The sequence below is a fragment of the Lolium perenne genome, chromosome 5 (assembly GCF_019359855.2).
Source record: "Lolium perenne isolate Kyuss_39 chromosome 5, Kyuss_2.0, whole genome shotgun sequence".
NCBI classification, from domain to species: Eukaryota; Viridiplantae; Streptophyta; class Magnoliopsida; order Poales; family Poaceae; genus Lolium; species Lolium perenne.
Genome location: NC_067248.2, coordinates 26,636,115 through 26,708,203, shown reverse-complemented (window position 1 = coordinate 26,708,203; position 72,089 = coordinate 26,636,115). Strand labels below are relative to the sequence as shown.

General features: G+C 49.5%; 1 protein-coding gene across 1 annotated transcript; it reads left to right on the top strand.

Moving 5' to 3' along the window:
- Positions 1-19,040: 19,040 nt before the first annotated feature.
- Positions 19,041-50,696, top strand: LOC127298704 (uncharacterized). The gene is made up of 3 exons (XM_051328544.2): positions 19,041-19,939; positions 49,044-49,617; positions 49,765-50,696. Exons 1-3 carry the CDS (start codon positions 19,069-19,071, stop codon positions 50,393-50,395), a joined length of 2,076 nt encoding a protein of 691 aa, XP_051184504.1. The 5' UTR covers positions 19,041-19,068; the 3' UTR covers positions 50,396-50,696.
- Positions 50,697-72,089: the final 21,393 nt, after the last annotated feature.

Genomic DNA, 72,089 nt, shown 5'->3' with positions numbered 1-72,089 from the left:
CGGCGCTGCTCCCGGCGGGCTCGTCGTCGCTGCTGTAGCGGCCGCCGGCAGGACCTTCGTTGTCCTCGTCCTCCACGTCGTCATCGTCGTCGTCGCTATCATAATCACTGAGATTCCCTGGCCAGGGGCAATGGCGCTTGGCCGGCGGCTCGTCGGAGGGGCTGTCGTCGTCATCCTCCTCCTCCTCTTCTTCCTCCTTCACCTCGGAGGAGGTAAAGTCATCCCAGGAGAAGCGATCGTCATCGCTTTCCTCCTCCGATTCCCCGTTGGCAAGGAAGCGGAGGTCGCTCTCCCCGTCCGTCGAGGACTGGTCGTCCTCGGACCAGATGGAGAAGTCATGGTCTGACTCCTCCCCGGCCTCAATGGCGCGGCGGATGTTGGCCGCATGGACCTCTTGTGGGCTCGGTGCTGGCATCGGCTCGGGAGAAGAGGACTCGAAGGAAAGTCCCGACGAGGCAGAGGAAGAAGAAGACATGGTGCGCAGAAGGGTTTTTTGGGGTGCCGATGGCTGGAACAGAGGAAGGAGATAAAGATAACTAATCAGTCGGCGCGGTTAAATAATGAGAAACCTGGTGGGAATTACTGCCATTACAGTTTCCAAAGGGGTAATGTCAGAGCTGTCAAATTTTGCAGAGAAGCTGAGAAGACAGGGCATAATGATAACGGATACTGCAACAACTTTGCTCTGCCACGACATGACCCGACGAAGGAAAGCATAATGATTTTGGAAAAATTATTTCCAAAACCAGGGGGGCATGTGTTATCACCAGAATTCGACCAAGTTGGAGGTGGGCCACGATCAAGATAAGCCTGAAGGATATATTTGGAGAGAACACGAAGATCGGCCTTATATGCGAAGTTGGGCTAGATTGCCCATTTATCTGTAATATTTTAGATCGTATGTTAAGTTAGGAGTTAGAGTTTTACCCGTGCACGGTAGGTGCACGCCTGAATTAGAAAGTCCGCTGGACTATAAATATGTATCTAGGGTTTATGGAATAAACAACAACTCACGTTCAACCCAAAACAAACCAATCTCGGCGCATCGCCAACTCCTTCATCTCGAGGGTTTCAATCAGGTAAGCGACATGCTGCCTAGATCGCATCTTGCGATCTAGGCAGCACAAGCTCCACGTTGTTCACGCGTTGCTCGTACTGAAGCGTCTTTGATGGCGAGCAACGTAGTTATCATAGATGTGTTAGGGTTAGCATAGTTCTTCGTATAACATGCTTACGTAGTGCAACCCTTGCATGTCTAGCCGCCCTCACGCCTATCTCAGGTGTGGGGGCGGCACCCTGCTTGTTCATCATCTAGTAGATCTGATCCGTTACGGTTGCTCCTTGCTCTGCAAGGATTAGTTTAATATCTGCAATAGTTAGGCCTTACAAAGGGGTGGAGGATCCAGCGGCACGTAGGGTGGCGTTCGCAAGTCCTAAACAGGATGTTCCGAGGATCAACGTCATGTTGGTTTTTAGGCCTTGTTTAGGATCGGCTTATGAGCACCGTGCGTGGCCGCGAGGCCCAACCTGGAGTAGGATGATCCGATTATGCGGTGAAAACCCTAAATCGTCGTAGATCTCATTAGCTATATCTTGATCAAGCAGGATCACCAAGTATTCGTGCACCCCGTATGAATCATGGGTGAATCAGCTCTTTGAGCCGATTCACAGGATAACCTGAGAGCCGATCGAGGCTCGTATTTAATGTTTACGTGTATGCCATGCAGGAACTAAGCGAGGCATCCCCATCACCTTCCTGACCAGGTATAGGTCAGGTGGCACGCCCTTGCACTTCGCATCGCCGCGTGTGACCAGAAGAGCATTGCGGGCCGTCGCTCGGAGGGGTCTCAGCCAGCCGCAGCTCTAGGCTCTTCCCGGCTCTCCACTGTGTTGACAGGCCGCTGCCCGCCGGTGGGTTTTGGCAGTCAACAGCTCTATCAACTTCAATACCTCTCTCGGAAATTTTATGTCCCAATACAATTCCTTCATTAACCATAAAGTGGCATTTCTCCCAATTAAGAACAAGGTTAGTTTCTTCACATCTCTGCAAAACTCATTTCTTACCACATCCTTCATTTTAGGAATTAGACGACGCTGAGGTTCAACAACAGGCTTCGCATCATCTTCCATATTAATGGCGTGTTGGCAAATAGAGGGAGAAATCCCCTTCAAGTCATCAAGAGTGTAGCCAATAGCACCTCGGTGTTTCTTCAATATTTGCACTTCAAACTCTGTAAGCTTAGAACTAATAATAACAGGATATATTTTCTTGTCATCAATATGAGCATATTTAAGATTATCAGGCAAAGCTTTTAAATCAAAGACAGGATCTTCCTTTGGTGGCGGTGTTGTACCCAGATCTTCCACCGGTAAATCATGCTTAAGAATAGGTTGGCGGAGAAAATTTTCCTCAAGCTCATCTCTTTCTTTCCTAAAAACTTCACTCTCGCTATTCTCCAAATGTTGCTGCAAAGGATTATTAGGAACAAGAACAATAGATGCACACTGTTCCATTTTAAAATCATTATTAGGCAAATCAGCTTTATAAGGAGTTTTAGTAAATTTAGAGAAGTTAAACTCATAAGATTCACCAGCAAATTTAGTCAAAATTTTCTCTTTCTTGCAATCTATAATAGCTCCACAAGTATTTAGAAAAGGTCTACCAAAAATGATAGGACAATAATCACTAGCAGCAGAACCAAGCACCAAAAAGTCAGCAGGATATTTAATCTTACCACATAGAACTTCCACATCTCGAACAATACCAATTGGAGAAATAGTTTCTCTATTAGCCAGCTGAATAACCACATCAATATCTTCAAGTTCACAAGAATCAATTTCGTGCATAATCTCCGTGTAAAGCTCATAAGGAATAGCACTAACACTTGTACCGATATCACATAAACCATAATAGCAATGATCACCAATTCTAACAGATAGCATAGGAACACTAACTTGTTTGGGTTTATTAGGATGTGAAACAATATTAGAAGCATCTTCACAGAAAATAATATGACCTTCCTCCAAATTTTCAGTCACAAGATCTTTAACTATTGCAACAGCAGGTTCAACTTTTATTTGTTCTTCAGGTTCTATAGGTTTCTTTTCACTTTTATGAACCGCACTATTTATAATAGAGTACTCCTTCATTTTAGCAGGGAAAGGAGTTTTTTCAATATAAGCTTCAGGAATAACATGATCAACAGTTTCAACTACAACGCATTTATTGATAGATGAATCAATTTTATCTTTATACGGTTCATGATACTTATCAAAATTCTTCTTAGGCAATTCATAATGAGAGGCAAAAGCTTTATAAAGATTTGCAGCAACTTGAGAATCAAGACCATAAGTAGCACTCATATTACGAAATTTATCAGTATCCACAAAAGCTTCAATGCATTTATAATCATAATTTATACCTCGTTCTCTATCTTTGTCGATCTCCCATCCTTCAGTATTTTCCTGGATCCGATTAAGAAGGTCCCTTTTAAACTCTTCTTTGTTGCGCGTGAATGATCCAGAACAAGAAGTATCCAGCAAGGTCTTGTCTTCAAAAGAAAGTCTTGCATAGAAATTATCAATAATAACATTACCAGGAAGCTCATGAATGGGGCATTTGAGCATTAAAGACTTCAATCTCCCCCAAGCTTGGGCAATACTCTCTCCATCATGAGGCCAAAAATTATATATGCGATTCCGATCCTTGTGAATTTCACTTGGAGGATAGAACTTAGAATAAAACCGGGGCACAATATCATTCCATTCAAGAGAATCCCCATTATCCAGTAATTTATACCAATGCGCCGCTTTACCAGACAGCGATATAGAGAATAGTTTCTTCCTCACTTCATCCATAGCAATACCTGCACACTTGAATAAACCGCATAATTCATGTAAGAACAGTAAATGATCTCCAGGGTGGACAGTTCCATCCCCTGTATAACGGTTACCCACTACGCGTTCAATAATTTTCATAGGTATTTTGTATGGTATCTCTTCCTTACCTGGCGCCTCATCCACTACCTTTGCAGTAGTAGCAGATTTCCCAAATAAACATTCAAAAGGAGAACTCTCCATAATGAATTATGGCAGCAGGCATAAATAAAATCAGCACAAACAGTAGAAGTTTCCCTTACCAATTCCACTTACCAATAGCGCTTCACTCCCCGGCAACGGCGCCAGAAAATAGTCTTGATGACCCACAAGTATAGGGGGTGTATTGCAGTATCTTCGATAAGTATCGATCCCAACGAGGAGCAGAAGGTGTTGACAAGCAGTTTCGATGAAGGATTCACTGTAAATGCTCACAGACAAGTATTCAGGGGGTTTTGATGTAACAGATGAATAAAGTACGAGTAAGTAAAGTGCGAGAGTAACAATTGCAGCGAGTGGCCCAATCCTTTTTAGCACAAAGGACAAGTCGGGTTGTTTACTTATAATGACCAAACGTTCTCGAGGACACACGGGATTTTAGTCTAGTGCTTTCGCTACATACGGCTAATTAATCTTCATTGTTTTGATAAGTGTTGTGTGGGTGAACCTATGCTAATGTACCGCCCTTCCTAGGACTAATACATACTTGTGATTATACCCCTTGCAAGCATCTGCAACTACAAGAAAGTAATTAAGATAAATCTAACCACAGCCTTAAACTCTGAGATCCTGCTATCCCTCCTGCATCGATATACCAACGGGGGTTTAGGTTTCTGTCACTCCGGCAACCCCGCAATTGGCAAACGAGTACAAGATGCATTCCCCTAGGCCCATAAAGGTGAAGTGTCATGTAGTCGATGTTCACATGACACCACTAGAAGAATAACACCACAACTTAAATATCATAACATTGAATATTACTCAACCATAATTCACTACTAACATTTAGACTTCACCCATGTCCTCAAGAACTAAACGAACTACTCACGAGACATCATATGGAACATGATCAGAGGTGATATGATGATGAATAACAATCTGAACATAAACCTTGGTTCAATGGTTTCACTCAATAGCATCAATAACAAGTAGAAATCAATACCGGGAGAGTTTCCCCTATCAAACAATCAAGATCAAACCCAGATTGCTACGGCGGTGACGATGTGCAGCGGTGGAGACGGCGGTGATGATGGTGGAGATGATGATGATGGCGATGGAGATGATGTCCAGCTCGATGACAGTGACGATGGCGTCGATTTCCCCCTCCCGGAGGGAATTTCCCCAGCGGATCTCAGCCCGCCGGAGAGCTCTTTTCTCTCTGGTGTTCTCCGCCCCGCAGAGGCGGCTGTAACTCTTCGCGAGGTACCCTCTGTGGCTTAGGTCTTCGGGACGAAGGATTTCGCGAAGAAAAGGAGGCGAGAGGGGCTGTGGGGCCCTCTCCTCACCAGGTGGCGCGGCCAGGCCATGGGCCGCGCCGGCCTATGGTCTGGGCCCACCTTGGGTCCCCTCGGCTCCCCCTTCTGGCTTTCTTCGTCATCTGGAAAAATAGGATTTTTGGTATAATTTCCTTCACAGTTGATCTTCCGAAATATTGCGTTCTGACGGTGCTTTTTCCAGCAGAATCCTGGCTCCGGTGCTCGATCCTCCAATAATGATGAAACATGCAAAATAGATGAAATAACATAAGTGTTGTGTCCAAACATGAAATATATCAATGAATAACAGCAAATTATGATATAAAATAGTTATGCAAATTGGACGTATCAATCAACCCCAGCGAGGGTCGGGGTTCCACGCCGGTGGATCATACATGGCGTAGTCATAATAAGGTCCCGGTGCAGAAGAAAGGGTGAAGGCTCCACATGCCCAAAATGTTGATGCGAAGAACTTGCTGCATCGGATGACGAGTCGAGGTGTTCCTCGGCCTCCTCCGTGCCGTCTCTTGCATGATGGCCAACCTCCTCTATGTATGCATTCAGTTCACCTTCCGTGACTGACCAATCCTTCCTGGAATCTAGGTTAAACAGAACAGGTGCAGGCAATCCTACTAGTCTTTCAGTTTTCTTAGTTGTTCTCCAAGTTTTCTTGTAAAATGTTATCTTGTAAGACAGGTTACTCAAATTAGACAAATCAGAAACAAATTCATGTTTAATCATGGAGACTATGTCAAGTTTCTCTATGGAAAGCTGAATATCAAGATGGTGAGGTTCTACACCATGCATAGCTAATAAACGAGAGGCGATGAAACCTCCACAAATTCCGCCCTTCTCACGGTTAGTAGCAAGTCTATAGGCTATCAAAGCACCCAAATTATAAGTCCTATCACCTTGTAATGCAGCAGCTAGGAATGCTAAATCCTGGATAGATAACTTACTCGCATTCTTCCTAGCAAGAATGCACTTGGTAATGAAATAAGCAAAGTAGCGAATAGCTGGGAGTTGAATACTACTGATTTTACCACTATCCTCTAAGAAGCTTCTTCCTTGACAAATCATCTTGTAGAGACCCAAGAGCTCTTGCGGTAGTCCCCTAACCTTCTCGCATGATCCCCATTGTGGCACTCTAATTGCTGCACAAAAATCATCAAAAGGCAAGTTGACAGTTTTATTATAAATTTTGTATCGAACCATGGGGTTAGATTGAGACCAATTGAATTCAAAATCCTGTACTACAGACATGGTCAGTTTTGCATATTGGTAAGGTTCACCAACAACAAAACTTTCCAACCCTGCATTGGAAATCAGTTTTTGAACATCTCGCAGGATTCCTGCACTTCTCATAAAATCAACGCACGGGTAGTAACAAGGGTATACTCCCTCTTCGCGGCGAACTCTCATAACTTGTTGCACCTCCAATTCTTGTTGGTTTAGTTGATGACTATCCCACTCCATTTTCTGAAATTTTTCAACAAACAATATAAAATTTGATTTGGTGACATATAATTGAGGGAAACTACTATAGGAACTTGCTAGAGTACTAAACATGCATCAAAACTAATTCTTACAACTTAGAACAAGCATGCAAGCTCACTAAACATGTTACCTACAGCAGCAAAATATTGAAGATATACTCAACCAAACAAAATTCTACTTGGATAATCGGAGGAGTCACATACCGGAGAGCAAATGTGCCAAATTTCAGACAGAAATCTGGGCTGAGCAAAGAGATCAAGGAATCTTGAGCTCTTGAGCAGAAACGCGAGTGAGAGAAAGCTGGTGCGAGTTTTTTCGGGAGAGAGAATGAGATGTGAGAAAGAGATGAAGTAGTGGGGCAAGGAGGGCCCCACACAAGAGGGTGGCGCGCCCCCCTTGCTGGCCACGCTGGCTGGTGGGGTGCCACCCTGGGGTGCCCCACTGGTCATCCCCAGGTGCTCCCAGGTGCGTCTTCGAAAAATAAGACCAACGGTTTGTGAATTTTTGAAAACTTTGAAAAATGCACATTTATGGGTATTAAATTTATTATTACTGGGCAGAAAAGATTTTGAAATCTCCAATTGACTAAAGAACTTTGCAAAACAAAAGTGCTACAGCAAGTAGAACAAGTGGAGGAAGAAAGAAATGTTGTTTAGCTTCTCTATGCATATAAAAAGTATTTGTTAACAAGGTTGATCAAGTCTTGCCACCAAATAAGTTTTACATAGCATAAGAAGAAATAAACCTCAAATCAATCATGTTACCTTGAATTGTATTGATATGGATCCAATCATAATATTTTGATATCCTTCTTTAGGCTCATATATAGGACAATCAATAGCTCCAACTTTGATAGTTCTCACATTAGAAATTGTATTAACTCCACATACTTTATCAATCCTCTTGGGGAAATAAACGGTATGTTCCTTGTCATCAACATTGAAAGTAACTTTTCCTTTATTGCAATCAATAACAGCCCCTGCGGTGTTAAGAAAAGGTCTCCCAAGAATAATAGACATATTATCATCTTCAGGCATTTCCAACACAACAAAATCAGTTAATATCAAGCAGTTATTAGTAACTTGAACAGGAACATCCTCACATATACCAACAGGAATAGCAGTAGATTTATCAGCCATTTGCAAAGATATATCAGTTGGTATCAACTTATCTAAATAAAGTCTCTTGTAAAGAGAAAAAGGCATAACACTAACACCCGCTCCCAAATCACATAGAGCAGTTCTAACATAATTATTCTTGATAGAACAAGGAATGGTTGGTATACCTGGGTCGCCCAACTTCTTTGGAACTTTTCCATTGAAAGAGTAATTAGCAAGCATAGTGGAAATCTCCTCATTAGGAATTTTCCTTTTGTTAGAGACAATATCTTTCATATACTTTGAATAAGGAGGCAATTTAATAGCATCAGTCAAAGGGATTTGCAAGAATAAAGGTTTCATCCAATCGCAAAATTTATTATAATGTTCTTCTTCCTTTGATTTTAGTTTCTTAGCAGGAAAAGGCATTTGCTTTTGAACCCAAGGTTCCCTTTCATTACCATGTTTTTTAGCAGTAAAATCTTCTTTAGTATACTTTTTATTTTTAGCATGCTTTTCAGGTTCATCTTCAACCTCTTCTTTGTCAGAAGCATCATTCTTATCATTATCTTTATCATGTTCATTACCACTTTCAGTTTCAGCATCAGAAATAGAAATACTATTAGGATCATTAACAGGTTCAGAGGATTCTACAACATTTTTATGTTTCTTCTTCTTTTTCTTAGAAGGAGCACTAGGTTCAGTTCGTTGAGAATCTTGTTCAACTCTCTTGGGATGCCCCTCAGGATATAGAGGATCCTGAGTAGAATCTTGTTCAACTCTCTTGGGATGCCCCTCTAGTTGTTACTTCATAAGCATGCTTCTCTTTAGAACTATTTTTTAACAAGTCATTTTGCACTTTAGTGAGTTGATCAATTTGAGTTTGAACCATATGAAAATGTTTAACAAGCATCTTAACATCATTGCAGGTTCTCTCCGCAATATCATGCAAATTACTAATAGCTTGAGAATTTTCCATTAAATGATTCTCTATTCTCATATTAAAATTTTCTTGCTTAACAATATAATTATCAAACTCATCTAAGCATTGAGAAGGAGGTTTTGAATACGGAATATCTTCCCTAGTAAAGCGTTGAAGAGAGTTTACCTCAATCATGGATGAAGGGGGAATTATCTTACATAAATCTTCTATGGGAGGTAAATTCTTCACATCTTTAGATTTAATACCTTTCTCCTTAAGAGATTTCTTGGCTTCGCTCATATCTTCATCATTTAATTTAATCAAACCCCTCTTCTTCAATATTGGTGTCGGAGTTGGTTCAGGCGTAGTCCAATCATCATGATTCTGGCCTATTTTAGCCAATAATTCTTCAGCTTCGTCTGGAGTTCTTTTCCTGAAAACACAACCAGCACAACTATCCAAATATGCTCTAGACTCAACGGTTAGTCCACTATAAAATATATCAAGTAAATCATGCTTTTCCAAATCATGTCCAGGTCGAGCTCTGATAAGAGAGCAAAATCTTGCCCATGCTTCAGGCAATTTCACTCCATCTTCCTGGTCAAAGCTATAAATTTTCTGCAAAGCAATATGTTGAGCACTAGCAGGAAAGTATTTCCGAAAGAAAACATCAAGCAAAACACTTGGACTATCAATAGAACCAGGAGGCAAACTATTATACCAAGTTTTTGCATCATCCTTTAATGAGAAAGGAAAAATTTTAGCAACAAAATAAGTACGCATCTTGACATCATCAGAAAACAAGCTACTCAAAGTAGAAAGATCATTCATATGTTCTACAACACTTTCTTTTTCAGTACCACAAAAGGGTGTTTTCTCAACAATAGCTATATGAGATAGATCAAGAGAAAAATCATAATCTTTATCCTTAATGCTTATAGGAGATGTGGTAAATTTAGGATCAGGAGATAGCTTATATCTAACAGTATGTTGTGCAAGCAACTTTTTAATTTTTCTTGCATCAGTAGTAGCATTGCATTTATCAATAAAATCATCATCAAGTTCCACATAATCCTCATCAGGATCATCACTAGAATATTCAACAGACTCAGGTGAATTAACAGGTGTAGCAACATTCTCATTAGGAGTTTCAGTATTTTCAATTTGTCTAGACCTAGCAATTGTAGCATCTAGAAAAGATCCCAATGAACCACTATCATCAAGCACAGCAGAAGCATCATCAAAATTATAAGAATTTTCAGATTCAGCAGAAGTACCAGCAAGTGAAGCTTGTGGTGGTGAAACAAGTTGACTTATCACAGATGGTGAATCAAGAGCAGCAGAGGTAATCAGAGTTGTACCTTTTCTTGTAGTGGATGGTAATATGGCGACTTTAGGATCGTGAGATGTACCCATGATGGAGAATTTGCAGCGAACAATATCAATACAAGTGAACTTCCAAATAAAGCTATGCTCCCCGGCAACGGCGCCAGAAAATAGTCTTGATGACCCACAAGTATAGGGGATCGCAACAGTCTTCGCGGGAAGTAAAACCCAATTTATTGATTCGACACAAGGGGAGACAAAGAATACTTGAAAGCCTTAACAGCGGAGTTGTCAATTCAGCTGCACCTGGAAACAGACTTGCTCGCAAGAGTTTATCGAGTAATGTGATTTATAGCGAAGCGATAGTGAAATAACAGCAGCAGTGTAACAAAGACAGCAGTACTGATTATAGTAAACAACATGATTAAAATACTGTAGGCACGGGGATGGATGACGGGCGTTGCATGGATGAGAGAAACTCATGTAACAATCAAAGCAGGGCATTTGCAGATAGTAATAAAACGGTGTCCAAGTACTAAGCAATCCATAGGCATGTGTTCCATATTTAGTCGTATGTGCTCGCAATGAGAAATTTGCACAACATCTTTTGTCCTACCAGCCGGTGGCAGCCGGGCCTCTAGGGAATCTACTGGAAATTAAGGTACTCCTTTTAATAGAGTACCGGAGCAAAGCATTAACACTCCGTGAACACATGTGATCCTCACATCACTGCCTTCCCCTCCGGTTGTCCCAATTTGTGTCACTTTGGGGCCTCGGGTTCCGAACAGCAACATGTGTATACAACTTGCAGGTAAGATCATAAAACAATGCATATCATCATAAAACAATAACATGTTCAGATCTGAGATCATGGCACTCGGGCCCTAGTGACAAGCATTAAGCATAACAAGTTGCAACAATATCATCAAAGTACCAATTACGGACACTAGGCACTATGTCCTAACAATCTTATGCTATTACATGACCAATATCATCCTATCCCTACCATCCCCTTCAGCCTACAGCGGGGGAATTACTCACAAATGGATGGGAAAACATTGCTGGTCGATGGAGAGGCGTCAGTGGTGATGATGGCGATGATCTCCTCCAATTCCCCGTCCCGGCGGAGTGCCAGAACGGAGTTTCTGGTCCCGAGACGGAGTTTCGTGATGGTGGCGGCGTACTGGATGGTTTCTGGCGACTACGACTTCCCCCCTTGCGTTTTTAGATCGAAACCCTTAAATAGTCCAGAGGGGGGCGTCAGAGGCTAGCCGAGGCGGCCACACGCTAGGGCGGCGCGCCCCCCCTACAGGCCGCGTCGGCCTGGTGTGTGGGGGCCCTGGGCCTCCCCCAGGCCTGCCCTTCTGGCTCCGTGAATCTTCTGGAAAAATAAGCCCTTCGACATAAATTCCGGGGATTTTCCTGAAAGTTGAATTTCTGCACAAAAACGAGACACCAGGGCAATTCTGCTGAAAACAGCGTTAGTCCGTGTTAGTTGCATCCAAAATACACAAATTAGAGGCAAAACAATAGCAAAAGTGTTCGGGAAAATCGATACGTTTTGGACGTATCAACCAGCATTAGGATTTAAGGAAGCAAAGGGAAATTGATTTTCATCAAAAACAACATCTCTAGAGATATAAACACGACCACTGGCAGGATCTAGACATTTTACCCCTTTGTGACGAGGACTATAACCGAGAAAAACACACTTCTACGAGCGAAAAGAGAGTTTGTGTTTATTGTAAGGACGAAGATTGGGCCAGCAGGCACAACCAAACACACGGAGAGGTGTATAATCTGGTTTGACTTGAAGGAGTCATTCTGTGGGTGTGTCAAAATTCAGAACCTTAGTGGGAAGCATATTGATGAGATATGTGGCTGTAATGAAGGCATCATCCCAAAATTTAAGAGGCATGGAGGCATTAGCAAGAAGAACAAGACCGATCTCAACAATGTGCCTATGTTTACGCTCAGCGGAACCATTTTGTTGATGAGCATGGGGACAAGATACATGATGAACAATGCCAACACACTGAAAAAAGCTATTGAGTTTCTCATATTCACCTCCCCAGTCAGTTTGCATGGAAAGGATTTTTCGACCAAACTGACGTTCGACATATTGTTGAAAATCAAGGAACACTTGAAACACCTCGGAGCGTTTCTTAAGTAAATAAATCCAAGTAAATTTACTGAAATCATCAATGAAGCTTACATAATATGCATGTTTGCCTACAGAAAGAGGAGCTAGACCCCATACATCAGAGAAAATTTGTTCCAAAGGAACAGTAGAGACACTGGTGGAGATAGGATAGGGTAGCTGGTGGCTCTTGGCCTGTTAGCACGGGTCACATATGTAAGGATTTATTTCTGGAGAATATAAAAGATTATTCTTCCTAAGGATCTGTTGAACTATAAAGGAGGATGGATGTCCTAGACGACGGTGCCATGTAGAGGACGAGGGCTTGATGGTGGCGAGGGCGTGCTTGGATGACTCCAAAACAGGAACAAGAGGGTACATGCCACCATGACAAGGACCTTTAAATACGATTTGCTTCGTTGCCTGATCCTTAATCAAGAAAAAGAAAGGGTGAATTTCCATGAAGGTATTATTGTCTAAGGTAAGTTGATGAGCAGAAAGTAAACTCTTGGAAGCATCAGGAACATGCAAAATATTACGAAGTTGTATGGAACTATCGGGGATGTGCAAAACAGAATGACCAATATTAGCAATATGCATACCTTGTCCACCAGCATTGTGAACTTGATCTCGGCCTTGATAATTCTCATGAATATTGAGTTTGTTGAGCTGTCCAGTGACAATGAATATTGATGTGGAGGCGGAGGCGGGGCATACGTTGGCTGCTGTGGTGGAGCATAGGCAGGCTGTGATGGGCGAGCAAAACCTCCCCCATAAGGGTTTGGTTGCCGCGCCACCACATTCACCGACGACATGAAGGATGTTGGGGCAGCCTGACCGGAGGTGTGAAGCATCTGGTCACGAGTTTCGCAAGACAAAATCTGAGAACACATATCATTAAGAGAAGTGGAAGGAACATCGTTGATTGCAGCAACTAAATTGCTGAAGGATCCATCAAGACCATTCATGATATAATCCTTGAGTTCATCATCGTCAACAGGTTTACCAGCAGCTGCAAGCTCAGAAGCATAACCTTTCATCTTGGTGATGTACTGTTGTGCAGTCATGTCTAGTTTCTTCGTGTTTGTTAAGGCACCAAGGATTGTTGAGACCCTGGACTTGGACTGAGCTGCATAGAGATTATTGAGAGCACGCCAAACTGTAGCAGCAGTAGAGAGCCCAAAGACATGGGGAAGAACATCCTCGGCAAGAGAGTTGACGAGATAGCTGACAACATGCTGATCTCGCATAATCCATGTATCATACGCCGGATTAGAAATTTTTATAGCCTTCTTCTCAGAATCTTCAGCGTCAAGGAATTCCGCCGGGCAGCAATCAGAACCATCAAGAAGACCCATCACACGCGCACCACGCAGAGTGGGCAAGGCCTATGTTTGCCATGACAGAAAATTATCCCGCGTGAGTTTGATGGCCGGCGGGGCACCAATAGTTGCCGGGAGAGAGGTTGTAGATGAGGAAGCCATCAAGGTTCGTAAAAGGGTCGTGGACAGCGAAAAAACTAGGAGAGTTCTGGGTGTTGGACGGGAAGAACAAACAAGGTGTCGTAGTAGATGTATCTAGGGTTTTGGGTGTGAGGATTGTGAGGGTGGGAGGAGAAAAACTAATCTAGGGAATTGAGAGAGGAGAGGAGGAGCTTTGGCCTGGTGGTGTTTGATCGTCGGAGAGGGCTGGAGATGCGCGGTGACGACGACGGCAAGGAGCCAGACGGCGGCGGCGGCTAGAGAGAAGGAAGAGGGAGGCCTGATACCATGTTGACGTAGAGTATTGTTGGGTGGAACGGTGTAGCCCCTTAGGGTCACCGGTTGCATGTTAATATAGGTGAGGAAAAGCCCCTCACGTGGCTTGTACAGAGAGAATCCGTATACAATTGGTGTACTACACCATATTGTATACGGATACATATTACACCTCTAATATAGTCATCTTCTCCTAGCTGAGAGAAAAATGGGTGTAGATTGGTTGTGGCTACAAAACTCACCGAGACTTGATCAACGCCGTGGCTCATCTTCTTTTTGCTCGAAGAGATTGAATATGTTGGAACAAATCTTGTTATTAGTACTAAGTTTAGAGTTTGATCATGTTTATTTTTTGTGTAATCGAGTCAAGACCAGAAGCTGCGTTAGTCTGCATGCACAAAGCTGTAGATCATGCGTGTAGACAAGCTAATGATCTTGCTTAGTCAAGAATAAGTTCATCTAGATGCTAGCTGATAGGATAATCATGTGTGTACGCCCAGCGGAAAACTAGGTTTAGGAGTGACTAGTTGAATGCCCGTGCTTCGCCACGGCCCATATTTTTCCTTGCAACATATGTCAACTCTCCATTCTTTTTAATGAATAAGAATTTTTTTAATGGAAATTTAAGCTTAGGAAACCTGGTCCGAACTTTTAAGAAAAAGTACAGACCACTATAATATTATGTATATAGATATAATATAGAAATATGTTTCATGATGTATCTAATGACATTGATTTTGTGTATTACATGTTAATTATATTTTGTAAAAATCTTGGTCAAAGTTTACAATGTTTGACTTTAAAAAAATAATATAAGGTTTATTCATTAAAATGGAGTTAGTATAATAATTGTAAATGTACACTTGTATATACCATTAAGCCACAAGATATTTGAAAAACTCATAAGATCCCACCTCGTTTGGAGTTATGGATCTTATATCACTTTGCTACTCCCTCCAGTTCAAAATAATTGCTTAAAAATAGATGTATGTTAAACCGGAGAGAGTATTATTTCACACAAACATAAATGCTGGACAACATCAATTGTCTATATACTCTCCCTACCCCCACCAAAATAGAGAACATACATGGTATGCCGACGGTGAATGCAACTCAGTGAATTTTACCAGGTGATAGGTTTGTGTGCCTAAAACCACCTTCTCATCAGCAATTGGAAAACAATGTTTGTGCTCCTCGAATGCTTCAGCAGTAAATTGAAGGTTTGCTGGCACATATGTAATACTTCCATATTCAAATCCATGCTTAATGTCCTCTATTTCTTGTTGAAAGTGTTGCTCGTTTTCTGGCTGCACGCCTAATTAGATGGACATGCTTATTTCAGTTTTTCAGGGAGAGAGGACATGAAGTTGAAGAACTTCAGTTCAACAAAGATTGCATGGTCCATTAAATCAGACAAATAAGTGTTTCAATCATCATATTTACAAGCGGATTTATAAGCACAAAGTCGAACATGTAGATCTATACAGCTAATGAAAGAAATTTTATAGAAATTTTACTTATTTTGCAAGAGGAAAGAAGCATGTGCCTATATCATCTATCGGTTCCACATATTGCAGCAATAAATAGTAGCTGAAGACAAAAGCTTGATACCTTTACTCTTTCTCTGAAAAATATAGAACAAATAAATATAAGAAAAAAAACATCGAGGAGAAAAGGCATTGCTAAATGATTCTTCTTCTAGTGCACCAGAACAACTTTGTTAAAATTTGCAAGACAACTTAATGACTGACAAGCACAAATGATGGTTTCCACGGCCAATAAGACTGAACAAGAGCTCGAAAATCCTTTCTCCTGTAGGGCAATAGTTTATTGGTGGCGCATGGTGTAAAAAAAGAATCATCAGGAGAACGAAGAAAAAAGAATCAGTAAACTTGACCTACTATCTATGGATGGATCCTAACTTTGGAGGATAACTCCTAGCAGCTTAGTACAATGATTAAATTTGATGTCACAGTAACATAAAGCATAGCACAAGATGCTACCTGTAATGCAAAGAGATACAATAGATTTCTTCGTTTGTTGGACAAACTTCTTCTTAAATATATGCAGGTCATTGGCTATCTCCGAAGTAAGGGGCCTGATTTCTCAAGACCCTTGTCATACAAAAGCCTGCTTCTGATTAATGATTGATTTAGGTAACTTCTTGAACTCAATCCATTGTTATAGATTAAGGCTGCAACATGTATCTGTTCAAATACATGTCAATAGGCAGAGGAAGACATCAAACTTGGAGAAAGTGCGGCAACCTGTGGTCGAACTGCAGGGGAAAAGCAGGCTTCGGCTGCAGCGTGCAGGGGACCTGCAGGCCATGGCCGCAGCATGCAAGAAGGCGCGGGTGTCAGTGTTCCGGCATGCAGGGGATGTACATGCGGCGGCCGCATCGTGCATTTTTAGTGCGGGTATCGGTGTAAATTCACAATTTCACAAGGGCACAAATTCACCTCTGACCATATCTGAAAATTCATGATTGCATAACTAAACATATATAGCACAACTCATAATGGGGGATCTTTTTTCCTTGATCGAGTCAAGCAACTTCTGAAATTCCATACAATTGACTGAAGCAATAAGAACAAATATGATTGTCCTTCATATAATTACTCACTAAAGCAATCAGACAACATATATAACACATGGAACAAAGATGGCTACCTGATGACTGCAAATAATTAGGTAAATATCAATCATGATATGCAACGTGCGGACCATCACTGGGTACCATATGCTTGTGAGATTGGGATGTAAATCCTTCTGTGCCTTTGTATTGTCATGCCTCAGTCCAGCAGAGTAAAAAACCATTGTTTAGAGTGGAAATCCAATTCAATAGTGGTCAAGCAATATTACAGCCCAGCTTCAAATGCTACTTACGTTTCAAGAGAAAAATACATAATGAATTTTGCTTGTTTAGAACATTTTGAAGCGACATATGAGAACAATGAAGAGCATATATTCCCTCCTCCCTGCACAAGATGAATGTGCTAATGAGTACATGCTCAACTAAAAATAATTAAATAATGTTCCTTAAACAACAAATCCAAAGAGCTAATTACTTTGCTGGATTTGAAAAATATATGGTTCAGCTTTCAAGTTGTATACTGGAGCAATGGACCACACAAGCAACAAAAATTTAGCTGCCAATGTACAAATACGATCATGAATTATCAGAAGCGAAACATGAACTTATTATGCAAAGGTGTATAGTGCTGTAAAAGGGAGGTGCCATACCTGCAATTTGCCTTAATTATTATACAAAGCCATAACGGCAAACACCTTCAAGGCGCTGAACCCTTTGTGATCAAATTTTAGTGGCAGCAGGCCAAAAGTCTTCGCGGGCGCGGCGGCAGGTGACTGCGCTGTCTTTGCTGGAGGCAGTTGGTGGTGGCATCGTCTTCGCGGGCGTGGCGACAGTTGGTGTCACCATCTTCGCGGGTGCAGCGACAGTTGGCGGCGTGGTCTCCGCAGGCATGACAAGAGAAATAGATAGTGAGAACTTGAAGTAGCTCGTCACTTAAAGGCCACAATTGTTGGTCCTCTTATACCAGGGATAATTCAAAAATACAAAATGCCTATAAAAAATCAGAGATCTCTTGATAGGTAGAATGTTGTCCAATTAATATTGGAGAAACAATACATATGTTTCATCATATATTGATTGTGTTGCACCTTGATGAATAGAATTGATCATCCTAGATGGAAACAAACAGAAGCCATGGTCAATACCTTTCATATCAAGAACCACATAAGGTACTTCCTTGTGACTGGTATAGAATCTTTAATTCGTGCGAAAATACAGCACATCAGGAGAAAGGAACATCAGGAGAAAGGAGAAATCACAGTAGCATTGACCAAGATCTTGGCAATCATGAGTGAATATATAACGCAAAGAACTACAGAGTATACCTCTTCCTTCCTATGTTCTCCATTCTTCTTCGGGATCATTCCAGTATAGCATAGGAACGGCATGTGAGCAACAATGGAGAAGGCGATCTAGAAATTAAAAGGACAGCCATTAAGGTGCCTTGACAAATTAAAAGGATATGTTGGACATGAAGATTACTGGGGTCTTGGAGCGGTGTCGCGAGGGGCAGTAGTGTCTGTGACTCCATTAGCATCGCCGGCTAGCGAGGACGGCATGCGACGACGGATCCCACTTTGAATCGCCAGGTTCGGCTGCGGGGGTGCCGCGATTTGCAGGCTCCTGTGGCGGCGGAAGTGCAGGGATCCTGTGGCAGCGCAAGTGAAGGATCCTATGGCGGCGGCTTTAGTGCTTGAATCGTGGGTGGTTGTTGAGCTGTTGGTGGTGCGTGGGAGTGGAGGTGCGGGTTGGGTAGGATAAGCATGCTGTTTTTAGGCTATTTTTAGTTATTACGGTCAGTTAGTTGAGATGATAGTAGAGATTTGTTATCCATGGGGCGTGAGGGTATTATTGTCCATCCTGAAAATGGACAAATCTTGTTATTAGTACTAAGTTTAGAGTTTGATCATGTTTATTTTTTGTGTAATCGAGTCAAGACCAGAAGCTGCGTTAGTCTGCATGCACAAAGCTGTAGATCATGCGTGTAGACAAGCTAATGATCTTGCGTAGTCAAGAATAAGTTCATCTAGATGCTAGCTGATAGGATAATCATGTGTGTACGCCCAGCGGAAAACTAGGTTTAGGAGTGATCAAGATAGTTTAGAGGAGGTGCATGTCTGTGACTCCTTCAATGTAGCTGCATGCATCTGGCCTAGCTAGTGGGTCGAGTGGCCGAGTCGTGTGGCTGTGGGCTTAAGAATAGGTCAGCATGTGTTAGTGTTTGTGCATGACGTTAGTGGGTTAGTGGCTGCGCATTAGCCGTGTGAGTTTGACTATATAAGCCACTGTAACCAGCTGAGTTGAGTTGTGGAGTGGAATACAGAAAAGGCACTACGTCCGTGTGCTAGAACTCTTCGTGTCTATGTGTAAATCTTCTCCACCATGTACACATGTGTGTATCTGGAGCAAATCTATCAGAATATGCAGCGCTTCTTCTCCTCGTCCCTCATCCTCCTCATTTGGTTTCTTCCCCATGAAACCAGCTACTCCGCCGCCGCCGCCTTAGCTTCCGATGGGTGCCTACGCCGGTGCGGCGGCGCCATCATCCCCTACCCTTTCGGCTTCTCCGCCGGCTGCCCCATCGTTCTATCCTGCGACGTCAACACCTCTACTCCGATCCTCCCATCCATAGGAGGAGACAACGGCACCTCGTACCGCGTCCTCGCCTTCAACTCCACCGCCTCGACTTTTGTCCTTTCCCTCCCGTCGTTGTGCAACCGGAGCGTCCCCGACGCCAGAAGAACGCTCTCCGGTGCCAACTACGGCGTCACGTCCCGCACCGGACTGTTCCTCCGCGGCGGATGCCGCGAGACGGCCTACTCGACATGCGCTGTGCCAGCGGCCGTCATGTCAAGTCTGCTGCGCACAGCGCAGTGCGGCGACAACGAGACGACTTCAGCCGCTGGTGCTGTGGCGTGCGTCGCTTCCAACTCGCCGAACGCCACGTCTGCTGGTGGTTTCCTGCAGTGGGATAAGTCGGATAATACAACATGCGACGACCTGCTGAGCTCCGCGTTGTTTGCGGAAACGGTGGAGGGAACATCGTCGCTGGAGTATGGCGTTGCGGAGCTGGGCTGGTGGGTCAACGGGACGTGCGGCGCCGGTGCCAGCGAGCCGTGCGCGGCCAACGCGACGTGCACAGACGTGAGGACACCGAGCGGGACGGAGGGTCACCGGTGCGCGTGCGTCGCGGGGATGGATGGCGACGGCTTCTCCGCCGGCGACGGATGCCACCCCATACTCAAAGCCAAAGGTGAGTTATGTTGAGTGCTTCCAAAAATTATGTGCTGCACGCCACAGGGTTCGGCCCGCAAAAGATCTCGCGGTGTAAACTGCCCGTAAGCAGCGTGCCCGCGGCCCTCACGTCCGCACGGCGCAGAGCGAGAACGACACCTAGGCCGACGGCGGTGTGGCAGCTTCCACAGCGCGCGCCGAGCACCACGGCCGCAGGTTACTATCGGCTGTGGGAGAAGGTGTTGACTACAAAGTGCGACGGCCTAAAAGCTAAAACGCGACGGGGGCGGTGGGGCATCGGACATGGACGGCCACGGGTTCCTTGCTAGAGATGGATGTTACGTCGTTGATGCGGACTGTTTTCACTTGAAACACTTTTAACATCCCATGGTTTTGTTTCCCATGCATGTTTGGATAGTTCAGTACATAATCTAAAGCTTACCACTTACCAGTCGTGACAGCGAGGCCACGCCGTGAATTTTTTCCTCTCTAACCCTATGCCAGCGGCCAAACCGTCGGCACAAGCCCTGAGTTACTTTTCCTCCACGCACCCTCCCTTTTAAGTTTCAAGCGAATGGCAGAAAAAAATAAAAAATAAAAATCTTTTAAGATTCCTGCATGTTACGCAACTATTAGGGGAAATTAATAAATTTGAATTTTGACTTTTTTTTTGCAAAAAAACTATTTTTTGGTAAACGGCATTATCTTTTGCATATGACATCAGAAAAAATGTATAACCTATCAAAATAATCGTCTCAAAAAGTTACATCCAATTTCAACGCCTTTGCCTATTTGCAACTTTTTAATATTGCCAAAATTTTGAAGGAAAATATGAAAGCAGGAAGATTTTAATTTTTACCAAAAATTCTTTATTTATATTTTTTTAAATAATAATAATTTAATTCTGCATAAAGATTATTATTACTCAATCATTGGTGTTTATTTTAATAATTATATGAAATTCAAAATAATTAATAGTTGTGATACCACGGTCTAAGGGTTAATGGGATTATATGGTAGTATTATCAACAAGGTTCCGTTTCTTTCATGGAGGAGTAGTGTGAAGATGAGTGACCAATTGGGAAGGTAGACCATGAGTGTAATTTAACCTAAGATTAAGTGTAGATTAGTAGAAGGGCTCCTAGAGCATCTCCAACGACAGCGGCTAACTGCGGCCACGCACTACAGGAAAACACCATGGCGACGAGACGCGCGACGGCGCTGCCACCAGCCCGATCTCCCTCCCTCGACGCCTGTTCCACCTGCTGAAGCCAGATCCGACGTCTCCTCATCGCTCTCTCCCTCCCCTCCACTCGGCATGTAGGCGATGGGCCTGCTGACGCCGCGGTGCCGCCGTTCCTGTAGCTCCCGTCCCTCCTCCTGATGTCCGCGTCGGCAGCCTCCCTGGCCACGCCGCCCTCTGCCGCCGAGCTCGCTGCAGCTGCCATCGCCTCCCGCAGGTCGGATCCTGCAGTTCGTGGGCGCTGCAAGTTGGTGCATTCCATGGACGTGAAGACATCCGTCCCAGCAACGTCGCCCGCTCCCCTCATCAACCCGTCGCGCCCGGGCCTCGATCCGGACTTGGCGAAGTCGTCGCCCCCGCCGCAGGCCTTCGGTGCAGGAGGTGGTGAGTTCGCTTCGGAGGTTAAGAGTTCTTGTCTGCCCACAGCACATCCGGTTCTGTGGGTCGCTGCCGCTGTGGGCGACGTTGAAGTTGAAGACGAAGAGGAAGAGGAGCTGGCTCCCCTGACCCCGCCGCCTGCTTCGACTCCGCAAGCGACCGCTGCTGCACCGGAGCCTACTTCGTGGGTTTCCGCTGTTGACGACGACGAGGATGAAGATGAAGAGGAGCTGGCCCCACGAACACCACCGTCGGCTGCCGCCATGACCTGTGCTGCACCTGATGCTGCCAGAGGCAATGTGGTGGTGTTGGCCTCGCCGATGCTCTTGGCTGCCCCCAATGGCGTTGTTTCCAGTGGGTTTTCCGGGGCTTCCGATGCAGCCGATGTCGTGTATGTCGAGGATGAGCTTGCTCTCGAGACGACGCGGTCTGCTGCTCTCGGCGGTTTTGAGGTGTTGGTCCCCCAGACGATGCCGGCCACCAAGACCTTCATCGATGCTGCTCCTGTTGTTGAGGAGCGTGATGGCTGGAAGGAGGTGATGCCGCGGTGTGGCCCGCGCCGCTTGACTCGGCCTGCCCAGCCTGCTGCTCGTCGTCCTGTTCCTGCTTGGCTCAAAGGAAGATGTTGTAGATGCCTGGTTCCGGGTCACCGTGCTGTTGTTTGCTGTGATCCCTTCAGATGCTCTAGGTACCTTGAGAACGGTCATCGGGCATGTGACTGCCGTAATGCTTGGCGTCCTCTCAGCTCGTTGGTAGGCTCTACCGTGTCGTCGCCCCGCCAGGATCATGCCCCTCTCCGTGCCCAGGTCGAGGTCCTGCTCCCGTCCAATGTGCCTCCTTATCAGCGGTCTTGGGCGTCAGTTGTTTCTACTCCGGTTGGCCCTTTAACTGTCGTTGCCTAATCGACGGTACCCCGGAGGAGGGATCCTCGCGAGGGGGAGAAGAAGTAGGGGCCATAGGGCGGAGTGCACACGGGACGGTGGTACGCGAGTTACCCAGCTTCGGAACACCTGCACGATGACAGGGCCTACTGCTGCTTGTCTGGAATTATCTGGGTGCTTTCGCGTTGTTACAATGAGTTCAGGTTGTGCCTCTAGGGCTCCCGGGATCCGGCTTATATAGGCGCACGGTTCTAGGGTTTACATGGAGAGTCCTAGCCGGATTACAGACAGCCTAGCTACGGTACAATATCTTGCCGTGCACGTCACGGATCCGCCTTCCATATACGTCGTACTTGATCCGGGTTCCTCTTGGACCTCCATGGATCCGGGTTACTCCTAACGTTGGTACGGATCCGGCTTACTGATCCTGGGCCGGACTTCTTCCTTCATGATCAACAGCAACTGGGCCACCCGATGGGCCACATGCCTCATCACCGTCTGTGGGCCACCCGGGCTTGCCGGATCTAGGCACTGTCGATGGTACACCCAGGAAGTATACCCACAATAGTAGCCCCCAGAGTTCTCCGAGTTTCGCCTGCAGTTTCCGCCATGCTTGCACCTTTGGTTTCCGGCATCATTGGTAACGCGGAGAAACTTGAAGAGCTCCAACTTCGCATTTTCTTCTTTTTCCAAAATGCTCCCATCCTGCGGGACTTCATCCATCGACGTTCCAAAGAACATTTCCGGGTTACTCCCTGCTCACGAATGAGAGTCAACTTATCCTTTACGCACTCACCCGGAATCTTAAAAGACTCAAACGGTTCCGCCAATTCTGGCGCCATTTTCGCGCGATTTGTGCGGTAACTTATCTCTAGCCATTTTTACTGTTAGGGTTTGGGACACGTGTCACGCATCCAACGGCGCGACGCTTGCGTTCCGACCACAGGATGCGGAGCACGAATCTCGTCCCTCAGCCTATAAATATCCGCCGTCGACCCTTTACCCCTCATTCACCCCCCCTTCTCACCTCTCTGCCGAGCGCCGCCCGTGAGCTCTTCCTCCGCCGTGCCGGAACCCACCGGAATAGTCGCCAGAGCATCACCGGAGCGAGCCCACCACCACAGTGTTCTTCGTGTTCTTAACTCCGGCGAGCCACCGCGCGGAAAACTCGTCGCCAGCAACTCCGACCACCGCATACGCCATTACGGTAAGTCCTCGAGCTTCATTTTCGCGCCGTAGTTGGTAGGGGTGAACTTGGGGAAGATGATGCGGGATCCGACTAAAGAAGGTTTCCGCCAAACCCTTTTTCTTCAGATGTCTTCAACGACTCCGCCTCCGACCTCAGAACCAATCACGGCGACCCCAATCTCCTCCGCCCCTCCTCCCTTCGTTCCAGTCAGGCTGGATCCTTCAAAGGATTCCGGCAAGGAGGCTGAGGGGACCTCTGCTCACCCGGAGAAAGCCTCCGGGGCGGGTCAAACGGAGCAGCAGGCGGAAGAGGTTGCCAAAAAGTCGAAAGCTCGCAAGCGAGACTCCGAAGCTAAGGGAAAATGGTGGCCCTGCACCACCACCGAGATGGAGCTGAAGAACCTCGAGGCGGAGGGCTTCCTGCAACCCGGAAGCTGGAGGTCAGTTCCAGATGAACTAGCTCTGGCTCCGAGGGACGACGAGATGGTGCTGACGAAGGCACTGGTGGAGCGCGGATTTTCATTTCCGCCTTCGGACTTCTTCCTGGAGATTCTGAAGACGTATGGACTCCAACCCCACAACATATCTCCAAACAGCGTGCTTGCCATCAGCAACCACGTCACCCTCTGCGAAGGCCATCTCCGGGTAACCCCCGAGCTCTCTCTGTTCCAATATTTTTTTACTGTCAAGAAGGAGAAGATCCGCCAGACTTCCGAGTTGGCAACTTGCGGATCCATCACCTTCATCCTCCGCCCGGGTCGCGTCTACCCCCCCACCGACCGCCACGAATCCGCGAGGTACTGGTCCGGGGGTTTCTTCTACTTGAAGGACGTCTCCGACCCCGCGAGCGAAAAGAAGCTGCCGCCTTTCAAGAACTGCCCCGCCACCGAGATTCCGGCATGGTCGCACTGCCCCCACCTTTCCGAATCGCCCCAGCTCACACGCGCCGTCAGGCGGATCTGTAGGCTGACGGAGGAGGGGCTGACGGGGAAGGACTTAACCCTTTCCTGGTTCTCCAAGCGGATCCAGCCGCTCCAACACAGGGACCGCCTGATGTTTGAATACACGGGGCGCGACGACGAAATGCGCGCTACAAAAGATAATCTTTCCGCCGACGCCATCGACAAGAGGATCCGGCTCCTCATCAAAATCCCACGTGAACTTCACGTTCACGTGTGCAACAAAGACATTCATACGAATGGTTCCGGAACCGCGGTATGTCGTCTTGACTTCAATCTTTTGTTTCTCTTCGCATCTAAACCTTTTTGTCTAAGTGTTTAACTTTGCATTAGCTCGAGGCGCTTGAAGAAAGCGAACTCGGAATTCTCCTCTGGGTTCCTTCCACCGGTAACACGGATCCGGATGTCGCATCGGAGGCGGAAGCTCCTGAAGCCCCACGCCCTGCTAAGAGGAAGAAGCCAGCTCCTTCCAGCCCCCATGCGAAACGCCCCCGCGAAGTGCTTAGCACTGCGGCTACCCGGAAAGCGGAGGCGGAAAAGAAGCGCCTCTCGCTGATTAACACCAGCAACAAGGGGCAGCCTGCCATCCAGCATTTCTTCAAGGCTTCCGGGTAAGCTCCTATTTCCGAGATCCAAGTTCTGATTTCACGCTCAAACTTACTTTTATGTTTTTTCTGAAGCTCCGGAAGCCAGCCCCCCAAGGCCCCAAGGGTCCCAAAGAAGAGAGCCAGACCATCTCCGGCTTCCTTTCCTATTACTCCTGAGGTTGAAGTTCCGCCCAAGGCTTCATCTGCCAGCAAGCCGGATCCGAAAGACGTCATCGACCTTGATGACCTTCCTGAGGATCCCGCCCACCATGGCGACTCCGCCAAGGGGACCTCCTCACCCGTTCCTCCGCCAGATCAGCCAAGCTCCGCTTTCACGGGGCCCACTGGAGAAGAACAGGAGCAAAAAGTTAAGCTCCTCCAAGTTACCAACGCGACTCGAGTCAACCTCCAACCAACTCCGTCCCTCCAAAAGCTTACCCTTGCACAACGTCACGCGGAGGTTTCCGCCATGCTGAACAAGGTGTGGGGAAAGCCGGACGAGGAGATGCGAGAGCTCGCGGACCTGGAGGACAGCCTGAAGGATTTTTTCGCCAAGCACAAGGAAGTGCGGCAGGTAATACTAGCCCCCAAGCATTGGGTGATATAGTTCCGTGTAACATGTATTAGCCGATGCTTTCCCAAAATGTACCTTTAGGCGGATTCTTCGCTAGCTCCCCAGACTTTAATATCCGACTAACTCTTTGCTGCCTCGCAGACCACGCGGAAACTGCACGAAGATCTGCGCGTGCACGTGCTGGAGCAGATCGCGGAAATCGAGGGGCTGCGCCAGCATGCGGAAAATAGTAAGAAAGATATCCAGCTGCTTGAGACCCGCCTTCAAGGTACGAGATCCGGGTCTTCTACTTTTTGTGCTGACATAGTTGTTTGGGATGCATAATATGTTCAACTTTCTGCCTTCAGAAGAAACTGCCAAGCACTCCTCGTTCGATGAGCTTTCCGCCAAGGTCAAGGTGCTTGAGGCGGAAAACGAGTCCCTCAAAACCTTCATTCAAGAATCCTCTAGTAAGGAGACTGAGGCGAGGAAAGAGCTCTCCGAGAAGCATGCCCGCGACCTGGCGGAGCTGAATGACAAACTGGAGAAAAGCCAGGGCCGCGTGCTCTCCGTGATATCCAAGAACAGAGCTCTGGAAGCGGAGGCAGAGGCCATTGACAAACTTATCTTCCGTAAGCGTTTTTCCGTGTCGTTTCTCCGACTATCTTGTATGCTTTCTCTCTAACGGAACTGAACCTCTTTCTTCCACAGCAAGCCTTGGCTTTGAATGGTCAAAAGAGTCAAACCTGAAGAGGACGGAGGCATACGATGAAGCGCGGATTTCAATTGATGCGTTATTTGAAGCCTGTCGCGGAATCGCCACGGCTCTGTCTCTGAAGAAGGCCAAAACCACAGTCATCAATACGATGACCAAACTTATGCGACAAGTGCCGGATTTCATCAAGGACTGGCAAAAATCTTCAGCACGCGGAGCCGCCTCCCTAGTCTTGGCCACCTGCAAGGCTCACTTCCCTTCGCTCAACCTGGCGGATGTTGCACGCGGAGCCCCCAAGGATTCCGACATGGGTGCCCTCCTCGCGGAAACCGAAGGCTATGAGCAGCTGTTTGTCAGGCGAGTGGATCACTAGTTCTGGTATAACAAGCACGATCTGCCCGAAGGATTTTCCGATGCAGAGGAGGAGGCAGGTGAGCCGGAGTATTATGGGGAAGGATCCGGGTCAAGCGGCGAGCATTCCGGAGGAAACTCTGGTGACGACTCCGAAGCCGGATCTGGTGACAGCGACGACGGCTCCACCTACCAGCAATCTGAAGAGGAGGACTCCGAGTAGAGTTCCTGTTTTAGACAATGAAACAAATTGCATCATTTTGGCCCCGGAGTGGGTTTGTAATAAGACTTTAAATTCTTAAGTAGCTAGGAACGAAACGATTATGCATGGGGCGGAAACACTTATCCTGCTATCCGTTAATATTATGTGCATGTTTCGTTTTGTGTCGGAAAGCAAGTGCTGACTTCGTTATTTTCCGGCTTGCTCGCTTGACCTTCCACGAGCCGGAAGACCTTAGCCGGAAACGCTCGCCAGCGGCGACGAAGCCCAATGGCAATCCGTCAATAACCGCGGAAACAAGCCCCCAAGCATAGGTGCCGGAAATCGCTACTAGGAATCCACGAGTTCGCAACAGACAATAACTTAACCAGAAAACTTAAGCTCACGCCCTAAAGGACGATTTTTGAAAATCACAACTTTTATACACGCCTAGGCGGAAAAAACCAGCTCTGCGGTTTTAGTCGGAAAACATACACGATCTAAAAATGAACAAGTAAAGGAGGTAAAAGACTCAAAGAGTGAACCATAAGCTTTATTTCATTGATCATGTATAACTATTACAGAGTTTGTAAGTCGGAAAAATATGCTAAGTGTAGAAAGGACGTAGCTGTGCGATATTCCAAGGGCGATCTGTTTCATCGTAGATGTCATCCGGATCCTCACGCTTGCGTTTCCGGTGCCAGTTAGCGGGTCTATCCCTCAGCTCGCGGAAATCAACCAGGTAGTACGACCCGTTATGAAGTACTTTGCTAACGACGAAGGGTCCTTCCAATGGAGATTGCAGCTTATGGTCTTTGACCTGTCGAAGGCGGAGGACCAGGTCTCCTGCCATGAAGGAGCGTTTCCGAACTCGACGACTGTGATAACGTCGGAGCTTCTGCTGGTAGATGGCGGAGCGCTGGTCAGCTAAGTTCCGAGCCTCCTCGATCAGGTCCACAGATAGCTGTCTGGCCTCGTCAGCTGTTTCTTCATTGTAGGCGGAAACTCGCGGTGAATCGTGGATAATGTCGGAGGGAAGCACGGCTTCGGATCCGTATACCAGGAAAAATGGGGTAAACCCTGTTGATCTGTTAGGGGTAGTTCGTAAACTCCACAGAACAGCTTCCAACTCGTCAGCCCAAGCTCCAGCTGCTCGTCGCAGCGGTCCTTCAAGGCGTGGTTTAATTCCTGATAATATTAGGCCGTTAGCCCTTTCAACCTGACCATTGGATTGTGGGTGAGCCACAGATGCAAGGTCCAGCCGTATCCCCATTGTTTCACAATAATCCCTCAATTCTCCTTGGGCGAAGTTTGTGCCATTATCTGTGATTATGCTGTGTGGGATGCCGAATCTCATCACGAGGCTGCAGACGAATTTTAGTGCCGTAGCACCATCGGCTTTTCTCACTGGCTTAGCCTCGATCCATTTGCTGAACTTGTCAACAGCGACCAGGAGGTATTCAAAACCGCCAGGAGATGATCTTTTTAACTTACCAACCATATCGAGCCCCCAGACCGCAAATGGCCAGGTGATAGGTATGGTCTTCAGCTCTTGGGCTGGAGCGTTTGGTTGAGTAGCGTAGTACTGACAACCTCGGCAGGTCTTGACTATTTTATCAGCATCTTCTTTAGCTGTAAGCCAATAGAACCCTAACCGAAAAGCTTTTGCAACGAGTGATCTGGGAGCGGCATGATGCCCGCAATCCCCTGTGTGGATCTCTCTGAGGATTTCAATGCCATCTTGATTGGAGACGCATTTAAGAAATACCCCTGCTGCACTTCGTTTGTAGAGCTGTCCATCAACTACTGTGTAGGTTCTTGCTCGTCTGACGATCTGTCTTGCGAGGACCTCGTCCTCAGGCAACTTCTGATCGATGAGGTAGTCCAGGAAAGGCTGTGTCCAAGCCGGAATGATAGCCATCACTTCCCTAGCCGGAGACACTGCCACCTCTGGATTTTCCGGGTTAGCGCCCTTAACTGAGGGTATCCGGAGATGCTCCAGGAAAATGCCAGGCGGAATTTGCTTCCTGCCGGATCCGAGCTTGGATAGCATGTCTGCCGCTGTGTTATCGTCTCTCCTGACGTACTTCGTATCCGAGGAAGCACTTGGCGATCTCATCAACTTCGTCTCTGTAGGCCGCCATGACGGAATTTCTGGCGTTCCAGGTTCCGGCTACTTGTTGTGCCACCAGGTCGGAATCTCCACAGCATATGATGTGCTTGATCCCAATTTCCTTAGCGATGCGCAGACCGTGTAGTAGAGCCTCATATTCCGCCATGTTGTTTGTAGCTTCGAAGTGGATCTGCAGAACGTACTGCAGTTCTTCTCCGGTAGGGGACTTCAGGGTGACTCCGGCTCCTGAGCCTTGATGCTGTTTGGATCCATCGAAGTGCATGACCCATGTCTCTGGTTCCGGCTCCAGACTTGCATCCGGAGCTTCTGTCCAATCTGCAACGAAATCTGCCAAGACTTGGGATTTTACCGCAGTCCTTGGCTTGTAAGCGATGTCGAAGGCGGATAATTCAATGCCCCATTTAGCCGTACGTCCTGTTGCGTCAGCGTTGTTGAGAATTGTTGACAGCGGAGCCTTGCTCACAACTGTTACTGGGTGCTCTTGGAAGTAGTGTCTCAGCTTCCGGCTGCCTGGGAACACTCCATAAGCTAACTTCTGAAAGTGAGGGTATCTTTGCTTTGACTCCGTCAGCACCTCACTTATGTAGTAGACAGGTCTTTGGACGTCATATTCATAACCTTCTTCCTTTCGCTCCACCACGATGACGAGGCTGATGACTTTGTTGGTAGCTGCCAGATAAAGGAGCATTGGCTCTGACTCTGCTGGGGCTGCCAAGATAGGTGGGGAGGTAAGTATTTCCTTCAACGCTCGAAGAGCTGCGTCAGCTGCGTCGTCCCAGACCAATTTGTCTGTTTTCTTCAGCAACTTGTACAGAGGTAGCGCCTTCTCGCCAAGACGGCTAACAAACCTACTGATTGCTGCGACGCAACCAGTTAGTCGTTGCACATCTTTGAGACAAGTTGGCCGTTTGATACACAGGATTGCCTTGATCTTTTCCGGGTTAACCTCAATGCCTCTGTGAGAGACTATGAAGCCAAGGAGTTTTCCGGCTGGCACGCCAAAGACGCACTTCAGCGGATTCAACATCATCTTGTACCTGCGGAGGTTGTCGAAGGTTTCTGTGAGGTCGCTGATCAGGTCGGATCCTTTCCGGGTCATGACCGCGATGTCGTCGACGTAGGCGTGCACGTTCCGGCCAATTTGGTCCTTCAGGCACCGCTGCATCGTACGTTGGTAGGTGGCACCTGCGTTTTTCAAACCAAAAGGCATAGTAACATAGCAGTAAGTACCAAACGGGGTAATGAATGAAGTCGCCTTTTGGTCCGATTCCTTCATCCGGATGTGATGATACCCGGAATACGCATCAAGAAAACACAGAAGTTCCGCCCCCGCCGTCGAATCAATGACTTGGTCAATGCGCGGCAAGGGGAACGGATCCTTCGGGCAATGCTTGTTCAAGCCAGAGTAATCGATGCACATTCTTAGTATTTTAGTGTTCTTTTTGGGTACAAGGACGGGATTCGCGACCCAATCGGTGTGGATAACTTCTATTACAAAACCTGCCTCTAGTAACTTAGCTAGTTCCATTCCTATGGCGCGGCGCTTCTTATCTCCAAAGCGTCGCATAGCTTGCTTCACTGGTTTAGCCCCCGGATTTATGTTGAGGTAGTGCTCGGCGAGTTCCCTAGGTACTCCGGACATGTCAGAAGGTTGCCATGCGAAGATATCCATGTTAGCGCGGAGGAACTCGACGAGCGCGCTTTCCTATTTGGGGTCCATGTTGGCTCCGACTGAAACCTGCTTGGAAGAGTCGCCTGGGATGAGGTCGTGCTTCTTGGTTTCTATCGCGGCCTTGAAGGAGGTTTTCTGCTCGGAGATCTGCTTCTTGGTGGTCTACATCTCAGTCGGATCCACCGCGGCTCTATAGCCTTTTAGCTCTTCTCCGGATATCACAGACTCTGCGAAGGCGGCTTCGCCTAACTCGCACTCATGAGCCTTTTTATAGTCTCCGGATATGGTAATCATACCTTTAGGACCCGGAATCTTGAGCTTGTTGTAGATGTAGCACGCTCTTGCGTGGAACTTGTGGTAGGTGGGCCTGCCGAAGATGACGTGGTAGGAGCTCTTGAAGGGCACAACTTCAAACGTGATCTTCTCTTCGCGGAAGTTATGAACATCGCCAAAAGCCACGGGAAGTGTGATGCTGCCGAGGGAATTCGCCTTCTTACCCGGAACCACGCCATGAAACTCAGTAGTACTGTGTTTAAGCTGTTCCTTGGTGAGGTTCATCCACTCTAGAGTCTCCAGGTACATGATGTTCAGGCTGGCTCCGCCATCCATGAGGCACTTGGAGAAGTCATACCCGTCTATGCGGGGACTTACAACCAAGGCGTAGCATTCTTTTGGCACAATTGCGGGGTGATCCTTCCTATCAAATGTGCATGGGATTTCCGACCACCTGATGTACTGCGGCACAGCCGGAACTATGGCGTTCAGGATCCGGGTTGCTGACTTGGAGGCGCGTACTGTTGGGGTCCCGAGGAAAGTGTGGTAAGCCCCCACGCTCTTTTTGTCGAATGGGTTGGATTTACCTGCGGATCCTGCCTTGGGATCCGGCGAGTTATCATCCTCATCCATCGCCTCGGAACTATCTTCCTCTTTGTCTTTGTTCTTGCCCTTGCCACCTTTGCCGCGTGGGCGGTGCTTCCGGGCGCGCTTGTATCCTGCCTCCGGGTCGTTCTTTAGATCATTGACCCACTTGCAGTTGTGGTTGGTATGAGTGGACTTCCCCGTAACCGGATCCAGATGTGCTAGACAGAGCATGTCTCTGTACTCCTCGTAGGTTTGCGGAGCGCGGGATCCGCCAGCCGTGACCTCAGAGGTATGCTGCTGACCCCTGCCGGCTCCGCCTCCACGTCCGCGTCCTCTTCCGCCTCCTGAACCTCCGCGTTGAAACGCCATGGCGACCATCTCGGATCTGCCACTCTTCTGGTCATCAGGGTTCTTGCGCTTGTGGCTGCTGCTGCTGCCGTTATCACGGTTCTTCTTTTGTTGATGCAGGGGGATTGCTGTAGCTGCGAGATCACCGCCTGCGTCATCATCGGCGGCAGTATGATCACTGGCAATGGAGATCATCTCATCCAAAGTCAGCTTGCTTGAGTTAGCCAAACGAGTGAGCGTGTGCCTCAGCAATCCTCCTCTCTGCAGTCCACCAATGAAAGCGTACATGGCGGTGGTGTGGTCGACGTTTTCGCACTCGTTCCTGCATGCCAACCATCGTGTGAGGTAGTTTCTTGAGGTTTCCCCTTTCTTCTGGATGCAGGCTTGCAGGTCGCTTGCCGTGGCAGGTCTTTTGTAGGTGCCTCTGAAGTGTTTCTCGAAAGCGTTCTTCAGGTCGAACCAGCAAAAGATGGAGTTCTTCTCGAGGTCACTGAGCCAGATCCGGGCTGGACCTACAAGGTACAACTGGAGCATGCGGCAGGCGATATTAGGGGTTCCTCCGGCAAAGGTTACTGCATTGTAGTAATCCTCAATCCAGGTATCCGGCCTTTCGGTGCCATCATAATGCTTCAGGTTTCCGGGTAGCTTGAGGTTCATCCTTGGCTTTGGTTCCTCTCGAATCATCCTGCCAAAGCACTTCGGACCAATGTAGTCGGTTCTGTATTCGTTAAGGCGATCCCGTGCGTCGCGCGGGCCGTGGCGAGGGGATTGTGAGCGAGAGCGAGATCTCCGGCCGTCGCCTCCGCCTCCACCTCCGCCGCCACCGCTAGGTGGTGGTGAGGGAGACCTGCAAGGTGGGCGGTCCGATTTCTTGCTTCCGCCATCTGATTCTCCTCGGCCTTCCTGGTGCTGGCTCCGGCTCCTGTGGCTGCCTTCGCCCTGGCGCTGGCTGCCCTGGTCGTTCCGGCGAGGCTCCGGGTCGCGGCTCCGGCGAGGCTCTGGGTCATGGCTCCGACGAGGCTCAGGGTCGCGGCTCCGACGAGGCTCTGGGTCGCGGTTCCGGCGAGGCTCTGGGCCGCGGTCTTCATTCCGACCCCTCCTGGGCTCGGTCTCACGAACATTGTTCTGGTTCCGGCGTGGTTCCGGCGAGCGCTCCCTGTTTCTGTTTCTTGGCAGCACGTTGTCGCGGATAACAATCCCACCATGCCCTGGGGGCCTGGTGTTTCCGGCTGGACTACGGCGGCGAGGGGCTCGCGGGTAACCGTTAGGCGGAGGGGAGGGGTTGCGATATTTGTCTCGTCCAGGGTACATTGCATCCTTTCCCTTTCTTGGATCTGACGAAGGCGTCTTTGACGGAACGGGGATCGGATTTGGGTGTTCCCTGGTTTTTCTTCTGCGCTCCGAGGATCCGGTGTGTGATTCATCGTCGGGATGCCGATCGGCGCGGGCGTCCTTCTGCGCGGTAGATACACAGTTATCCGGATTGGATTCCAACCTGCGCGAAGTATCCGCCTTGCTCTGCTGCTGCATTGCTGAAGTGACAAGTGTACGGAGGTAGTTGATATCAACTTCTTCGTCCTTCTTCTTCAACAGTTCCGCAGCTTTTTGCATGTTGTCCTTTGGGGTTTCCAGCGGTCGGTGCTCTGCGGGCTTGTTGAAGGGTATCCTGCGAGGCGGAATTGCTTCTCTAACAATTCGATCGGCCTCCGCCTGCGCATAGATCATCTTTACTTCCCACTCTGCCCTCATGCTCTTGACCTGCTCGAGTGTGGCAGTAATCTTGCGATCCTGTCTGTCGAAATTTTCCGCCAATCCTGCAGCTTCCGCCCTCTCTTCCCTTAACGCGGCTTCGGTCTCAGCGAGCTTCTTGGCAGTGGTCAGCATTTCCTGTCTAGTGGCTTCTAGAGCCTCCAGATCTGTGGCGTCGCCCGGGGTTATAGGTGTGTTAAGAACTGCTCGTGCGGCCATCTCTTCAGCTGACAGGAGCTCCTCCGAGGAAGAATCCCTGCGGGGTCGCTCCCGAGACATTGGAGATCCTTGTTGGGATGGCTGAGGGTCGGATTGGCTGGTTGGCTCTTCAGATCCAGTTTGTCCCAGCGCTGCTACAGTTGCGAGAACCTGCTTAGGCTGGGCGGAGTCGACTTCAGGCTGGTCACCGAAACCGTACTCCCCTAGCTTGCGGTTAAACTCGTCAGTATCCATGGAGGGGGTATCTCCGGAAATTGGGCTCAGATTGCCCAAAATCGACTCTTCAACCGGGGCTTCGCTTTCTCCGACAGGCTCAGCCTGATCCGGATCTGCGCTGTTTTCCGGTGCCTCCACCTGCTCAGGACCAGCTCCGTCTTCTTGAGGGGCGGTTCCGGCGGTATGGGCCAAGAAGTGTACGAAGTGGCACCTCTGCTTTTCTAACACCTGGGAGACCCAGGCGGATCTGCATTGGTCTTCCACCGTTGTTTCCTGCTCAGGGGCGGATTGGGTGGGCTTTGAAATTTCCAGATCCAAGGCGGAATCTTCCTTGGGAAGCTCCTGCATCTCAGATCGGATCTTCGCGACAGCGTCCAGCTCTGCGGCGGTCGCGTCCTCTGCGTTACTTACCAGTGGGTTTCCGTCGGAATCGACGGTTTCCCCGATGAAGATGTGTATGCCGCCTATTGGGACGATGGAGAGCTTGACGGGGTTTGTCTTAGCCGGAATCCAGCACTCATCCGGAGGGACGATCGGCAGATTTCCGGCGTAAAGGACGCGCCCCACAGCGATGGTGTCGTCGTAGCTTCCCATGGCGGAACCCTCCCGGTTCCGGCCTCCAGACGCCACAGGCCCCACGGTGGGCGCCAACTTTCGTTGCCTAATCGACGGTACCCCGGAGGAGGGATCCTCACGAGGGGGAGAAGAAGTAGGGGCCATAGGGCGGAGTGCACACGGGACGGTGGTACGCGAGTTACCCAGCTTCGGAACACCTGCACGATGACAGGGCCTACTGCTGCTTGTCTGGAATTATCTGGGCGCTTTCGCGTTGTTACAATGAGTTCAGGTTGTGCCTCTAGGGCTCCCGGGATCCGGCTTATATAGGCGCACGGATCTAGGGTTTACATGGAGAGTCCTAGCCGGATTACAGACAGCCTAGCTACGGTACAATATCTTGCCGTGCACGTCACGGATCCGCCTTCCATATACGTCGTACTGGATCCGGGTTCCTCTTGGACCTCCATGGATCCGGGTTACTCCTAACGTTGGTACGGATCCGGCTTACTGATCCTGGGCCGGACTTCTTCCTTCATGATCAACAGCAACTGGGCCGCCCGATGGGCCACATGCCTCATCACCGTCTGTGGGCCACCCGGGCTTGCCGGATCTAGGCACTGTCGATGGTACACCCAGGAAGTATACCCACAACATTAACCTCGGTGGATTTGCAATACGCTTTGGAGAAGCAAGCTGCGTTGCTGCAGGAGTCCGTCCGTCCTCTTCTCGAGGTGGTTGACTCCTTGCACGGATGGGTGCTTGCGCTTGGAGGCTTTCCCGAACGCCTGACGATCCTTTGGTTTTGCCTGATGTTGGTAAGGTGGGCGTTAGCGGAGCGGGCTTCTATGGTTGTTTCTCTCCTCGTGTTGGGGCGTGCTCGGCAGTGACGGCCCCGGTCATGCAGGTCTTGCCTGAGCTCCAAAAGTTGTGTGATGTTGTGGTTATGCCTCCTTGTGCCAAGGAAACGAGGAATGATTTGCACGAGATCTTAGTCGTAGCCTCTCCGCTGAGTCAGGCTCTTGGTTCTGAGAAGAGTGATGTTGTTGACGCTGCAGTCGACAGGCTTGCAGCCCCTTTTGGTGATGGGGTTGCTATGTCAGCGTTGCTTCCTACGGTGCCCGGTGCCATCGTTGCTAGAGAGGTGTGTGACTTTCTTTCAACGTTGGCTACTGCATACCCTGGATCCACAGTTGTTTGATGGGCCCCCCAATGTCACGGCCAGTCTTTGTGCGGTGCTGGAGTGTTGGGTAGTGAGTGTTTGTCGGGTCACATTGTGGTCTCTTGTGTTCGCTTGAGTGGGTGGGATTTTATTGTTCGGGTCTCTTCTTAGACTTGGTTGAGGGTGTGTGTAAGTGTTGCTTGTGTGGGCTTGGCCGTGTGGTTGTAGGTTTTTGCCCGGTTTTCTCCTAAAAACTGGGCACCTTTTTCTTAATTAATAAACGAGGCAAACCTTTTGCCTCGATTTCAAAAAAAGTTAATGTATCGACGGCCAAAACCTGTGCCGACTGCTTTTTATTGGGGTCGTGGCAGAGGTCTCGAACAGAACAGGTCGCTAAGAAGGCCGTCCGCACATCAAAACCGTCGGCACGGGAAAGTTTGTGCCGACGGCCACTGTCGGCACATGCTCGTTCTGGCCATCGGCACATGATAGTCATCGGCACAGGGCCTCCGCCGTGACAGCGAGGCAACGCCGTGATTTTTTTCCCTCTAACCCTATGATGGTGGCCAAGCCGTCGGTACAAGTCCCGAGTTGTTTTTCCTCCACGCACCCTCGCTGGACCACCTTTTTAAGTTTCAAACGAATGGCAAAAAGAATAAAAATAAAAAATCTTTTGAGATTCTTGCATGTTAGGCAACCTACTATTAGCAGAAATTAATAAATTTGAATTTTGATTTTTTTTGAAAAAAATATTTTTGGTAAAATGGCATTATCTTTTGCATATGACATCATAAAAAAATGTATAACCTACCAAAATGATCGTCTCAAAAAGTTACATCCAATTTCAACGTCATTGGTTGTTTGCGATTTTTTAAGATTGCCAAAATTTCAAAGGGAAATATGAAAGGAGGAAGATTTTAGTTTTTGCCAGAAATTCTTTATTTTATATTTCTTTTAAAACAACAATTGAATTCCGCATAAATATTATTATTACTCAATCATTGTTGTTTATTTAAATAATTATTTGAAATTCAAAATAATTAATAGTTGTGATATCAGGGGGTTAATAGGATTGATATGGTACTATTATCAACAAGGTTCCGTTTCTTTCATGGAAGCGCTCCCGGAAGAAACGGAGAAGTTAAGCGTGTTAGGGTCGAAGTAGCGTGAGGATGAATGACCAATTGAGAAGTTAGACTATGAGTGTAACTTAACCTAAAATTAATTGTAGATAGAGTTAAAAACGATCAATGTTAGAGAATAAAAAAATGTAATTTTTTTTGAGGTTGAGGCCTCCACGATGGAGGTTGAGGACGGGCCGCCCTTTTGGCCTAAGATCATAGCGTCGATCAGCGACACCATGTGTTCCGCACAGAGGATCAACGATCCATAGCATCCTATAGGCAGATGCTGAGGCAAATCCTCCAGAGCAACCACGAAATCATCGAAATCATCCTCGCCACCATGGCAAGACAGGAACGACAGCTTCAAGCAGCCACTCAAGCAAGAGCAGCAACAACAGGAGATGCAAGATCCCACTCCAGGATCCAAAATCGGTCCACCCTTCTTCAGTGCCTCCTCGCCACCACGGCCGGCCAGGGGAGAAGAAAGAGGGAACCTTCCTGAAGGTAGACTCCGCTCTCCCTCGCCACCATGGCCTGTCAAGAGCTTATCCATCTTGCAGCAAAATCCGAGAAGAGAAGATCTTGAGGCCACCGATTTATTGTTGGAGATGGTGTTGCCGCTTCCCACGCCAAGCTTCGACCAGGGAAGCACCAGCACGAGCAGCAGCAACCCTAGAAGCGCCATGGATCCGGCGATCGAGATCCAGAGCTCCACCTCTACTACGGGCAGAACCCTCAAAACGCTGGCAGAGGTCGGAACACCCAAGGAAACCTACATATCTAGCCCTAGATTACTCCGGCGCCCATCCTAAACCAACTCTGGCCAGCTAATCCGGTGGAGTGATCGTCGACGGCCCGGTCAAGGTGGAGAGCCCCTCAAAGCTACTGTAGCAGGGTTAGAGCATGGAAGGGGGAAAGTGTGCGAGGCAGCATTTCTAATACCAGGATTAGTTTACTGGTAATCTAATACACTCATGCATATGTCGCGAGATCAGAAAAAAACCAGTAAATGGGATGCACAAGTGTATTAGATTGCCCACTTTTTAATTTTTCGTAAGTTATATAATTTCCTCTAAGATCCTTCTATACATTTGTCTGGGTCGACTAGGAGTTTTCTTTAGTCAGAAAAGTCGACTGAGAGTTACATGAGTGCAGGTCAGATGGTGTTAGAGAAACTATAGCAGACACCTGGAAGGGCAAAACATGTGTGTGAATGTAGGCCGAAAAAAGTGATTTGCAGGTAAAAAAACACTCCCGCAGACCGGACCCCCCTACAATAAGACTCCAAAAAGATATATTCGGGAATATTTCAATTTATGAGAGGGCATCACCTTTAGTAGTTCCTTCATCTTATGAAACATGGCAGAGGTTTATTAAAATTTATATGTATCTAAATACTATTTGGTGTCTCGGTACATTTAAATTTAGATAAATCTCATACACGCTTCATGGGATGGATGGAATACTATAAAATTGTTTAATATCTAATTTTATCTTTTACAAACACTTTCCATCCCATTTACCTTCTTTGTCATGAAAAAATATACAATTTTTAGATATGCATATATTCCTAAATGCATAACTTTGAAATATTGTACATGATTGTATTTCGACGAAAACAAATTAAGGCAAGAATTTATTATATACCGTGAAAAATTTCAAACTTATTGTTAATTTATATTTATTTTGTGAGATGACCGAAGATATTTTCCTGAGGTATGTTGATAGTGCAGTATATATATAGATGTAAAAAAAAGCTCATACTGATAAATATATGCAAACGGGATTTTTTACAGAAACATTTGAATCGATGACTCATTTCTTTCATGAATGTTAGTTTAAATTTTTATTTATAGCCACTGACTCATTGATTTTAATTTTCTGCAATCATTTAGATAAGTTTGTTTTCTTACAGAAAAATATTATGGATGTCATCATTCATTACCGGACGTTTTGTCTTTGCCGTGTTTCAAATAGACACGGCAAAGAGGCCCCGGAACACGGCAAAGAGATTATTTGCCGTGTTCCGCATTTTTTGGAACACAACAAAGAGCCAAAGACACGGCAATGCCATTTTTTCTATAGTGATGAGACACATGTCCTGGTGGCACATAAATTAAATTCATAGGTATACGGGTTGGCCTTTTTTTTCATGTTTGTTGCTTGCGTATGTATCTTGGACTTTATGCATTCAGTTAATAGCACATACTTTGAGTCAATTATTTATGTGATAGTAAGTTATAAGAAATAGATAACTACGATTTTTTCCCATGAACGGACTTAGGCTAGCTAGCTGGTCTACTTTTTTTCTATTTGCAAGCAGGCATGGCTAGCTAGTTGGTTTGTATAATTTTTTTCTTTCTCAAAACAGACTCTGCTAGGTAGTGGTTGTATGTTTTCTTTCTGAACTGATTGATCGGCCTAAAAAGATGAACCTGAGCTAAAAAACACTTACGTGCACATATATGTCTATATATGTACCGTTAATAGCACATACTTTGAGTCAATTATTTACGTGATAGTAAGTTATAAGAAATAAATGAGTAGCCTTTTTCCCTTTTTTTTCTATTTTCAATCACATATGGCTAGCTAGCTGATCTCTGCTCTTTTTTTTCTTTTTTTTTTCGCGAAAACGCAAAAGACTTGCGTTTCGATGCATTGATAGAAAGAGAAAGGTTATATGTACATGTCCACGAAGGGACCAACACCCCGCATTACAACTCGACCCAGGAAAGGAGACCTAGTCTAAGGAAGGAAGTGCCGGACACCCCGGGCTCCCGCTCTCGCCCACTGTTGCGCCTCGGTCTTGATGTCGTTGAGCAAGGAAGGCACCGAAGGTTGTGCGTTATCAAAGATCGCAGCATTCCGGTGTTTCCAGATCCACCACGCCGTGAGCATGATTATCGACGAAGTACCTTTGCGCAACTGGCGGGGAGCGGTCCGCACCGCCTGTGACCACCACTCCGCGAAGTCCCCCTCTGAAGCCGGAGGCCCCGAGGTGGATCGGATCCACGAAAGGACCTCGAACCAGATTGTCCTGGAGAATGAGCATCCAGTGAGCAGGTGCGTCATAGTCTCCTCGGATTGGTCACACAGCGGGCATCGGGGCGCATGCGGTAATCCCCGACGCCCCAGCCTTTCACCCGTCCAACACCTGTCCAGACAGGCCAGCCAAAGGAAGAATTTCACCCTAGGAGGCGCCCATGATCTCCAGTTCAACTCCCAAGATGCTGAGGTAATTCCCCCCTGGAAGAGGGCTTCATAGCAAGAGTGGGATGTGTACTGGCCATCCGTCATCCACAACCAGGTCATCGTGTCCTGTTCTTCCGAGAGCTGGATTTCCCTCAATCTGACCCATAGTTGCACATATTGCCATAGTGCAAGGGGAGATGGTGCTCCAGCTATGTCGGGGATCCAAGTGCGGTCCACCAGTGCCTGCCGCACCGTACGCACCTTCCTGCGCCGTTTAGGAACCAGCGCAAACACCTCTGGCGCCATCTCCTTGATGGACCTGCCATCCAGCCAACGGTCCTCCCAAAAGAGGGCGGACTCTCCGTTCCCCAGTGTCATCGAGGTGGAAGCCGCAAAAATGTCTAGCTCCGCCTTCGAGAACTGCATATCCAGCCCGCGCCATGGTCGCTGGGGGTCCGTGTGCATCCTCCATAACCAGCGCACCCTAAGACTTATGGCCATCCGTGCCAGGTCGGGAATTCCCAACCCCCCTAGGTGGAGTGGCCGGCACACCCTTGCCCAGTTCACGTGACAGTGACCTCCGTTGGCCTCTGCACGGCCCACCCAGAGGAACCCTCGCAGGATCTTGTTGATCTGTCTGAGGGTCTTTTTGTTCAGGGCAAGAACCATTAGCTGGTGCAGCGGGATTGCCGCGAGCACAGCTCGGATCAGCGTCAAACGTCCGGCTTGCGGCATCATGGATGCCCGCCAAGTGGGCAGTTTGTCAGCTATCCTGTCCAAGAGCGGCTGGAAAGTCTCGGCCGGCAGACGCCTAGTGGACAGGGGGATACCCAGGTATTTCACCGGAAAAGGCGCTAGCTGGCACCCCATGTGCCCTGCAGCAGCCACAGCCTCCGCGTCCGAGCAGGCGATCGGAGACACCGAGCACTTAGCAAAGTTGTTGCGTAGGCCAGACGCCTGTCCAAAAATCTCCAGGACTTCACGGACCACACCCAACTCTACCTCGTCCGGGTGACAGAAGATCACCACATCATCCGCATATAGCGACACAGAGGTCACCAGGTCCCGCCGCGCCAACCGCCGCAGCATACCCAGCTCGGCTGCCTTGGCGAGCAACCTGTTGAGCGAGTTCATCACTAGGACAAACAACGATGGCGACAGGGGGTCGCCCTGTCTCAGACCCCTCCGATGCCAGATCGGGGGGCCTGGCTCACCATTGAGCATCACCCGAGTGCTGGTCGTGGCCAGAAGCAGAGAGACCATCTCTCGGAACCTCGGTCCAAACCCAATCTTCTGGAGAACTTCCATGAGGAAACCCCATGATACTGAGTCAAAAGCCCGAGCGATGTCTAACTTCAGCATCACCCTCGGCTCCTTCCCTCTATGCAGGAAACGAGCCGTCTGCTGTACCAACATGAAGTTGTCGTGGATGCATGATGTCTACGCCCCCTCCTTTTCCTGTAGACAGTGTTGGGCCTCCAAGAGCAGAGGTTTGTAGAACAGCAGCAAGTTTCCCTTAAGTGGATCACCCAAGGTTTATCGAACTTAGGGAGGAAGAGGTCAAAGATATCCCTCTCATGCAACCCTGCAACCACAAAGCAAGAAGTCTCTTGTGTCCCCAACACACCTAATAGGTGCACTAGTTCGGCGAAGAGATAGTGAAATACAGGTGGTATGAATATATATGAGCAGTAGCAACGGTGCCAGAAAAGTGCTTGCTGGCGTGTAGTTGATGGTGGTAGTATTGCAGCAGTAGTAACACAGTAAAACAGTAAACAAGCAGCGATAGCAGTATTTAGGAACAAGGCCTAGGGATCATACTTTCACTAGTGGACACTCTCAACATTGATCGCATAATAAATAACTCTTTCTCATATGTGCTACATACACTCTTTTGTTGGATGATGAACACATTGCGTAGGATTACACGAACCCTCAATGCCGGAGTTAACAAGCTCCACAATTCAATGTTCATATTTAAATAACCTTAGAGCATAATAGATCATTGCAAAATAAACCAAGAACTAACATAGTGCACACACTGTCCACATTACACTATGAAGGAGGAATAGATCACATCAATACTATCATAATGATAGTTAACTCCACAATCTACAAGAGATCATGATCATAGCCTACGACAAGAACCACACGGTGCACACACTAGTCACCTTTACACCATGCAGGAGGAATAGACTACTTTAATAACATCACATGAGTAGCACACAACTAGTAGCGATACAAAGCTCATCATATGGATCTCAATCATGTAAAGCAGCTCATGAGATCATTGTATTGAAGTACATAGGAGAGAGATTAACCACATAGCTACCGGTACAGGCCCGAGCCTCGATGGAGAACTACTCCCTCCTCATGGGAGACAGCAGCGGTGATGAAGATGGCGGTGGTGTCGATGGAGAAGCCTTCCGGGGGCACTTCCCCGTCCCGGCGGCGTGCCGGAACAGAGACTCCTGTCCCCCAGATCTTGGCTTCGCGATGGCGGCGGCTCTGGATGGTTTCTCGTACCGTGGCTTTTCCGTATCGAGGTTTTAGGTCTGGGACCTTTATATAGGCGAAGAGGTGGCGTCAGAAGGTCGAAGGGGCGACGACACCATAGGGCCGCGCGGCCAGGGGGTGGGCCGCGCCACCCTATCATCTGGGGGCCCTGTGGCCCCCCTCTGGCGGCTCTCGGGTGTTCTGGAAGCTTCCGGTGAAAATAGGACCCTGGGCGTTGATTTCGTCCAATTCCGAGAATATTTCGTTACTAGGATTTCTGAAACCAAAAACAGCAGAAAACAGCAACTGGCACTTCGGCATCTTGTTAATAGGTTAGTTCCAGAAAATGCACGAATATGACATAAAGTGTGCATAAAACATGTAGATAACATCAATAATGTGGCATGGAACATAAGAAATTATCGATACGTTGGAGACGTATCAATGCACCTTTTGCGAATGAAGGCGCATTGGTTGCGATCCACCAGCGACTCCATCCGCGGTGCCAGCCTAGTAGCCAACGTCTTCGCCACCAGCTTGGCAAAGATATGAATGAGGCTTATCGGCCTGTAATCACCTAGCGCCATAGCGTCCGGGCGCTTGGGCAGTAGGACTAGCAGGGCCTGATTGAGGCCTTGGAGTCCACGCCCACACATCGTAAAAAGCTTGTCGAAGGCCGCCATGAAGTCCGCCTTGACCACCCCCCAACATCTCTGAAGGAACTCAGCCGTGAATCCGTCGGGGCCAGGAGCCTTGCCCGACGGCAGGTGTTTGATCACATCCCAGACTTCCTCCTCGGTGAACGCAACCTCGAGCTCGGAGAGGTCCTCTGGTGTGGTGCCCAAGAAGTCCAAGTCCAGCGAGTGTGCCCTTGCCACTGAGGTGCCCAGCAGGCCCTCAAAGTGCGCAAAGGTTGCTTCAGCCATGGCCGCGTGATCAGAGACAACCGCGTCACCCACCCTTAAGCTATGAACCACATTCTTCTGGCGCCTGTATGCCGCGTGCTGGTGGAAGAAGGCCGTGTTGGCGTCCCCCTCCCTCAGCCAAGCTAGCTTTGCCCGCTGGCGAGCCATCGTCCGCTCGAGTGAGGCTAGCCCTAGGTATGCTTGCTTGAGGTGTGCCCGGAGTCGACGCTCATCAGGGGTGAGCAGTCGTGATTCCATGGCGATATCCAACCTCAGCACCACCTCCCGCGCTATCATAAGCTGCAGTTTGATGCATCCAACCTTTCTGTCACTCCAGCTCATGAGCCGGCGCGCTGTGAGCTTCAACTTAGCGGTGAGTCGCCGGAAGGGGTCGGTATCCCCCTGAACCACTTCCCAGGCGCTCTGAACCGCCTCGTCGAACCCGTCCAGCCGCAGCCAGAATCGCTCGAACTAGAACCTCTTCCGCCCCGCTGACTGTGTGGTGCAGTCAAGGAGGAGGGGGCAATGATCTGCCACCACCGTCGCCAAGCAGCGCAGGCTGCAGCTACTATGGATCTCTTCCCAAGCCACCGTGACAAACACCCGGTCCAGGCGAACTAGAGTAGGGGTCTCACGTTCGTTCGACCATGTGTATCGACGACCATGCAGGTAGATCTCCTTCAGCTCGCAGTCGTTCAAGAAGCGGCGAAATCTGCCCATCATCCTACGGTTTAGATTACCGTTATTCTTATCCTCCGCGCGGTAGATCATGTTGAAGTCCCCACACAGCGCCCATGGGCCTAGGTGGGTTCTGCGAACATCGCGCAGCTCATCCAAGAAGGCGATCTTGTCAGCCTCCGCCTGTGGCCCATAAACACAAGTCAGCCACCACCATGGTTCCCCCCCAAGGGAGCCACCCTAGCAGTGATACTATTAGCAGCGATGTGGGCGCTGTCGAGCTGCACCACCCTGCTAATCCAGGCCACAATCACCCCACCCCGAGTACCAGACGCAGGCAAGCAGAAGTACGCATCAAAATCCGCGCCTAGCGCTTCCATAACAATGGCAGAGGTTACAACCGATAGCTTAGTCTCCTGGAGACAGACAATGGACGCACCCGAGGTACCTACAACACTCCTAACACTCGTACGCCTTGCGCGATCATTAAGGCCTCGCACGTTGGCCACCAACACCTTAGGTTCGTATGACATTAGAGCGATGAAACAACACCCGAGCGACCCAAGAGAGGGTCATGCCTCCACGAGGCGACCACCCGACATCCCCAACATCGGCGGGGAGCAGCCTCTGATCGAGGAGAGGGTCCAACCGTAGAACTCCGCGATTGCCTCGATCATGTCATCCGTCAGGGGGAGCTCGTACATCTTGTGGTAAGCATCAAGGGCTGCCTCTGTCGGCGCCTCATCCCCGGAGATTAGGCCAAGCTTGCGCATCAGGTTACGCACCGCCTTCATCTCGGCATTCATCCCACCCGGCTGTTTTGCGATCCGTGAACTGCGGCGTGGTTGGAAGTTTAGCTCCACCAACCTCCTCCTCACAGCTGGGGTTTGGAGAAGAGCGTCTGAGCGCGACTTTGCAGCCTCGAGGAACTCCCCCAGCGTCCTTGGTCGCGCCAAAGGAACCGGCGCCCTGAGGACCGGTGTTTGTCGCGCCCTCTGGAACACCAGCGGAGGTGTGGCAAAATGGCAAACCGACGGAGGGGTGGCACTAGAGGGTGCCGCAGCGCCAGTGTCAACGCCATCCCGAGGAGGGGGCGGATCTGCCACAATCTCACCGTCCAACACCTCATCATCGCTCTCTTCCTCCATCCTGGCGCCAAACGGCGAAGAAGGAGTCGAGAGAATGAGCTCCTGGCCATGCACTGCAAGCGCTCCCAGCCCAGCACCATCACGTCCACCAGATCCAACAGCGCTGTCTGGCCCAGCACTGTGAAAAGCCTTGGAAGGTGGTGGGCTGGCGAAGGCGTCCAGGCCCAACAGCGGCCTGGGCACAAACGGGCCCGCCACGTCCTCCAGCGTCGCGATTTGGAGGGAAGGGGGCTCCTCAGGCGCCGATTCACACCCCAGCGCGGGAAAGGGAATCTCGTATGCACCCACGCGGAAGCTTCGTGGTCCGCCCCCACCTTCCGCCGCCAGGTTTGAACGGGAAGCGTCCAAAGCCCGGCCCGCAGAGGGCCCCACCGTGACGCAGGCCGCGCCCACGACCGGCCGTTGGACGGGCACGACCCGGTCTCCCGAACGGTGCACCGGCCCGTGGACCAGCGGGTCCACCTGTGCATGGATCGGTGCACAGCTCGACACACCCTCACCGATGGCGCTCGCCGCCGCCTGTCGGTCACCGCCGGCGCCCATGGCAGCCAGAGCCTCCCCGGCGTCCACACCAGCGCTCAGCACCGGCCGATGATCCTCCGTAGCAAGGACCGGCGTGGCCTCCTCTGCGAGAGTTGGCGTGGCGGTGGCGCACGCTTCGCTCCCCTGCTCACCCACGGCGCCAACGGCTGCCATTGCTCCCAAAGCTCCGCCACCGGCCGCCTCCGCCGCGGCGCGAGCCCGCAGCTCCCTGACCTTACGACCTCCTCGTCTCCTCTTCTTGGAGCCCCGTGACGGAGCCACCGTCTCACCAACGATCACCCCGGAAGACAGGGTCCTAACGCCGCCGCCACGATCACCACCGCCTTGGCCCGCAGAGGAAGATGATGCAGCAGCGCTGCCGCCCTCCGCGCTCCCCGGCAAAGTGTCAGGAATGCCCCTCGTGTAGGTGTACTGCCTCCTCGCTGGCCATGCCGGCGTGCCCCCCTCACCGTTCACCGAGCGATCACGCGCACCGCGGCGATTCGCGCTGCGGCGGAAGTCAATCGTCGATGTCACGTGAATGATCAGGGGGTATGCCAGGGTATTGATGTGCGGTGGCACGACCGCCTGTGCCGGCGCCGCCATGTCCTCGGGCGACGGCGGTTCGTCAGGCTCAACGATGTGGAGATCCATCTCGCGTGGGATCAGCGACGGGTCCAAGCACCAAGCCGACATCCGGAAGGTCCCCATGTCCGCGCGACTGCGAGTGAGAGGGTGCAGCCGCTCGACCCACGCCGATGGCGCCAGGATCGCCTCCGCCGTCGCCATGCTCCAAGCATTGGCGGGGACCCCCTCCACCTCGAGCTCCGCGTGAACGCAGAGGCCGCCGGATGCCGCGTGCGTGCGGCGCGCCCATGGCCTGAGCAACAGCCGGAAGAACGGCGATTCGATGACCTCGTTCCGCAGCACCATGTCTCGATCCTCCTTGGTTGCAAAGAAGATCAAGAAGTCTTCTGGCCGGTGGCAATGCACCGAGAAGCTGCCCGGCTGCAGCCTGTGGATGTCCTCCAGTGCCATTGCCACCTCGTCCGTGGTGACCGCGCGACGCACGCCAACGATCACCGCGAGCAGCGCTCTTGACAGCGCGTCTTCAGCCTCGTCGATCTCCACCGTCCTGGAGAGAACGCAAGCCGCGTGCGCAGGGCGACGCGCAAGCTCGCCACCCGCCGCCGGTGCACGTAGCGCCAGGGGCACGACCTCTTCATCCGCGCCACGTCGCGGCCGCGGCAGCGCGTCTGCACGGCGGGCCTGGGGGAGCACCGGCACGACGGCGCGGTCACCCACAGGGACTGGGGCCACCGCGCGCACCTCGCCAGCGACGGCCACCATGCCCGCTCCAAGCTGCGTGCTTTGGCGCCCAACGGCAGCCCGCGGCGGTGGGGCATCTCTTCTTGGCGCGGCCATGGCCCTGGGCGGCGCCGCAGCCTGGCGCGGCGCGGCGACGACCGCAGGTGGTGCAGCCTCGCGCCGTTGCACCCGTCTCCTGTCCATCCCAGAGCGTGGGCCTCCGGCATGGACCTGCTCCCTCGCAGCCTGGCGAGCCTCCGGCGCATGCGCACGGTGGTCACCGGCGCGCACATCCACCCTGCGAGCACGCCCCGCGTCGTTCGCGCGCTTCATGGCCGGCTCCATGGCATCCGCCGGCGGCGACATCGGCCTTGGCTGGCGGGGGAGCGAGCACTCCCTGGACATGTGCCCCGCCTCCCCGCAGCGCAAGCAGACCGGCCCGGTGGTGCAGTCCGCCGCGCGGTGACCGGGCTGCGTGCACAGGAGACACAAGCCGCGGTAGTCGTCGTAGGCGCCTGGAACGCGCTCCGGGCGCGTTGGCCTCGCCGCCACCTTCTTCCCCGCCCTTCGGCCGCGCTTCCGGGTCACATGCGTGGGCTCCTCCCACGGCGCCTCCTCTTCCTCGTCGACATCGTCGAGCGGGTCCTCCAGGTCATCGAGCTCGTCGAAGGCGGCGCTCTCTTCCTCCCTGCAGACCAAGGACCTTACCTCCCTGCGCGCTGAGGAGGGCTCCGGCCGGTCGCCGCCGCGCCGCGCCCGCCCGCCATCGAACGCACCTTGCTGCGACCGCGGAGTCTCCTCCGAATCCGACCCGCGGCCGCCGCGCCACCGATCTTCGCGTCCGCGCGGGCTCGACGCTGGCGGCAGGGATGGGGACGGGGACGACGAGGGGGTCGACGGCGTCATGGCCAAGGCGCCGCCTTGGGCAGGGCAGGGCCCCTCCCCTCGCGCAGCACTCCTCTCTCGCTGCGCTCCTCTCTCGCTGCCCAACAGAACTGAACTATGGTGCAGCAAATCGGAAATCTTTTTTTCTTTTTTTTTTTCTTTTCAAAACGGACTCTGCTAGGAAGCTGTTGTACGCTTTCTTTCTAAACTAATCGATCGGCCTAAGAAGATGGATCTGAGCTAAACAGAACTTACGTGCACATGCCTATATATATACCGTTTTGTTTTTATTTTTCTTTCCTGCACGTGTCAAACATGATATATCGTGTATGTGACAAAATATGCGCTCGTGTATATGTTATGTAAAATCTTTAAATCTTAACCATTAAAATAATAGATCTAACAGCTAAAATAATACTAATGATGTGGATTAATGTAGTGGCTCTATTAAACATTGTATTTTGCTTTTAGTAATAAATAGATAGATAGATGTATTTTGCTTTTAGTAATAAATAGATAGATAGATTTGTTAGGTCCAACGTCTAAGTCGATGTTGTTAGCTGCTCCATTGTTGACCATCAATCCATGTAGGGCGTGGACTTGATTTTGATTTGGAATTAGCAAAAATATTCCTTGAAATAAGCTTGTGATAGTAGAAAAATCTATATTCTACTACTCCCTCCGATTCATATTAATTGACTTCAATATGGATGTATCTAGAACTAAAATGTGTCTAGATACATTCATATTAGAGTTAATTAATATGAACCGGAGGGAGTATCTATGTTCCGTAATATTGTAGGTTTTTAGTTTGCCAAAACATACTATACTATGGAACAGGGGTATTAGTTCAAAAGCTTAACTTTGATGTCTTTTCTCGTCTTTTTTTTTGCAGAAGTTGGTGTTTCGTCAGGGATGGACCACCAACTAATCGTACAATTCATCGTGTTTGCTCTGTTCTTGCTTTCTATCGGCATCTCTATTGGCATCTTGGCTTGCTTCCTCATCCGCCGGCGAAAAAGGCACAATGCTACCACGAAAATAACCAAACATCTACAGATAGCAGGGGCGGCTACACTCTTCCGCGGAGCACTTGTGGAGGACGAACTTGACCAAGGAGTTGGTGGCCCCCGGCGATTTTCCTACAACGAGCTAGCTACCGCCACCAATAACTTTTCCGAAGACAGGGCGCTCGGGAGAGGTGGCTTTGGGTCCGTGTACCAAGGATTTCTGAGCGACATGAACCGAGAAGTGGCCGTCAAGAGGGTGTCCGAGACCTCTCGACAAGGTTGGAAGGAGTTCATCTCCGAGGTATGCATCATTAGCCGGCTCAGGCACCGGAACCTCGTGCAGCTCATCGGCTGGTGCCACGGTGGCAACGAGCTCCTCCTAGTCTACGAACTGATGCACAACGGCAGCCTTGACACTCATCTGTACAGACCGGACTTTGTGCTTGCATGGCCGGTTAGGTATGTATTTCAAATACATGTTTTTCTTACGGACAGTCTGCCTAGTTCCATACTTCCATATAATCCTGCATGAATTTACTCTTTCTTATGAGCACTTCGCGAATTTTGCATTCTCACTTTACTGTGATACTGTTTTACATTATTCAGGTATGAGATAGTGCTCGGCCTAGGTTCCGCGCTTCTGTACCTACACCAAGATACGGAGCAGCGCGTGGTGCACAGGGACATAAAGCCGAGCAATATCATGCTGGACGCCTCCTTCATCGCCAAGCTTGGCGACTTTGGGCTCGCGAGGCTCATCAATGACGGCAGAAGATCGCACACGACCGGCATGGCCGGTACGTTGGGGTACATCGATCCAGAGAGCGTTCTGGCAGGGAGGGCAAGTGTGGAGTCGGACGTCTACAGCTTTGGGGTCCTCCTCCTCGAGGTTGCCTGCGGGCGGCGCCCTGCTGTGGTCCATGAAAATGGTGATGTCGTCCATCTGGTTCAGTGGGTGTGGGACTTGTATGGCGATGGAGGGATCCTTGGTGCCGCCGATGAGCGGCTTAGTGGCGAGTTCGATGATCGAGAGATGGAGTATGTTTTGGTCGTCGGACTCTGGTGCGCGCACCCCGATCGCGGCATGAGGCCGTACATCAGGCAAGCTGTGAACGTGTTGCGATTCGAAGCACCATTGCCGAGCCTGCCGGCGAGGATGCCTGTGGCAACCTACGGGCCGCCCACAAACCCTTTGAGTTTTGGGACGCTGGTCTTAAGCAGTGCCGACGGCCGGTGACGACGATCTCATTGGAACACACGGACCACCCAGGACATCGCTCACTGATTAAATTCAGAGCGACAATTTCTGTAACCATCCTCAATCTTAAAAAGAGATGGTTTTCCCATTAATGAGTAAGCCAGCAAAATAGTTGTACGAGAGATTTAGACGCACTGCTGAAATGGTTGATGTGTGTGTGTGCTTTTTTTTTTTTTTTTTTTTTTGTGAATCCTTGCGTCAGGATTTAGGATCGGAGTTATACATTAATGCAGCTTAATTCTGGGCCATATCAAGGTAAGTGGGGTTGTTCTTACTATACAATTTCCTCCCTCGGATGATAGGCAAGGTTTAAAATAGCGTGCTAAATGAAATAGCGGCAACCTCCTTTAAGCGTTGTGGACGCTATATCGTGCTAATAGCGTGGTATATTTCAAATAGTGTTATCAAAATAATACTATATTTAGTCTAAAAATAAATAATTTTACTAGAATGAATGGATATGTAGTCCAAAACTGACTGAATCATACATACATAACCACACATAAAGATAGATCACACATATTTTAGAAGGATAACATCAGCATGTCACAGGGCAACAACATAGTATAAATTATTTATCAAAAAAAATTAGCATTAGCGATATTATCTTCTGATTTAGAAGTGGAACCGACAAATTGCACTTCATCACCACAAAAAAGTGAAAGCAACTTGCCCGAAAAAATAGCGCTAACGCTAAGAAGTTTTAACGCGATATAACATGCTATTCGCAAATAGCACCACAACGAGCAAAATTACTAAAATTTAGCGTGGACCCTCTAGATATTCTATAGTGCGCTATTAGCGGAGAAATACCGTGCTATTTTAAACCTTGATGATAGGTAGTACCATCTTCTTCCTTCAATTCCTTTTATCAATGATTTTATGTGGTGTGGCTTGTCCCACTTCCACTTTTCCTTTTTCTGCGCGTGCTCACCTCGACACTACGGGAACCCGCCGAGGGGCCGATGGCTGGCAGCCGTCGGCACAGCCTGCCTCGCCGTTGGCCCACGGCTGTGCCGACGACAACCGTCGGCACCTCGTCGTCGGCACAATGTGGCCTCGGCACAGCCTCAGGGGCCATCGGCACACGTCTGGCCATCGGCACAGACGCCAGCCCGACGGTCGGATGATGCCGTCGACACAGTCGTCGTCGGCACCGTCTTCGAGGGCCCCACAACGCCCAAACGGCCGTTAGCCCAGCCTAGAAACTGTGCCGACGGCTAGCGCTCGGACATCCTGCGCCTGCCACGCGTCCCCAGGTCCACCTTCTGTGCCGACGGCTAGGCCGTCAGCCCATGTCCATCGGCACAGCTCCGCCGCGTCGCGTCGCCAGCAGCTGCGCCACGCCACCCTCCTGTGCCGACGACATAGCCTGTGCCATTTGGCACATCCAGGGGGCTGTGCCGTCGGCACAGACTGTGCCATTTGGTTTTCTCGCATAATTTCTGGCGCAGCACAGCCTGCACAGCAAAAATACCAGCAATATACATTGAAATGCATCACAAATGTAGCACATCACATAATCATCATCGTCATCATATCAAATGTAGCAACAACATCATCGTGATACAAATATGTGGCATGGCACACACACGATCATCATACATCTTCGACACATGGCACACACGATCGACGCATGCCCGCTAGACACCTAGCTAAGGGAAACTAAGATCAGGGGAACCAACCAAGTTCTTGACTCGTCCATTCAGGCGTCCGGCCTTTGTCGAGGTAGACCGAGGTAGAACCATGGCCTGAACCATCGCCAGCAGGAGAAAACCCTGAAGCACCGGGAGAATGGCGGCCGGGGTGCACCGGTGTGCCCTCGCGCGACGAACCAGGAGAGGGTCGGTTCCGCGAACTTCCCGTGCCCTACATGTTTGACAAGAGTTAGCATCTTAGACATGGGAAAGGAAAGCGGTGACAACTGGTTAGGCACATGACTTACCGGAGTTCATGCGTAGTATGTGGCCGTGAAAGCTTCCCTCGATGGGCACACTAGAGTCGGCCCCGGCCTAGGTGGCTCCTCTTTCGGAAGTGCGATCCTCTCTCCAGTCTGGAAGAACGTCCTGAGCGCCTGCAAGATAGTTTAGAGGTCAAGCGCTGCGGAAATAAAATAAAGGGGAGGTGGAACTTGTCATGTCTTTGAACCATAAAAGATTGGAACTTACACGACTCGTCGCCTCCTGGTACTCTTCCCAAGCCGCTCTCTTGAGGTCCCAGTCTGCTACAACCATCAAGTACTTCTCATAAGTGGCCGCGTAGGCGGCCTCAAAGTTAGCCTACAATTTCCAAGAAAAGGAGTCTCGTCAATTTAACCATTCAGGAATGAATGTTGGAAAGAAGATGAAAATGAGAAAACTTACATCGGTACGACGGTGTCGAGGAGGCGCGATCGGTGGGTGGCCGACGGTGAGGGTAGACCTGATCTGCGTGAGGGTCCCCTGCGGCTTGATCACCCCACTAAGAAGCTTCGTACGGCCATGCTCCGAGCCGCGCCCCGCCACCATAATCGCCGTCAAGTCGGTCTCCTGCTGAATAGGATCATCCACCTCCGGATGAAGACCCTTGAACACCGAGCAGTAGTTCTCCAACTCCTCTTCGGCAAAGCCAAAGTACTCGGGCAGCGAGGGCTGAGGCTGACTCAGATCGGGCTGCTTCAGCTTCATCTTCTGCCACCCTCCCACCTCGGTGAGAGGCTCCCCGAGTTCCGCCTCCTGCACAGCAAAATAAATGTTATGTGTATAAGGTAGTAATATGAGGGGAAATAAATGCAAGTTGTTCCATGTATGTATGTACCTTGTGCTTCCTGTAGCGCTCAGTGCTGCGGCTTCCCGCACTTTGTGTTCCTCCGGTGCCCCGGTTTGCCTTGTTGCGCGCGCTCTTGGCGTTGAAGTCGGCGTCTTCGCCAACCCACCTCGCTACCAACGCCTCAAATGTGTCTTCCTTATTTTCGCACCATAGGGGCATAACCTGAAAAACCAAAACTCATTTGAAGAACACATAATGCAATCCCAACTATGCAGCAACATAGAATCTCATTGACAATTTACTTACCATCATGTAATCATCCTTCGTCAGCTGAGTATCGTCCCTGATATTGTCAGCTTTCTTGACCCTCGTGCCCTGCTCAGCCTTGAAGTGCCCGATGCAGGTATGCTTCTGATTGTACCACTGTTGCCATGTCAACCTCTGACAAGCCCTAGTCAGTACCACCTTCCCATGCTCAACCATATCATCAGGCACCTTATAATGGGTCTGCAATCATGCATAAAAATAATTGTGAGAGAGGCATGAGTTATCATAGTGGGGTCATCAACTATGAAGTAAAGTCGAGAAGCATGCTTTACCCAAAACTTGGTGTACACGGCGTCAGAAGCTTTCCCAAAGCCCGGGCAAGGAGCTGCCTGATACGTCTCCAACGTATCTATAATTTCTGATGTTCCATGCTTGTTTTATGACAATACCTACATGTTTTGTTCACACTTTATATCGTTTTGATGCGTTTTCCGGAACTAACCTATTGACGAGATGCTGAAGTGCCAGTTCCTGTTTTCTGCTGTTTTTGGTTTCAGAAATCCTAGTAAGGAAATATTATCGGAATTGGACGAAATCAACGCCCAGAACCTTATAATTCCACGAAGCTTCCAGAACACCGGAGAGGCACCAGAGGGGAGCCCTGGGGGCCCCACACAAGGTGGCGGCGCGGCCCAAGGGGGGGGGGGCGCCCCCCTAGTGTGAGGGGGCCCCGTGGCCCCTCCGACTCCGCCTCTTCGCCTATAAGTTGCCTCCTGACCTAAAACATCGACACGGATTGACGAAACTCCAGAAAACCTTCCAGAGCCGCCGCCATCGCGAAACTCCAATTCGGGGGACAGAAGTCGCTGTTCTGGCACCCTGCCGGGACAGGGAATTGCCCCCGGAGCCATCTCCATCGACATCACCGCCATCTTCATCGCCATCGCTGTCTCCTATGATTAGGAGGGAGTAATTCTCCCCCGAGGCTGAGGGCTCTATCGTAGCTATGTGGTTCATCTCTCTCTTTGTGATCTACTTGAATATCATCTATGTGCTACTCTAGTGATGTTATTAAAGTAGTCTATTCCTCCTCCATGATGTAATGTTGACACTGTGTGCATCATGTAGTACTTGGTATAAGCTATGATTGTGATCTCTTGTAGATTATGAAGTTAACTATTACTATGATAGTATTGATGTGATCTATTCCCCCTTTCATAGCCTGTCGGTGACGGTGTGCATGCTATGTTAGTACTCGGTATAATTGCGTTGGTCTATCATGCACTCTAAGGTTATTTAAATATGAACATCGAATGTTGTGGAGCTTGTTAACTCCGGCATTGAGGTGCTCTTGTAGCCCTACATAATTAATGGTGTTTGTCATCCAACAAGAGAGTGTAGAGTGGTTTTATTATGTGATCATTGTTGAGAGTGTCCACTAGTGAAAGTAGGATCCCTAGGCCTTGTTTCCAAGCATCGAATCTCCGTTTATTTACTGTTCTGTTGCATGTTTACTCGCTGCCATATTTTATTCAGATTTCCATTACCACTCATATACATCCATATTACTTGTATTTCACTATCTCTTCGCCGAACTAGTGCACCTATACATCTGACAAGTGTATTAGGTGTGTTGGGGACACAAGAGACTTCTTGTATCGTGATTGCAGGGTTGCTTGAGAGGGATATCTTTGACCTCTTCCTCCCTGAGTTCGATAAACCTTTGGTGATTCACTTAAGGGAAACTTGCTGCTGTTCTACAAACCTCTGCTCTTGGAGGCCCATGCTGCGCGTGGTTGACGTATGTCTTTCCGTTCAACACGCGTCCATTGGGAACCCCAAGAGGAAGGTGTGATGCGTACAGCAGTGAGTTTCCCTCAGTAAGAAACCAAGGTTTATCGAACCAGTAGGAGTCAAGAAGCACGTCGAAGGCTGATGGCGGCGGAGTGTAGTGCGGCGCAACACCAGGGATTCCGGCGCCAACGTGGAACCTGCACAACACAACCAAATTACTTTGCCCCAACGTGACAGTGAGGTTGTCAATCTCACCGGCTTGCTGTAACAAAGGATTAGATGTATAGTGTGGATGATGATGTTTGCAGAGAACAGTAGAACGAGTATTGCAGTAGATTGTATTCGATGTAAAAGAATGGTCCGGGGTCCACAGTTCACTAGTGGTGTCTCTCCCATAAGATAAATAGCATGTTGGGTGAACAAATTATAGTTGGGCAATTGACAAATAAAGAGGGCATGACCATGCACATACATGTTATGATGAGTATTGTGAAATTCAATTGGGCATTACGACAAAGTACATAGACCGCTATCCAGCATGCATCTATGCCTAAAAAGTCCACCTTCAGGTTATCATCCGAACCCCCTCCAGTATTAAGTTGCAAACAACAGCCAATTGCATTAAGTATGGTGCGTAATGTAATCAACAAATACATCCTTAGACATAGCATTGATGTTTTATCCCTAGTGGCAACAACACATCCACAACCTTAGGGGTTGCTGTCACTCCCCCAGATTTAATGGAGACATGAACCCACTATCGAGCATAAATACTCCCTCTTGGAGTTACAAGTATCAACTTGGCCAGAGCCTCTACTAGCAACGGAGAGCATGCAAGATCATAAACAACACATAGATAGATTGATAATCAACATAGCATAGTATTCCATATTCATCGGATCCCAACAAACAAAACATGTAGCATTACAAATAGATGATCTTGATCATGTTAGGCAGCTCACAAGATCCGACAATGATAGCACAATTAGGAGAAGACGACCATCTAGCTACTGCTATGGACCCATAGTCTAGGGGTGAACTACTCACACATCACTCCGGAGGCGACCATGGCGGTGAAGAGTCCTCTGAGAGATGATTCCCCTCTCCGGCAGGGTGCCGGAGGCGATCTCCTGAATCCCCCGAGATGGGATTGGCGGCGGCAGCGTCTCTGGAAGGTTTTCCGTATCGTGGCTCTCGGTACTGGGGTATTCGCGACGAATACTTTAAGTAGGCGGAAGGGCGGAGTCAGAGGGCTGACGAGGGGGCCACACGCTAGGGCTGCGCGGGCCCCTCCTGGGCCGCGCCGCCCTAGTGTGGCGGCGCCTCGTCGCCCCACTTCGGTTCCCTTTCGGTGTTCTGGAAGCTTCGTGGAAAAATAGGCCCCTGGGCGTTGATTTCGTCCAATTCCGAGAATATTTCCTTACTAGGATTTTTGAAACCAAAAACAGCAGAAAACAAAGAATCGGCTCTTCGGCATCTCGTTAATAGGTTAGTGCCGGAAAATGCATAAATATGACATAAAGTATGTATAAAACATGTGAGTATCATCATAAAACAAGCATGGAACATAGGAAATTATCGATACGTTGGAGACGTATCAGCATCCCCAAGCTTAGTTCCTACTCGTCCCGAGTAGGTAAACGATAACAAAGATAATTTTTGAAGTGACATGCCATCATAATCTTGATCAATACTATTGTAAGCACATGTAATGAATGCAGCGATTCGAAGCAATGTAAATGCAATGAGTAAACAATTGAATCATATAGCAAAGACTTTTCATGAATAGTACTTTCAAGACAAGCATCGATAAGTCTTGCATAAGAGTTAACTCATAAAGCAATAGATTCAAAGTAAAGGCATTGAAGCAACACAAAGGAAGGTTAAGTTTTAGCGGTTGCTTTCAACTTGTAACATGTATATCTCATGGATATTGTCAACATAAAGTAATATAATAAGTGCAATATGCAAGTATGTAGGAATCAATGCACATTTAATACAAGTGTTTGCTTCTAGGATAGAAGGAAATAGGTAAACTGACTCAACATAAAAGTAGAAGAATGGCCCTTCACAGAGGGAAGCATTGATTGCTATATTTGTGCTAGAGCTTTTATTTTGAAAACATAAAGAGAGCATAAAAGTAAAATTTTGAGAGGTGTTTGTTGTTGTCAACGAATGGTAGTGGGCACTCTAACCCCCTTGCCAGACAGACTTTCAAAGAGCGGCTCCCATGAATTTTATTTTTGGGTGGCACTCCTTCCATCCTTTCTTGCACAAACCATGGCTAACCGTGATGGGGATATGCCCATAGGGGTGGGTCGCCAGTCCCACTCGCCATAAGGACGAAGGCCCAGCAAAGACCGCCAGTCACCTAGCCGACTGGACCCGAAGGCGACTGGGCCGAAGACCCACAGAGATGATCTGCTCGGTTGGATAGGAAGATTACTTGTAGAAGGGTGTTGTATCCCGGATTAATAGCAACTGATACGATTCGGGGTTATCCCCTTGTAACCCTAGACCGGGGGTGGATATATAAACCCCCGGGTTAAACCCTAGACGACACATCATCTGAGATTGGATCTCCCTTGTAAGCTCTTGGCTCAGCGCCGACTGAGCCCCCCCATTGTAATTCTCCACTGAGCAATAAGATCTAGCAGGACGTAGGCCTTTTACTCTCCGGAGGGGCTGAACCTGTGTAAAACCTTGCGTCCCTTGCACCTCGACCCGTAGATGGCGATGTTCCCTTGCCCTCGCATCAACGAAGTGCTACCCCCTGTAGCATCTGCCGTGGTCATATCCACGATAGTGGCGCCCACCGTGGGGCATGGGACATCAAGCCTCTGAGCTACGGCGAGGCCCTACTCGCCAGTACGGCGGCCGGTCGCTTCCGGCAGGATGATCGCCACCGGCAACTTCTTCCACGTCCAGCCAAGCACCTACCGGCCCGCCTCGTCACCTCTCAAGCACGCCTGGATGGTGCCGATCAGCTCCATCAACCTCTTCGTTGGGCTCGCCGGCGTCAGCGACCCCACCGAGCCCCGCCCCGGTCGATCGCACGACCCCTTCGCGCCGGGTCAACTCCTCACCGCCACTCGCCCAGTTACTGGCGAGGTGTACGCGGAGGCTGAGTCGGCCCTGGAGGACGACGCCGACTCGGCGGCCGTGGCACCGATCGCCAATCCCATCATCACCGCGTTAGCCGCCGACTCCGTCGTCACCGTCCCAGCCGCTGACTCCGGTATCGCGGCGTTCGACGCCGACTCCATCGCCATGGCATCGGTCGCCGGGTCCCCCGCTGTGTCCCCGACTGCCGGCTCTATCGCCACGGCATCGTTCAAAGACTCCATCTCCTTAGTCTCTCACCCAAGCGACTTCGAGGATGACTCCGTCCTCTCCCTCTTCGACAGCAACTCCGACTCGGACTCCGTCGAGGCCCCACGCTATCGCTACCCAACCGCAGTCTTCATGGCAGGAGGCGAGGAGGAGCCTCCGGTCGACGCCTTCACCACCTCCTCCCTGCAACCGCCACCGCGACCGAGATCGAGGTGCACCGGGCGGCCCTCGAAGAGCAGAGGAAGAAGGAGCTCGCCGAACGGCAGAAATTTCGTCTCGAGCAAGACGAACTGAGAGCTGTATCTCACTATCACCAGCAGCGCAATCGCCTACGCATGGAGCATGCCCGCGCGAACGACTTCCCCAGCGCGCGCCTTAACTTCAACGATCCGGATGGAGAAATTCGGATCACCCGAGTTCAGAACCCCGACGTCCCGGAAGGAAGTCGGGCCGCCGCCGACAGAGCGGCACACGGAGCACCGCCACCACCTCCGCCACCACCACCACCCGAAGTTCCTCGGGCGGAAGTTGACGCCAATGGCCTACCATTGCACTCATCTCCAGCCGACAACGTCGCGGCCGCCCAAGCCGTCCTTGCGAGGCTCCCCGAAACGGGAGACGGCGCGATCCTCGTCCAGCACGCCAAGGCCCTGGTTGCCAAGGCATTGGAGCAACAACATGCCGCCGCCGATTCGCAAGGGCGACTTTATTCGTGCACATCCACCAGTCGCGCGGCCTCATCGGGTGTGGCAAATCGCGCAGTCGTCAACGCCAACAACGGTCCGCCGCCAGCACCGCGTGCGGCCCACTCGACCAACAACCGAATCGAGCCGCGCCCTGCGCGAGTGATGGTCGCCGCCAACGGACAGCCCGTCGATGCGCGAACCCACATCGTCAACGATCAAGAATGGCGGGCGCGAAACCGGCTGAACGACCACTACGCTGATGAAGCCCCGCGCCAAAGCGCGTTCACTCGAGTCGGCCCCGCCTGCTTCGGGCCAATGATCAGAGGCGAGCCGTACCCCGCTGGGTTCAAGGGGCCACGCGACATCGAGAAGTACGATACACATATCGACCCCACAGTCTGGATCGATTCGTACGCCATGGCAATGGGGATCCAAGGCCACTCTGAGTTACTCGCGGCACGCTACCTGCCTCTCATGATGGACGGCGTCAATCGCCACTGGTTCAACACCCTCACCGCCAACAACATCGATTCTTGGGAAGAAGCCCGTGCCGCATTTATCCAGCACTTTGCCAGCGCGTACACTCGCGCGACAACTATAGAAGACCTGGATCGCTGTGTCCAGGGCCCACGCGAGTCGACTCGCTGGTGGGTGCAGCACTGGCAAGACATGTGGACGACCTCCAGCGGCATCAGCACGGATACGGCAATCTACTGCTTCCGACGGTGCTGCCGGTACGAACCACTAAGCGCCAAGCTCCGTCGCGTCAGCAGAGATAACATCTCAATCTCCGAGCTCTTCGACATCGCCACCCGCTACGCCGACGAAGACCCTACAGTCGACTCGGACGACGAGTACGGCCAGCGATGCAATCGCCGCCCCATTCACACGGAGCCCCGACGCGGCGACTACCGATTCAGCGGCCGGTCTAACAACGGCAAGCGTCGCGCCGACGGAGGACACAACGAGCTCGTCGCCAACGCCGACTATGAGCAGCGCGAGCCAAAATCCTTCCGACGCGACAACCGTGCGCCACGAGAGGATCGGCCTCAGCCTAAGCGCTTCGACGCCCGCAGCCTCCTAGACGCCCCGTGCATCTATCACAGCAGGGAGGGCAAGCCCTCAACTCACACGACGGGAAACTGCTACTCCCTGAAGCAGATAGAGAAGGCCCGCCGCGCCAAGGAAAATGACGGCGGCAATCAGCACAAAGACCGCGCTAAGGACCCAGACCAGCACAAGGGAGAAGGCTTCGGTCGCAGCGCCGGCTCGCTCCACACCTTCACCGGGGTCGGCGATCGTCGGGACAGGAAGGTCTTCGCAAGGGCAGTGGCAGTGCACGCGGTCATCCTTTCTGACGTACCCCGGTGGCTCAACTGGTCCGAGCAGAGCATTACCTGGAGCCGCGAAGACCACGCCCCCCGCATCGAGTACCCCGGCCGAGTGGCACTGGTCGTCAGGCCCAAGGTTGCCGACTACTGGCTGCCGAAAACCCTGATGGACGGAGGAAGCTCCATCAACATCCTGTATTACGAAACCTTCCAGCGACTCGGTTTGCCAGACTCACGCCTCGAGAACACCAAGGTTACATTCCATGGCATCGTCCCTGGGTGGAAGGCCTTCCCGATCGGCAAGGTTACGTTGCCAGTCACCTTCGGCACGCCCGTGAACTACCGCAATGAGCGGATAACATTCGAGGTGGTGAACTTCCGCAGCTCCTACCACTGCGTGCTTGGCCGGCAGGCGTTCGCCCGGTTCATGGCGGCACCTCATTACGCATACAACATGATGAAGATGCCAGGGCCTCGCGGCGTCATCACCGTCCACGGCGACCCGGAGATGGCACTGGAGTGCGAGGACGTCAGCGCCAAGCTTGCCGATGCCGTCATCGCCGACGAACAAGACAACTCCGCCGAGCTCGCCAAGTACCCAGTCGATCCCAACGACCCCGCCATCCCGGAGAAACAAACCGAGCTCGACTCGTCCGCAGCAACTTTCAAGCCTGCAACCGACACTCGTCAAGTAGATCTTGTAGAGGATGATCCAAGTAGGCAAATTACCATTGGGACGGGCCTGTCCGCCCAATAGGAAAGCACGCTTATCAAGTTCCTCCGTGAGAATCGAGATATCTTTGCATGGAAACCGTCTGACATGCCGGGTGTCCCGAGAGAACTTGCTGAGCACGAATTACACGTCGACCCCTCCGCACGCCCCGTTAGGCAGGCAATGCGCCCTGTAGGAGAAGAGCAACGGCGTGCAATCGCCGAAGAAGTGAACCGACTACTCGCTGCCGGTTTCATCATTGAAATCAAGCACCCCAAGTGGCTGGCAAACCCAGTCCTGGTGCTAAAGAAGAACAAGACATGGCGAATGTGTATCGATTACACCAGCCTCAATAGCGCATTCCCCAAGGATCCATTCGTCCTGCCGCGAATCGACCAGATTATCGACGCGGTCGCTGGGTCCGAGTCGCTGTGCTTCCTCGAGGCTTACTCCGGGTACAATCAAATAAAGATGGCCGAGGAAGACCAAGAGAAGACAGCGTTCATCACGCCCTTGGGTGCCTACTGCTACACATCCATGACCTTCGACCTCAAAATGCCGGAGCGACATACCAACGGTGCATGAACAGCTGCCTGGAAAGCCAAATCAGTCGCAACGTACACGTCTACATCGACGACGTGGTAGTCAAGTCGACTCACCAGGCCGACCTCATCACCGACCTCGCTGAGACATTCGCCAACTTACGGCGATACAAGATCAAGCTCAATCCTCTGAAGTGCACCTTCGGGGTCCCTTCTGGACAGCTGCTCGGCTACGTCGTCTCCAAACGAGGCATCGAGCCCAACCCAGAGAAGACACTGGCGGTCATGCGAACCAAACAACCAACCTGCCTGGTCGACGCACAAAAACTCGCCGGCCGGGTCGCAGCCCTCAGTGGCTTCATACCCCGGCTCGGCGACAAGGCCATGCCACTCTACCGCCTGCTCAAGAAGTCAGAATCATTCAGGTGGACAGAAGAAGCGCAACGGGCCCTGGAAGAGCTCCAACACGCCCTTCAGAACGCCCCTATCCTCGCGGCCCCGCTACCAAAAGAGACTATGCTATTATATGTCGCCGCGTCGAACCGCGCGATAAGCGCGGTCATGGTCATCGAACGCAAGGAAGAGGGAAAGGAGCAGCTGATACAGCGCACGGTCTACTACATCAGCGAAGCCTTAATCGAATCCAAGCAACGGTACCCGCATTACCAAAAGCTGGTGTACGCAGTCCTCAGGGCCCAGAGGCGACTGGCCCCCTACTTCCACGAGCACCCCATCAAGGTAGTCGCCTCAACACCACTCGCCGACATCATCCGTAACCGCGATGCAACTGGCCGGATCGCCAAGTGGGAAGTCGAACTCGGCGTCCACAACATCACCTACGAGTCGCGCCACGCCATCAAGTCTCAGGCACTCGCCGACTTCCTTGCCGACTGGGAAGAGGCCCAGCAACCAAGCTCCCCCGCGGACCTCAAGCATTGGACACTGCACTTCGACGGTTCCAAGAACCTCGAGGGGGCAGGCGCGGGAGTCGTCCTCACATCGCCAAAGGGCGACACCATGAAATATGTCCTGCAACTCAGGTTCGAGCCCTGCAGCAACAACATGGCTGAATACGAGGCGCTCCTACACGGCATGCGAATTGCAAAAGAGATGGGCGCAACACGGCTGCGCTGTCTCGGCGATTCCGACCTGGTCGCCAGCCAGACTTCCGGCACCTGCGACGCCACCGACGCCAACATGATTGCATACAAGCGCGCGGTCGATCAAGCCGGCGCTAGCTTCGCCGGCCACGTCGTCGAATGGGTCGACAGGCGCAAGAATGAGGAAGCAGATGCGCTAGCCAGACTCGGGTCCAAGCGACTCCAACCTCCTCCAGGCGTCGTCCTGGATATCCTCAGCCACCCCTCGGTGCGCGCACCTCGCGAGCTGGACATTGCTGAACCTCCTGCTCCCGACTCCACCCTGGTCGTACTCGCTTCCGACAGCGTCGACTGGACCGAGCCATACCTGAGCTACCTCGAACGCCAGATACTGCCAATGGACGAAGCCAAAGCACGAGCTATCGTACGCAGGTGCAAGTCTTTCACCATTATCAATAAAGAGCTATACAAGCGCAGCGTCTCGGGAGTGTTCCAGTGATGCGTTGCCGCCGACGAAGGGCGCAAAATCCTGCGCGACATCCACGCAGGGGACTGCGGCAACCACGCAGGGGACTGCTGATACGTCTCCGACGTATCGATAATTTCTTGTGTTCCATGCCACATTATTGATGATATCTACATGTTTTATGCACACTTTATGTCATATTCGTGCATTTTCTGGAACTAACGTATTAACAAGATGCCGAAGTGCCAGTTGCTGTTTTCTGCTATTTTTGGTTTCAGAAATCCTAGTAAAGAAATATTCTCGGAATTGGACGAAATCAACGCCCAGGGTCCTATTTTGCCACGAAGCTTCCAGAAGACCGAAGAGGAGACGAAGTGGGGCCACGAGGTGGCCAGACTATAGGGCGACGCAGCCCAAGCCCTGGCCGCGCCGACCTATAGTGTGGGCCCCTCGTGCCGCCTCTTGACCTGCCCTTCCGCCTACAAATAGCCTCCGTCGCGAAACCCCCAGTACCGAGAGCCACGATACGGAAAACCTTACTGAGACGCCGCCGCCGCCAATCCCATCTCGGGGGATTCTGGAGATCTCCTCCGGCACCCTGCCGGAGAGGGGATTCATCTCCCGGAGGACTCTACACCGCCATGGTCGCCTCCGGAGTGATGAGTGAGTAGTCTACCCCTGGACTATGGGTCCATAGCAGTAGCTAGATGGTTGTCTTCTCCTCATTGTGCTTCATTGTTGGATCTTGTGAGCTGCCTAACATGATCAAGATCATCTATCTGTAATACTATATGTTGTGTTTGTTGGGATCCGATGGATAGAGAATACTATGTTATGTTAATTATCAAGTTATTACCTATGTGTTGTTTATGATCTTGCATGCTCTCCGTTACTAGTAGATGCTCTGGCCAAGTAGATGCTTGTAACTCCAAGAGGGAGTATTTATGCTCGATAGTGGGTTCATGTCTCCGTGAATCTGGGGAAGTGACAGAAATCTCTAAGATTATGGATGTGCTGTTGCCACTAGGGATAAAACATTGGTGCTATGTTCGAGGATGTAGTCACTGATTACATTACGCGCAATACTTAATGCAATTGTCTGTTGTTTTGCAACTTAGTACTGGAGGGGGTTCGGATGATAACCTGAAGGTGGACTTTTTAGGCATAGATGCATGCTGGATAGCGGTCTATGTACTTTGTCGTAATGCCCAATTAAATCTCACTATACTTATCATGACATGTATGTGCATTGTTATGCCCTCTCTATTTGTCAATTCCCCGACTGTAATTTGTTCACCCAACATGCTTTCATCTTATGGGAGAGACACCTCTAGTGAACTGTGGACCCCGGTCCAATTCTCTTTACTGAAATACAATCTACTGTAATACTGTTTTACTGTTTTCTGCAAACAATCATCTTCCACACAATACGGTTAATCCTTTGTTACAGCAAGCCGGTGAGATTGACAACCTCACTGTTTCGTTGGGGAAAAGTACTTTGGTTGTGTTGTGCAGGTTCCACGTTGGCGCCGGAATCCCTGGTGTTGCACCGCACTACATCCCGCCGCCATCAACCTTCAACGTGCTTCTTGGCTCCTCCTGGTTTGATAAACCTTGGTTTCTTTCTGAGGGAAAACTTGCTGCTGTGCGCATCATACCTTCCTCTTGGGGTTCCCAACGAACGTGTGAGTTACACGCCATCAAGCTCTTTTTCTGGCGCCGTTGCCGGGGAGATCAAGACACGCTGCAAGGGGAGTCTCCACTTCCCAATCTCTTTACTTTGTTTTTGTCTTGCTTTATTTTATTTACTACTTTGTTTGCTGCACTATATCAAAACACAAAAAAAAATTAGTTGCTAGCTTTACTTTATTTATTGTCTTGCACTCTATATCAAAAACACAAAAAAATTAGTTACTTGCATTTGCTTTATTTACCTTTTGTTTATTTCATCATGTTTCCTCCTAAGTACACTCTAAAAGACATACCGGTAGGACGAGGGTCTATAATTGGAAGAGATAATATAGAAGATTTTTTCACTCATGTTAGTACCACTGAAGATTTTGAAGATAGACACTTGGTAGAACTTGCTCCTACTTATGAAATTGCTGCTGCTTCTTTAGTTCACATGTTGGAAACTAAATTTGTTAATCTTAATCCTATAATCCAACACATGTTTCTCACACTTGGTGATATGGAAGAAGGGGAAAAGAAAGATTTTGTTTTAGAAACCCTTCTTAAAGAATTTGGTGGTGTAGCAAGAGAGGCTAGAAAAGTCTTTATTAAATATAAGATGCTTGGTTCTTGCACCAACTTTGCTAGTACCCTTGAAAAGATGGACATTGATAGAATAAAGTACACTAATGATATTAATGATGTAGGGGAAATTAAGACATCAATACCTTGCAAGCTCGCAGGAATGTTCGAGGCACTAGAAAAGAATTATGATTGGATTGTTCCTGAAAATTTGTTTAATGAGAATAGAAAGCCTAAGAGTAATGAAAAGGGAGCCTCTGAAACTTACATAGATAAGATAACATGCATTGTTGAGGCAACTCCCAACACCCAAGGTAATGTCGATGCTTCATCTCTTGATGTTACTTGATTTACACTTTCTGCGCCTAGCTGAAAGGCGTTAAAGAAAAGCGCTTATGGGAGACAACCCATGTGTTTTTACTACAGTACTTTGTTTTTATTTTGTGTCTTGGAAGTTGTTTACTACTGTAGCAACCTCTCCTTATCTTAGTTTTGTGTTTTGTTGTGCCAAGTAAAGTCGTTGATAGTAAAGTTCATACTAGATTTGGATTACTGCACAGTTTCAGATTTCTTTGCTGTCACGAATTTCGACCTGCCTCCCTGTAGGTAGCTCAGAAAAATATGCCAATTTACATGCGTGATCCTCAGATATGTACGCAACTTTCATTCAATTTGGGAATTTTCATTTGAGCAAGTCTGGTGCCATTTTAAAATTCTTCAATACGAACTGTTCTGTTTTGACAGATTCTGCCTTTTATTTCGCATTGCCTCTTTTGCTATGTTGGATGAATTTCTTTGATCCATTAATGTCCAGTAGCTTTATGCAATGTCCAGAAGTGTTAAGAATGATTGTGTCACCTCTGAACATGTTAATTTTTATTGTGCACTGACCCTCTATGAGTTGTTTCGAGTTTGGTGTGGAGGAAGTTTTCAAGGATCAAGAGAGGAGTATGATGCAATATGATCAAGGAGAGTGAAAGCTCTAAGCTTGGGGATGCCCCGGTGGTTCACCCCTGCATATTCTAAGAAGACTCAAGCGTCTAAGCTTGGGGATGCCCAAGGCATCCCCTTCTTCATCGACAACATTATCAGGTTCCTCCCCTGAAACTATATTTTTATTCCATCACATTTTATGTGCTTTGCTTGGAGCGTCGGTTTGTTTTTGTTTTTGTTTGAATGAAAAGGATCCTAGCATTCACTGTATGGGAGAGAGACACGCTCCGCTGTAGCATATGGACAAGTATGTCCTTAGGCTCTACTCATAGTATTCATGGCGAAGTTTCTTCTTCGTTAAATTGTTATATGGTTGGAATTGGAAAATGATACATGTAGTAATTCTAAAATGTCTTGGATAATGTGATACTTGGCAATTGTTGTGCTCATGTTTAAGCTCTTGCATCATATACTTTGCACCCATTAATGAAGAAACACCTAGAGCTTGCTAATTTGGTTTGCATATTTGGTCTCTCTAAAGTCTAGATAATATTTAGTATTGAGTTTTGAACAACAAGGGAGACGGTGTAGATTCTTATAATGTTTACAATATGTCTTTTATGTGAGTTTTGCTGCACCGTTCATCCTTGTGTTTGTTTCAAATAACCTTGCTAGCCTAAACCTTGTATCGAGAGGGAATACTTCTCATGCATCCAAAATCCTTGAGCCAACCACTATGCCATTTGTGTCCACCATACCTACCTACTACATGGTATTTCTCCGCCATTCCAAAGTAAATTGCTTGAGTGCTACCTTTAAAATTCCATCATTCGCCTTTGCAATATATAGCTCATGGGACAAATAGCTTAAAAACTATTGTGGTATTGAATATGTACTTATGCACTTTATCTCTTATTAAGATGCTTGTTGTGCGATAACCATGTTTCTGGGGACGCCATCAACTATTCTTTGTTGAATATCATGTGAGTTGCTATGCATGTTCATCTTGTCTGAAGTAAGGGAGATCTACCACCTTATGGTTAAGCATGCATATTGTTAGAGAAGAACATTGGGCCGCTAACTAAAGCCATGATTCATGGTGGAAGTTTCAGTTTTGGACATATATCCTCAATCTCATATGAGAATAATAATTGTTGCCACATGCTTATGCATTAAAGAGGAGTCCATTATCTGTTGTCCATGTTGTCCCGGTATGGATGTCTAAGTTGAGAATAATCAAAAGCAAGAAATCCAAAATGCGAGCTTTCTCCTTAGACCTTTGTACATGCGGCATGGAGGTACCCCATTGTGACACTTGGTTAAAACATGTGTATTGCGATGATCCGGTAGTCCAAGCTAATTAGGACAAGATGCGGGCACTATTAGTATACTATGCATGAGGCTTGCAACTTGTAAGATATAATTTACATAACTCATATGCTTTATTACTACCGTTGACAAAATTGTTTCATGTTTTCAAAATAAAAGCTCTAGCACAAATATAGCAATCGATGCTTTCCTCTTTGAAGGACCTTTCTTTTACTTTTATGTTGAGTCAGTTCACCTATTTCTCTCCACCTCAAGAAGCAAACACTTGTGTGAACTGTGCATTGATTCCTACATACTTGCATATTGCACTTATTATATTACTCTATGCTGATAATATCCATGAGATATACATGTTACAAGTTGAAAGCAACCGCTGAAACTTAATCTTCCTTTGTGTTGCTTCAACGCCTTTACTTTGAATTATTGCTTTATGAGTTAACTCTTATGCAAGACTTATTGATGCTTGTCTTGAAGTACTATTCATGAAAAGTCTTTGCTTTATGATTCACTTGTTTACTCATGTCATTACCATTGTTTTGATCGCTGCATTCACTACATATGCTTTACAAATAGTATGATCAAGGTTATGATGGCATGTCACTCCAGAAATTATCTTTGTTATCGTTTTACCTGCTCGGGATGAGCAGAAGTAAGCTTGGGGATGCTGATACGTCTCCGACGTATCGATAATTTCTTGTGTTCCATGCCACATTATTGATGATATCTACATGTTTTATGCACACTTTATGTCATATTCGTGCATTTTCTGGAACTAACCTATTAACAAGATGCCGAAGTGCCAGTTGCTGTTTTCTGCTATTTTTGGTTTCAGAAATCCTAGTAAAGAAATATTCTCGGAATTGGACGAAATCAACGCCCAGGGTCCTATTTTGCCACGAAGCTTCCAGAAGACCGAAGAGGAGACGAAGTGGGGCCACGAGGTGGCCAGACTATAGGGCGGCGCGGCCCAAGCCCTGGCCGCGCCGACCTATAGTGTGGGCCCCTCGTGCCGCCTCTTGACCTGCCCTTCCGCCTACAAATAGCCTCCGTCGCGAAACCCCCAGTACCGAGAGCCACGATACGGAAAACCTTACTGAGACGCCACCGCCGCCAATCCCATCTCGGGGGATTCTGGAGATCTCCTCCGGCACCCTGCCGGAGAGGGGATTCATCTCCCGGAGGACTCTACACCGCCATGGTCGCCTCCGGAGTGATGAGTGAGTAGTCTACCCCTGGACTATGGGTCCATAGCAGTAGCTAGATGGTTGTCTTCTCCTCATTGTGCTTCATTGTTGGATCTTGTGAGCTGCCTAACATGATCAAGATCATCTATCTGTAATACTATATGTTGTGTTTGTCGGGATCCGATGGATAGAGAATACTATGTTATGTTAATTATCAAGTTATTACCTATGTGTTGTTTATGATCTTGCATGCTCTCCGTTACTAGTAGATGCTCTGGCCAAGTAGATGCTTGTAACTCCAAGAGGGAGTATTTATGCTCGATAGTGGGTTCATGTCTCCGTGAATCTGGGGAAGTGACAGAAATCTCTAAGATTATGGATGTGCTGTTGCCACTAGGGATAAATTATTGGTGCTATGTTCGAGGATGTAGTCACTGATTACATTACGCGCAATACTTAATGCAATTGTCTGTTGTTTTACAACTTAATACTGGAGGGGGTTCGGATGATAACCTGAAGGTGGACTTTTTAGGCATAGATGCATGTTGGATAGCGGTCTATGTACTTTGTCGTAATGCCCAATTAAATCTCACTATACTTATCATGACATGTATGTGCATTGTTATGCCCTCTCTATTTGTCAATTGCCCGACTGTAATTTGTTCACCCAACATGCTTTCATCTTATGGGAGAGACACCTCTAGTGAACTGTGGACCCCGGTCCAATTCTCTTTACTGAAATACAATCTACTGTAATACTGTTCTACTGTTTTCTGCAAACAATCATCTTCCACACAATACGGTTAATCCTTTGTTACAGCAAGCCGGTGAGATTGACAACCTCACTGTTTCGTTGGGGCAAAGTACTTTGGTTGTGTTGTGCAGGTTCCACGTTGGCGCCGGAATCCCTGGTGTTGCGCCGCACTACATCCCGCCGCCATCAACCTTCAACGTGCTTCTTGGCTCCTCCTGGTTCGATAAACCTTGGTTTCTTTCTGAGGGAAAACTTGCTGCTGTGCGCATCATACCTTCCTCTTGGGGTTCCCAACGAACGTGTGAGTTACACGCCATCAACTGCGGCCACCACGCAGGCGCGCGTTCCATAGTCACCAAAGCTTTCCGTCACGGCTTCTATTGGCCAACAGCCCATGAAGATGCAATCGCGCTCGTCCGCTCGTGTGCCGGGTGCCAAAAGTATGCAAGCCAGTCGCACATGCCGGGATCAGCACTGAAGACCATCCCTCTTACCTGGCCATTCGCCGTCTGGGGTCTGGACATGGTAGGGAAATTCTAAACGGCCCCCGGCGGGTACACTCACCTCCTGGTCGCGGTGGACAAGTTCACCAAATGGGTAGAAGCAAAACCCATCAAAAAGTGCGACGGAAAGATAGCCACAAAGTTCCTACGCGAGCTTATCTATCGATATGGCTACCCTCACAACATCATAACCGACAATGGCACCAATTTCGCCAAAGGGGAGATGGCCGACTTCTGCGAGGAAAAAGCATCCGACTCGACCTCGCGTCAGTCGCACACCTCGAATCGAACGGCCAAGCAGAAAGAGCGAACCAGAGCATCCTCCACGGACTCAAGCCGCGCCTGGTCGTGCCCCTGGAACGCGCAGCCGGTTGCTGGGCAGAAGAGCTCCCCTCAGTTCTGTGGGACATCCGCACAACACCAAACAGATCGACCGGCTTCACGCCTTTCTTCCTGGTGTATGGCGCCGAGGCAGTCATGCCCACGGATATCGCCTACGACTCGCCACGGGTCTCTAACTACGCCGAAGAAGACAACGAGCGAGCTCGCCAAGATGATATCTACCTCCTTGACGAGGCCAGGGACCTCGCACTCTCCAGGACCACCATCTACCAGCAAGATCTCCGCCGCTACCACAGCCGTCGCGTTCGGAGTCGCTCCTTCCAAGTCGGAGATCTCGTGCTCCGGCTAATTCAAGACAAGAAAGGCATGCACAAGCTATCCCCGCCTTGGGAAGGACCATTTGCCATCAGCCGCGTACTCGACAACGACTCCTACTACCTCACAGACGTTCGCAAGGACGAGAAAGGCGAACCGCTCACCCGAGAGGTGGAGCGCCCCTGGAACGTCAACCTCCTCCGACGGTTTTACACCTAAGGAAAATGTGTAACCCACAAATTCAGAGATTAATCAAAGTCGCCGATTGCATCAATCTCCAACCCCGATTGCCTCTCCATCACCCGCTAGCTATCTGCATCTCTCATCTCGGTAAACACCGGCCCAGTCGCCATGACAAGCGACTTGGTACTGAGAGACCTTCGGTCGCCGCTGCTGGAAGAGTGAAGTCCACGATCGGCCAAGTAGCCGGCCTAACAAGGGCACGACGGGTCTCCCGGGCGCAACACCAGGCCCGGTTACCTACCACCCCTTACGCCGTCAGGTGAAAACGGCGACTGGAACCCACAGCAGGGTCGCATGCCCGACCAGCCCCCCGGGCCACGGCGACCGTCTCGTGCTACGCTATACAGCACACCAATGCCCTCCTCTACCTTAGGCTGGTGACTTGAATGGCCAAGTACTTCGACCAGGGACCCCGCAAAACGGACCCGCGGCTCGCCAAGGAACAACGCCCGCAAGAACCCCCTTTGGAGTCGCCTAGCGACTGGCTCACCGAGCCACGACGAGTGGCGCGCTACATACAAACAGCGCAACTATAAATCAACCCGCTACTCCACCCGTGAGGCTGCTATTCGCACTATAATGACTACGTACTACGACTGGGGACGCCCAGCTCGACAAGGAAAACAGTCAAGTTGATAGCCTTCATCGGGGTCGCATGGCGACTGGCCTGTTAGCCATGGAGAGTCGGACCCAACTCCAAAAGGAAAACATCGCCGTCACACTCACATAATTCAAAAGCGGTCACCAAGTTATACTTAAGCAAAAGTTGAAACTTTATTTACAACTAACACCCGCTCGCGGGAATTTGAGTTACATCATCCATAGGGGTCCAAGAATC

Excerpts from the sequence above, each read along its gene's own strand:
- LOC127298704 (XM_051328544.2), top strand. The coding sequence starts at position 19,069 with ATGTACACATGTGTGTATCTGGAGCAAATCTATCAGAATATGCAGCGC. Across the intron at positions 19,940-49,043 it reads CCCCATACTCAAAGCCAAAG|AAGTTGGTGTTTCGTCAGGG; the intron begins GTGAGTTATGTT and ends TTTTTTTTGCAG. Across the intron at positions 49,618-49,764 it reads GTGCTTGCATGGCCGGTTAG|GTATGAGATAGTGCTCGGCC; the intron begins GTATGTATTTCA and ends TACATTATTCAG.